The following is a 72089-nucleotide window of genomic DNA, read 5'->3' on the forward strand; positions in this document are numbered from 1 at the left end:
ATTTTCTCCTCTCTCTCTCTCTCTCTCTCTCTCTCTCTCTCTCTCTCTTTGTGTGTGTGTGTGTGTTTTGCACTGCTGTCTCCAGGCTCTGCTCTCCAGGCGCCTCCTCCTCCTCCTCCAAACATGGCGCTGACCCGCAGCTTTGCTGCTTCCCCGACAGACGACGCAGAGAGGGACAGAAGGAGGAGAAGAAGAAGCGAGCAGAAACCCACTCTGAACGTGTTTTAAAAAAAACTTTGAAACTAACACAACCTAACCCTCTTCGTGTTTCCTACCGGAGACTTTACGCGCGGCTTTCGGAAACGTCTACGCGTCAGGCTGTGCGCGTAACGGAGAGCCCACCTGTCCGACGAAGGTAGATTTCACTCCCGTTTCTTCGAGGATGTGAATCTCCCTGATTTGTGTGGAATAACGGAGCAGTCTGAGGAGTCTGACGGGTAACTCGGGGTCAGAGCTGCCTCTGGTCGAAACATGTGCAGCCCTCTGATGAGCAGAAACACACAGGCTGGAGAGGACTGAGTCTTTCCAGGAAAAAAAACAACTTTTTCCGCTCTTCCACGCAGAGAGGATGGATGGAGAACATTTTGCGCTGTCAGGAGTTGAGAGGGAAAGAGAGAAGCTTCCACCAATTTACAACAGCTCCCCTCCTGCTGTAAGAAAACTGCCTTTTCTCACCTTTATACATATGTCTCTCTCCTGTGCAGGAAATAAGTTATAGAAGAGGGACATATCATTCAAACATCAACTGTTTTTTTTCTTATATCCAAGTTGTACAATATGTAGTATTTGTATTTACATTCATACATGAACAATATTAGTCTAAATATTATGAACAAAAGTACATTTATTCCTGAATAACGAATGATAAATTGCAGAAATGGGGTATGATGCAACAGGCCACTCATCTGTTTTGAAACACATAAGTGAACACATAAGAAACAACCACATTTAAAACAAAAAAACAGTAATATAGAATATATTATTAACAAAACAGAATTAAAACAACGTTGCCAACCATTCATTGAAGCTAATAAGCATAATGTGTATTATATGCCAACCACCAGGCTGTTACAGTCTGAACACTGCTCGTTATTTTTTACAGTTTTGTTTCAAGTTTTTCCATCATATTTTGTGCCCAATGCTGAGTTAAAATGCCTTGTTGTTCTACAGCACAGTTCTATATGATGATTTCTGAATGTGCAACACATTTACATGCACATTTGTAATATCAAACATCACCTCCAATCATTTTATAACATGTCTGATATTCAAAATGATTTTATTAACTTTGTCTTGCAGCCAGGCGAACACACAGATTTGGACACATGATGCATAAAACATTATAAACCATACACATATATAAATTTATGCTTTTTAAAATTTTATTTAACCTTTATTTATCCAGGAAGTCCTGTGAGATAAAATCTCTTTTCCGAGGGACAGCATACCCGTTACAGCTCCAATAGATATAAAACAATAACAAACAGGAAATACAATCAGCAAATACACAAGAAAAACACTAAGACCAGCTCAAATGCATAATCCATACTCTCTTTGCATAGAGGGACAATGCATTCAAAAGTGTCATTTTCTGCTGTTGGAAAAAGTGATGCCCCTGCCTTACATAATGAGCCCTGACATCAGCTCTCTCGCAGCGTCTGATGATGTAATCAGCGTGTTTTTAAATGCATAGCAGGGAGCTGAGTGTTGGACTGCTGCACTTTTTATCGCCGTCTTTTAAGTTCGGGTCTGGGGTGTCACTCCGGAGCAGACCGGCGGGGATGCAGGCTGGTTAGTTGATGTCATCTCCATTGTGTCAGGGAGCAGGAATGTGCAGATCGGATGGTTTTGACCAATAAACAGTCTGTCACTGCTCAGACCGAGCCTGGTTGTGTCTGGAAATGCCATAAAGTGGCTGCATGCGTTCTCTCAGTCAGGCCGATTCCCCCGATCCCTCCTCAGAAGTCTTCTGGCCCCTGGAGCTTACATGTGAGGAAATTCAGGCTCAAAGGTTGGATAAAAGAGGTCTTAGATTCAGTGGGCTGTCATTGTACTGCAGACCAATAAAAACAGAAGAATTGGAGACAGCTGCTGCGCGCTGAAGAGGAAAGTTTGTTTTTACCTGAACAGAGCTGCTGTTTGAGGAGGCGGCCTCGGGGTTTCCAAAAAGTTTGCTGAACGAGAATTTCTCCAGACCGCCAAGCGTTGGACAAAAAGATGGCTGAGTTACATTAGATTAATTCTAAAAAGGCTTAATTGGCTCTACAGAAACAAATGCAGTGATTAATGGCAAAGAATCTCTGATCCAAGCCCCCCAATATAAGCAGCATGTATCTGTTTCATGTCATGGGAGATAGAGCATTTTCATTTACAGAATATCACCTAGCAACACTGAGCAACAACAGGTGTCTCAATAGGTTGTTTCATCATTTGAGCCTCAAATTCCCGTCTACAGGGAATAAAACATCATTATTCTGAAAGATTTTAATAATGAGAAAAAGAGTTTCTCTCTTTGAAAATTGTAATATCTGCTCAGTTGTTGGTTTAAGGCCCGAAGATTTTGGTTTTTCAAAGACAAAAAGTCAGGGTTGAGAAACCCTGCGATCACTGTTCTGGCTTTGCCTTTACTTGTTCACCCTTGTGATACTTAAGCAATGTCACATGAGAGGGAGTGATGTTGTACTGAATGTCAGCACTGCTGTGATCAGATGTAGGAAGATAATCACAGCCTGTATATCCATCTGCATTCACCTTGATACAACGCCACGAGAATACGTTACGCTTTCTAACTCACTGCTGATTGCGTACTTATAACTTGCCCTTTGCCCTTATAACTTACGCGTATCGCATTGAGTTGCAAAACGTCATTAAAGATATTCTCACACAGACGTCATTTGATCAAATTAAACTCTGGACTGTTTGAGTTTATCCTCTGTAAACAGTCAATGCACCCACTGTACAGACGTTAGCTTTAAGCTATTAAGCAACAGACTCACCAACAGTGTCTGTGTGTTGTGTTCTGCTGTTGTGTCTCAGGAGAGACTCAGCCTCTTGGTCATTTTTCTCCTGTCTGTAAACCCAACAGCTACATTTTTCACAGTTTCCAACATTTCCAACTCACGTGGATGCATCTTTATCATGTCTGACTTTTGCAATCACACCACCTCTAAGATTCAGCTTGAGTTTACTCTGAAAACAAAATTTAGTTTGGTTTAAAATTGAGTTTTCTTTCACTTTATCTTCACCCGTGGGTCTTTCTATCTAATTTAACTTATACAGTATGTTTCTTTTTTACACCCAGAGAGCCAAAGGTAACAGTTGTGGCCTAAATCTGTCAGGACTGCTCACCAGAGTCACCTCAGACTTTTAATGAATGATGCACTCGAATCAGCTCAAGTTTACTTGGATTAATTCTGGCCCGAAGCTGGCACAAGTGCTGCCAACTCAAGCTGATTTCTCAGCCCAAATCAACCCAAATCTGCAGCTCCAGACCTCGGCAAACCAGACACACACATGCAAGGCAGAGGAGTTTTGATACTCTGTCGGCACATTCGGCTGAGTTCTACCACCACACAGCTGTGATGGTGCGACTTGTTAGAAGACGATTGCCGCTGATTTCGACATATCTTAAAGACTGCTGGTCTCAGTAAACACTTGATGATCCATCAACGTCAAAGGATAAAACCTCAGCTGAAATGTTTGACTAATTAAAAAGTAAGGAAATGTTTTTTGCAGGAGAAAACTGACCTGAGAGAACCGCTGTAAAGTTTAGTTATTATTTTCAAAGCTTCAGGAATGACTGACACAAACACAAACGGTCTCACAATCATCTGCAGAATCTGATAAGAGATTAACAGCTGAAAGAGGAGTGTTCGTGTATGTGTGTGTGTGAGAGTGAGAGTGCGTGACGTGGAGCTCCTCGGTTTGGTGTGCGCTTTGCTAATTTTTTTTCGTCACTGTGGTGTCACTGCTCCACTCCGTCAATCAGCTGCCGTGGGGGGGCTTTGACGTCTGTAATGAAAGAGTAAGGGAGTGAGAAGGGAGTAATGTGGCTGCTCTGCGGCTTCACTGAGAGAGGAGTGTAATTATGCAAACATCGGTTAAAGGTGCAAGGATGGAGCAAACAACAGTACACAAACACGAGTCCACAGCCATGCTAGCAGCCCTGTGAGCCTGTGTTTCTGCAGAGTGCTACTTTGACCTAAATGCTAAACATGCTGACTTTTTAGCAGTTCTATTGTTTACCATGTTCGACATTTTAGTTTAGCATGCTAGCTTATTAGCATGAAACACAAAGCTTAAGTATATGATTTTGTTTGGGTCAAAAAAAGTGTATAGCGTGCTGAGTGTCTGGGACCCAAGTGTTTGTGGTTTGTTCAGTGCATTTGGCATCAGTCAGCCCTTGTGTGTGGCTCTTTGTCTTCATGTTGAATCAGTACTGTAGCATGTCGTTAAGAGAAATCACTCTGATTGGCTGTTCAGCTAAGCAACTAGCTAACGACAACTAGCTAATATCGTTGATAATAAAAGCTCTGATGACATGTATGTTTCGTTTCTGTTAACAAGAGGAGACTAAAATGTCAGTGGTGGGCTGTCGGACATTTAAAATCCATGATATTCCCCCCACTGTGCGCCTAATTGGTTAAGGGGCGTGCAGATCTCCCTGAATGTGACCAGCCATACAGGTGATGATGTCCCAAAGCGGCAGCTTGACAACAGCGCACACAAAACGAGCATGTATCATTAAGGTGGTTATGAACTTTCTTTGTTAACCCAGGCTTTCTGCTTCATGCTCTGTGTGCGTTTTTTACGCGCCTTTTGACGTCAGACTATTTAAATGAGAAACAGTGATGAAAATATAAAAGGTCTTTATGGTAAAAACCAACACTGCTGCTGCAAGTAAGGCAAGAGTGGAATGCGCAGTATGTGCTACTGTAACTGCACAGCTTTGTTTTGTGGCTTTACATGCGTAGCGTCACGTTCCAGAAGTTTCCGTACACTAACCTCATCTACAGTAAATTGCCTGTGGAGAACATTGTCAGAAGATAGCGGATGAAATGAAGGCTATTTACAGCAGATTTAACCTGTATTTGGCTAATTAGTTCAAAGAGAGAAAACATTTTGACTCAATGTAATGATCATTTTCATTTTAAGACTAAGACTAAAACAGCTGCCAAACAAAACCCTGCTAACGACTAATCTTTTCTTCTCCCACATGCAAAACACCAGGGGCTGACAATCCTACTGCCATTTGCTCGGTTGTATGTAGACTTATTCTAGATAAGAAATGGTTATGATGATCACAGACTAACCCCACCTGCTGGTATAGAGAGTTTCTTTCTCTCATCGTACATGCTGCAGACATTCAGGTGTGTTCAAGTGCAACTTCTTGGCCCAGATATAGTAATAAAATACAGTTTTTGATGTCTGTTTTGTCTTAGGCTTTAGTGGAAAAGTTAAAGGTTAATACTCTTTAGGTTTCATTCTGTGGGGGCCATGAATGTTATAATGGCAACCCGTCTAATGGTTGGCTGAAGTATTTCAGTTTGAACCCAGGGGGCGGACTAACAAACTGAAGCCTTGCCCCTACAGCCTGCCTGCTGTCAGGTTTTAATTGGATCTGAATTTTGATTTCACAGATGGTCTGAATTATTTCCGTGGTTGTGTTTTCTGCATTTGTAGTCATGTATTCACTCTGCGCTTTGTGAGCAGATCAGACAGTGCTTGAATTTGTTTGATCCGATCTGAATGAATCTCATCAACATAGATGAAGAGAGGTGGAGCTCCTGTCCAAAGCGAAAGATGAATGTGCACCTGTCTGTTTGCTGTCTGTGTGTGTCTGTCAGTGTGTGCATGTGTTGTGTCAAAACTCTGAAAACACAACCTGCAACTGAGGTTTTTGTTGTCTCAGAGACAAACGGCCCTTTGATTTCTGTCTGTGTGTGGCTGTGCAGACGAGACAAAGTGGAGAAGTAGGAATTGTGTGCGTGCGTGATGCAAAGACTATACGCTGTTCTGATTCTTTCTCTTACTCTCATTTCTTTGGAAACTGATTTATTATAACAGCTGATTCCTGCTCCCTCTGTTCTGCAGCCCCTGAATGCATCACTGCTGGAGTGTGTGCTGTGTGTGTGTGTCTGCCTTTATGTGTGTGTGTGTGTGAGTGTGTTTGCTACTGTCAGGAGCGGCTGCTGTGCATCTGTTGATCTCTCCACCTCATTTTCCTCCACCTCTCCTCTTCTTCTCTTCCTCTTTTTGCTTCTTTTCTTGAACCACTTCCTGTTGTATGTGTAACATCCTTCTTTTCTTGTCCATCTGTCCTTCATGTTTTTCTGCCTTCCCTCTTTTATCTGCTTCAATTTCCTTTCCCTCTCTCATTCCCCTTTTCCTGCTCTCCTCACCATCTTTCAGCCTCCTCCCATTCCTTCTGTCCTCTTCTTTCCTCTCTTTATTAATCCCTAACTCCTTTTCTCTTTAACTCCCACATCCCTCTTTTCCTTACCTCACCTTACTTCAGTCCTTCTCTTCTTTCTATTGTCTTATTTCCATTCTCTCCTCCCTAAATCCCTCCTCCCTCTCCTCTTCATGTCTTCCTCTGCTTGCAGTTGTCGCTCTCCCGCAGCATTTGAAACTGTGTGAGAATTTAGTTCATCTTTAAAGAGTCCAGTTCAGTTCTGGTTATATTGTTAGTGTCTGTTTGTGGCTCAAAGTCTGGATTAAAGTCAGAAGTTCCCACCCTGGTGAGAAACCTCGACATCTGACATGAACCTGTTTGCTGACCTTGTCACCCATGTGGTAGCTACTATTTGTATGTTTAAGATGTGAAACAAGAGAACTACAATTTAGCATTGGTGTTTAAAGTTTTATATTGTCTTTATCTTCATCGACTAATATGTCTCCTGATGTTTTGTCCTCTCTTATAGTGCATTATAGAGATTGACTGACATATTGATTGCTTCGCTACATATGGCTGCAGACAGTGCTGAGTTTATTGTTAGGTGTGGAGTTAAAGTGCTCTGTGCTGGACTGACTATGTGATGTTAACATTTCTAAATCACTCTGAGCATCCATCCATCCATTATCTATACCGCTTATCCTGTTCAGGGTCACAGGGGGGAGCTGGAGCCTTTCCCAGCTGTCATTGGGTGAGAGGCGGGGTACACCCTGGAATCAATCACAGGGCTGAAACACAGAAAATTAGAGACAATTTGGAGTCACCAATGAACCTAACGAGCATGTCTTTGGACTGTGGGAGGAAGCTATACTGGCTAATCACAGATATAATATATTGCAGAAAAGTAAAAATGGCAGTGCACAAATTTAAAGCAGTACTCTTTTGTGTTATGAGTTATTTTTTCTTATATTTGATTAACAGTGAAGTTTAACGTATTTTCTGTGCATTAACCACTCTTGTCATCTTTGTAAAAAAAGGCACCTAAAAGATACGTGTCTTTAAAATGCATGACTCGTGTTGATGATGTCACATTTCCGCACCAGGGTTTGGGGCGAGGAGCTAAGCAGCCGTTTCCCTCTCTGGGCACCTTCATCTCCACACTGAGCCAGCGGAGGGACGCGTTGGGGCGGGGCTTGACTGGCAGCATGACGGGCACCCTGACCAGTAATCATTGGCTCAGACACGGTGAGTTCAAGTCCAGTGTTCTGGGATCGAGTGACGTCATCATTACAACCACAGGTCAGAGCGGTTGAGCCTGATGTATCGGTAGGACGGATTATTATCAGGGTTGTCTTATTCTGATGTATTGAACTCGTGCTATTGGCATCTTATGAATGGCTTCAAATAGTGCAACAAGATTGCCAGAACTTTTTCTTATAGATTTGACTCCATATGAGGATATCTCAAAGTAAATGTTTCCAGTTAAGCAGCTCATTGTCAGTCTGTCTGACTGCCTTTGTTCTCTGACACACTGTGGTCTCTGTCTCTGTCTAGGAAGTAATGATGTGTTACTTCCTCTGTTTACTCTACGCTTGATGTATGTACTCAGACTCTGTTTATGTTGAGCTGCTGGCAACGACTCCGGAGCGGGAACTTATGTCTCCATGAAGGAAGGTTTTCAGGAGGGAGAGAAGAAGAAAAGCTGTTTTCATCGGATCACACTAAACCTTCTGTTCTCAATTCTCTAGTTTAAAAGCTCAAATTAATCAACAGAGTTTCAGATTCTCAATTAAATTAAAAAAATACATTTTATGGTTCATGAAAAATGAAAGTTACCTTGGCAAACAAGCCTTGATGATCTCAACCACGATGATATGGTTTATTGGCTGTTAGCATTGTGTCATTAAAGGGGATGTATCTTCCCGTTAAAGGCGAGGTTATTTCTGACTGCCGTGAGAACGCAGACCGAGCAAAGTGCTCACCAGCCTGCTTTGTCACCACGGCTACTGATGCCAGAATAATTATGCAAACCTCCGCCCCAAATGAAAACCATATGAAAGTGAAAACACTAAACACACACACGCACACACGCAGCAGATAGTGTAACATTCCTCTGGCCCGTAACAGTCGTCCGGCCTGCTGGATAATCACCACAATTTGCTGTTTCATCTGTTAAGTATTACGGGAGGTTTGTATTTCCTTTTAATAGTGTCAAATATGGTTTTGTGTGCTGAGGCTGAGCCGAGCAAAGATCATCTGAGTTTCATTCCAGGATCAGAAAACAATGACACCTTTTCTAAAAACACTGGCATCACAGTGCAGCGTGTTAGGAACAGAGGATTAAAAGCTTTATTGGTCGCAGCAGGGAAACTGGAACACTGAAGCAGGATACAGTGACTGGTGAAAGGGAATACATTGCAAAATAAGTGTTTAAATATTGCATCTGTCACATTTGAATGTCAACTTCAGCACAGCTCTTGGTTTGTCCTCCTTTAAACCAACCATAGACTGTGTGTAAGAGGTGGACAGAGTCATGCGACAGCACCCATTGGTTTGTGGAGTACAGTTTTGAACCAATGACTATATATAAAGATGGACAGCGTGTCTCCACCTCCTGTCATTGTACAAAAAGGAAGACAAAATACACTCGGAAGCGGGCACTGTCATTCACAGCCAGAGTCTGTGAAGTAGAGATCGGCTGGTGGAGCTGCGGTAACGATGTCCCGCCCCTTCTACTAACTAAAACACACATTCAACTTACTGAAATAACAGCAAAAATCACGTAGGATGGCGTATTTAACAGCAGATCAGCTTCTTGTGTTGATGCTCACAGTTACGGAAAGTTCAACGACTGTAGCGTTACTGTTAGCTACGCCTCCTCTCTCTGTTCCTCCTCTACTAAAAATCCAGAACAGATCGACCTACACTGCAGCCGGTCAGTAGCGGGTGATAGAGATGTTTTGGCTTCATTTTTAGGGAGCTGACATGTCGTCCTTCATTTTATACAGTCTATGGTTAAAAGCCTCAAGTTTGGCATTTTAGCGGGTAGCTAAATCTAGGTGTTATCGAACCAGAAGTGGCCATATCTGGATTAGAGGTTGGATATGCAACACTCCGACTTCTGGTTTAGAGCTTGCTATGGTGGTAACTTCTCAATCAAAAGATTGAAGAAGCCACACCATAAAATATACCCTGCTTTATCATCTATATTACTCTGACTGAGATCATAGTTGACAAAATAAAGATTATGCTGTATTGGAACAAACTTTAAAGAAAGGCTGACTAAGGTAGCAAATCAAGTGAGAGGTAGGCTAAGTTTCTGGTAGACATAAAATTGGACTTCTTTTTGCAACCTGTGGCATCGCTTGATTGCCATTTAAAATCGACAGGCAGGTAAGTCTTTTCCATTAAAATTGGCCAGCAGATGTTAAAATGGTGAAATTATCTTACTGACAGTAATCCATAAATACAATGTTTTGAGAATAAAAAAATAAAGAAGAACTAATCATTTGGACGTCCATTTCACTGGACAACTCATTGGCCATGAGCGGAGTCTTCCACAAGCTAAAGCTAGGGAGCTAGTTGCACAATAATGGCAGACAGAAAGTAGCTGGCTATGGTTAATGATGACAACAAAGCCATCTCCAAATTGAAACCCATAAAAGAATATTCCATAAAACAGAATGTCTCACATAAGAACACTGTCAACAATATCCCTGTTAATACTCAACAACGCCCAAATCTGGAACACATGAACAGACTTCATTAGCCTTTGGGTGGATCCCCATTTACCGACAGCAGATTAAGCAGTGCAAGTGTGTTATGTAGATGATTTATTATGTCAAAATACATCTGAAACATCTGTTTTCTCCAGTCCAAGGTTCCATTTACACTTATTAACGTGTTATGTGTATCTGGACAATGACCATCTGAAAAACACGCCCTAATTAAATTACGCTTTGAGGTAAAACTCCTCATTTGGTTTCCTCTCACGCTTGTTGACCATACTTGGTAAACAGCTCATCTCCAGTCTCATGTTTGTGGCCTGTTTCACTCATCAGACCTCTGCAGGAACAATAACATGAATGAATGGACGGTACATGATGACACTTGAGGGAGATAACAAGGTCATCCTCTTACCCCTCGTCAACACGAAACCTTTGTCGAATCAAACTTTGATGAAAGACAGAAGAGGTGAAGGAGGAGGATGTCCTCAGAGGTCTTGAGGGTGAGTCTTCTGATTAAAGGGTGTCATGGCGACCGAGGCTTGTTGCTGTCAGGACTAAATTGGGTGACGCACAAGCTGACAAAGCAGTGGTAATTGGGAAGCAGTGAAAGAGGAGGAGGGAGAGTAAGGGCGACGGTTAAGTGAAGTTTCTTCCGGATGCATCATCAGTTTTCAAACTGCCTCTATTCGCAAAACAACTAATTAATACATAACATGTCCAGGTTGCTATGCATTATGCTGGATTTTCATGGTCCCCAGAGGATGAGTCACGTTGCTCCACCATCACAAATTACAGACGTTCATGATCTATGGAAGATGAATCCTTTTGTTTGGTGAACCTTGGATAAAACTGATAATGGTTTTACCCATTGACTTATTCTTAACATTCATATATTGGATCCATATCAGTATTGGAATATCACTGATTTAATTTAATGTACTTAACCATTACAAAGTCAATTCATTTTATTTACTTGCCTGTCTCTCACATTAAGCTCTTATTGCACCTATAGCCAACCAAAGAACAGGATTCTGCTCATGTTTTCCAACTTTAAAGTTTTTGGTGTCTATGTGGATTTTTCCTGCCTTCAAAGAGAGCGTTAATTGGTGCAGAAGTCTTTGCTGTGGTCATCCTATAAATTTCACTGACACATTGAGTGTGTGTGACATTGAGCTGTTAATGTCATGAGTCCTCTGGCCTTCCCCACTCTCCCTTCCCCTGTTTCTGAGTTTATCCGCTATCTCTCTCAATAAAGTCGTAAAAGGCAAAAAAAGAAGAAAAAAAAAAGACAAAGGATATTAAAAAGGCAGACAAATTTCACAGCTCAACCAAAGCTAAACTCAAGTCTTTTTCAGAGAGACAAGACTGATAAGAAAACTGTTAATGCTCACTGTCAACAAGTCAACGAACCGCACATTAGAAACATAACCAGACTGCGATAGACTCTAACCATCAAATACACCTTAATGTTTGACTTTAATACCTGCATATTGTAAGGCTCTACTTTCTGTTTTCCCTTAAAATAATAAAGCTGAACTACAACTGCAAAACTGCACGTCAGCTGACTCGGACCAGAAAGAGAGCACACATACACTGATTTAAAACCCTCAGCACAGGCTACATGCTTGCTTCAGAAGCTCGTTGTGGCCCTATGTATTCATTTGATTTGCTTTCAGCCTACTAACCCTAAAGAACCCTCAGGTTGTGGCTAGTGACCTTTTATTAATTTGTTAAGCACTAAAAAATGAATTACAAATGGATATATGAATACAAACTGTATTTCAGTAAATTTCCCCCCGAATACTATTCATTCTAACTTTGTCAAACACTTATTTAAACCTCTCACATCTTGCAAACCAGTATTTCTACTTGACCTTGTGACCTTTTCTCTAGCGCCACCATCAGTAAAAACATTATATCATCAGCACCCTTGCTATGATCACATTATAATTTATCCGTCTGTCCGCCTCTTTACTTGTCTCCCCTTTTATCTTCTGCTTGTGCAATCTGTCCATGCCTACAGAATGAGCACCCACAATGCACCCTGACAGCCCTGCTGGTGACTATAGTTACTGTGGAGACGGATACAATGGAAGGCTAATTATAAACAGAATAGATGAATGGTTGGAAGTGTGGGAGGATGGGTGAACAGGTGTATCTCTGTGATTAAGGTGAAATCGTTTGTGTTGTGTGTTTGTGTGTAAGTGGATGCTTCATCATCTGTAAGAATGAGTTTGATTTACATTGACAATCCTACGTATGATGAGGTTTACTCATGCCGTAAATATGATTATTGGGTATTGCAGCACACTTCAACAATTCTACACTGCAAGTGCTGTGTTAAGAAATAATTCAAAATAAACTATTGGAAAAAATTATTATGTTAAAGTTCCTCGTAGTTAATCCTGCCAAGCTCAGGGGTTAGGTTTCTCTTGATGATACTTCTTTTGCTGGACCAGGTGCTTCCCCTGATCTCGATAACAAAGAGGAACAGGCTGCACTGACTGCACCTCAAGGTGATATTTGAATGTTATCAACAATCTCATCCAGATGATTTTCCAACTATCTTTAAAATATATTAAATAAAACAAATTCATTAATTTCCTCTTTACTGTGTGTTTCTTACCCAGGGAGAGAGCTGCCTCCGATCTGCAGCGATGTTCGTCAAAAGCAGCGCCTCTCCATTGACACTCTGCCCCCAGAGGTCAAAGCTCCGTTCCCCTGCGACCCCATCATCCCCATGCGCACCAAGACCACCAAGGAGTTCCAGTGAGTTATTGCGCCCTGAACTTGGACCCAAAACTTTAAGACTGTTCTCAGTTCTCTACCGAAAACTGTAAAACCAATTCCCCTCACTTTGGATGCCTGGAACACATAAAAAATTAATACTTAGTTATTTTAGAGACAGGCTGTGTTTTGTCTTCTGAAGCACTGTGAGCGTGTTTGTGTTGCCAGAGAGGACATGGAGCACGCCGTCCAATCAGGTGACTGGAGGGAGGTCCGAGAGTTTTATCTGACCACCTTCGACTCCTTCATAGAAATCAACGCTGCCTTCAAGGTAGAACACACACACGCAACACACTCTGGCTCTGTGAAGAATGCCTGTTGTGAGAAAACCCTTTTAGATGCTGTAAAAATTTTCCCAGACGCCATAACCGCTTTACGATGGGAAAGCATTTTTCCTCCGCTGTGTTCCCTCTTTTTTCTCATGCTCTCTCCTTCCCTTTCTTTCCAATTTTTCCTCCTCCCTTGTTTCCCAGCGAGAGGCGAATGGATCATTTAACACCATCGACGACTCGGGAGTCAACGCCAAGTTTGTTAACGCTGTCTACGATGCACTGCTTAGCACAGTAAGCTTGTGACAACAAGGCCACACCTACACATATACACACACACAAACACACATTATACTATATTCCAGTTTTCCACACGGGTCTAAATCATAAAGAAAAATATAGAACAAAAAATAGGGTTTTGGAATTGCTCAAGCACATCACTTCAGCTGGCAGCCATGAGACAGACTTTAACGGCTGCAATGTAATCTTTGTACCCAATAAAACCATGTCCACTAACAATGCTGGTTTTCCTCACTGACAGCCTCTGATTGTTGTTGTAATTGTCTGACAACATTGCCAAAAGGATCCCTACAGAGATAGACTTGCTTATTAAAGAATAATGACATTTTTTAACCCCCCAAAAAAGCTGTTTCATTGCTGTCTTCAAAGCCAAACCAGACTCCATTGATAAAAACAGTAATTTTACCTTGCAGAACACAGGAGCTGCTGGTATACGCTTGCCTTGATGGGTTAGTTTGTTTGTGTTATTGTGCCATGCTGAATACAAGCTTACCATTCAAAACAGCCAAGTCACACAGCAGTACAGACAATCAAAGGCAAATATTACATCAGCAACTCCTATGTTCTGTTTTTTATATTACCGTTTTGCCAATGGAGTCTGGTAGCTTTGTAAAAGAGCAATGTATTGACAGATTCTGGTTTAGAAAATGTCCATTTTGAAGATACAAGTCTATGTTTGTAGGGCTCCTTGACGTAATGTTATCATAAAATCCTGTTTTGCTCCTACCGTAAGAAGTGATCTACTGTAACAAGTGCAAAACATTTTTTTAAGCAATTTGTCTTTTAAAACCTCAAACATGTTAAATTTAGGCCAGGATTTTAGCATACCTTTATACCCCTTAAATAGTATGTTTCAGAATGGAGATTTGAATGGCCACCGCCAACCAAGACGCTATTTGCAAAGGATGTTTTTTATCACGACATCAAGTCTGTAACCGAGTTTATAGCCTCTATATAAGTTTATATACAGTCTATAAAACGTAACATTCTTAGTGACTTGATGAACTGCCTTGCAATTCTGATTAATGGCTTCAAAAAACACGCTGTGGAATATTTCCCTGGATTTATCAGCTCAGTACGGTCAGTGAAGGCAAAAACATGAAACATTGTCAGTGAAGGCAAAAACATGAAACACTCCGGGATGCTCTTGTGACCTTTGTGTTTCAGTAAAGGTTAGATGAGTTTTGTGGCCAGTTTTTTCTTTTCTCTTTAAGGGTGTGTGACTTTCAGGAATGTTCCGGTTCTTTCTGACTTCGGTGTTGAATAATGTTTTATTGTGTGTATGTTTAGCCTCAGGACATCCAGAAGTCAGTGCTGAAAGGGATCATCAACAGCCTGCTGAGGGAGTGGAAGGGGTGAGAACACTTCTAAAAACACATCTGCCTTTTTTATTTACTCTTGATATCGTTTTCATAGCTTTTTTTCCCTGTCTTTATTCAAGACTGCGGTCTCTCAGTTTGAGAACATTACTTAATTTTAAGGATACGAGCAGTGTTCCCATGACGTTTGATGCTTGAAAGCCAAAGATATTCTCGTGGATGTATTCTTGTGCCACAAACATGACTCAATTAATAATTCAATTTGAAGTAAGTAATAGCATCATAAAAGTGTACTTGAGATATTTGTGTGCCAGAGATGAAGATGTCTCATGACTCAGTCAAACTGTTTGACCTTTTTGACCTGACTCTTAAAAAAAATGAGCTAGCCTAGTTTGGATTTGGTGTATTTTGTTGCAGTGCAGTTGTTCTTTTTGTGACAGCTTTTGGTTTGTGTGTTCCGATTTCAGGCCGAGGACAAAGGATGACCTGCGAGCTTATTTCATTCTTGTTCAGGTAAGACTTAAAATCCTTGTGACAAAGTAAGATTTGACATGCAACTGTTAATTGAAATTCAAACTTTCTTGACTAATCGACAGGAAAAGTCTGTCTGATATCACATTAGTACAGCCCTTTATGAGAGCACAGAGTGAACTGACCGCTGTGTGTCACGCAAAACTGCTGCCGTCACAGATCACGTCGGCGGGATGATCGAGGCAGCCGCTCATTTACACGAGGTGACCTTTCAGTGCATGTATTCCCCTCATCAGCGGCACCTCATCCTGGTGCTCGTTAACGCTGTGGCCACGTATTAGAGCTGTTAATGGGGCAGACGTGCCGTGGAATGTTTAACTTTTAGTGGCTACACCTGCAGCCCATGTAGGGTGTAGTGTTGTGTGAGTTACATGTAGAAGCAGACGGTAACCTTACGTGTGAAAAAGTTACCGTCACGGGTCTCATCCTGTGAAGTGCTTGGCAGGGCTGCTTGGCTATTGATGTCATCATAACTTTTGGAAATGTCCTTAACATAAGATTTGAGCACAATACAGTGCTTAGAAAGGCTCTGTTCCGAGGCCTGATGTTTAGTGTTCTAACCACCATCCTACCAGGACGTCCTCCAGAAGCAGCTCGTACATGTTTGGTCCACTTAAGAATTGTTACTGAAACTTTAGACAAAACATCTTAAAATCCAAAGCAACCCTGCTGGTGCTGCTCACAGATTCATGTTGACAATAATCAGTGCCATTAATTGTATTTGCAGCTGTGGTTGGATTGATCTCCATGCAGTTTGTCAGCACACAGTTAAAATAAACAATATCACAAGTGGATGTGGTTTGATCCATAATTAGGATTTGTCCTGATCCTAATTACTGAAGCACTTCTTTTTTTTTTTTTTTACCCCCCCTTTCTGTGTTCTCCTTTTCGATTTTGGGTTCTTTGATCCTTCTTTGATCCTATTCTTGAGCTCTCCCTCTTTCTTTTCCCCGTTTTCTCTCTCCCCCTTCCGTCTCTTTCCCTCCAGTCTGATTTCCATATATGGTTTTGGGAATTAGAATCAGATAAAGACTGGAATCTGCAGTAGTTCCACTGTGGTTCCACGCTCCATCTGCACACACACATGCGTGCGCGCACACAAGCCTGATGTCGGATTTTGTCCCATCTGACTTAAAGGACTCGCTTCATCTTCCAACTCTCTGGAGAACACAACCGCACTCTCACACACACACAGATTTGGAGTGGGTGAGGTCATGTTGGAGTTGAGGACTGCTGGTTTCCTGTCTGATGACGACTCTCCCTCCTTTATGGCGCTCTGCAAGCTACACATTCAGCTCTTCTCCTTCTCTCTCTCTTCATCTGTGTTAAAACAGTGGAAAGACTGAACGCGGCCCTCTGGGATTACCTCATTTTATCATTTGTCATTACTTTTATTGCATCCAAACACTGTTCAAAATGACAGAACCCTGTGTTCTCACAGTCAGAGGGAGTCAGGTCCAGAAACAACAACCATTTAAATCCAGCTTGGGTCTGTCTCCGACAAATGCTCCTCCCATGATCCTTTAGGTCTGAACGAGGCGTTGACATCATTATTTACAAAGCCAAGAACCTTAACTGCCTCCTAGCTGTCTCATAGTAGTAATCCCAAGGTTGTGTAGGTTGAGCAAATAGTGTGTTAACAAACAAACTGATACAGTTTAGGATTCTTAAAGAGCAAGTGGACTTCATTGACCTCTTGTCCTGTTTTGGTGGCTCTGTCCTACATTTATTTTCCTTTTTATCTTTGTTATGGCCAAATTGATTACAAAGAACCAAGAATATGATGACATTGCTCTAAATGCGTAATTTACTCTTTAAAATAAGTCTGTCACCCATTAGTTAGTGGACTATTGTTTTGAGGCCTTGGATTTTGCACTGTGGCCAACGCAATCTTGTTTATTTGGGAGCCAGAAGTGGCCATATCAATTGGGATTCTAGATTTTTCTAGAGACCTTCAACTCGTTAGGAAACTCTCTACTGTTATGAATCGAGTGATAGACGGGGTCATTTTGTCTTTTATTCAATCAGACATCTTTCTGCAGTCAGTGGAGTCGCCCCCTGCTGGACACTAAAAATAATGCAGGTTTAATTCACCTCTGCATTTGCTTCACTTTCCAGACCCGCAGGTTACGTCCACTTTCTATATACAGTCAACGCTCATGACCAGTCAGACTTATTGTTTGCGATGTCACATGTCCTCAGATCTTAGGTATGAACTCGGCAAACATCAGGAAAAGCCAAAGAAAATAAAATTCAGTTGCAAAATCCCAACTTATAATTTAAATTGTTCATGTCGTCAGAGTGAAAACCCTCAAGAATAGAGGGGTTGTGGTTTTGTGTTGCAATGCAAAACTAAGAAGCAGCTTATTTAAAAACTCCAAGTTGCACACCATATGTATGAGAACTGTAGTTTGTGTCACATAATGATGCATTGCTGTACGTGTGTGTGTATTTGTGTTTGTGTGTGTGCAGAACCCCCAGTATTCGAGCACCAGCACCTACGTGATCTACGCTCACCTGCTGAGGCAGATCGCAGCTCTGTCTGAGGCCGACCACCACTTCCTGGTTCACTGGCTCAAAAAGTAAGTCTGAGTGTGAACATGTGTGAATGTGTGTGTGTTTTTCATCACCACCTTCTCTGTCTGCTTTTATTTATTTGTCTTTTATGTCTTCTACTTGTTTCCATCCAATAGCAGATTTACATAACTTAATGGTATGATTTTAAAGTTAAAATTAAATCGAGAATCAGATCCCGTCACAGCGGAATGAAAGTAAAAACACATTGTTTGTTTTTGTACTGCATGTTATTAACTGTAACTGTTTGTAATTGTCCACACTGATTCTAGAGTTAAGGACTGTTGTTTTGTGTTTAGGGGCTATTGTTTTTACCATAATTTGTTTCGATATATATATCTGAAATACTTTATTCTGACTTGTGCAAATACCACACACAGCTTCACACTATGATAGATCTCCCCTGCAAGTTGGTAAAAAAAACCTTAAGTCAGCTGTGGTTGCATTCTTTTTGTTTAGTTTTGTATCAGCATTATTGTTTTCCAGCTTTAACATGAGGAGGAGGGTCATGTTGCAGAAAAGAAAATGACATATACAGTATATTATTACTGTCCATCCCTGATCAGACAGCTGTATGGAATGTGCATGGCACCCAGCCTGGAAATAAAACAACTGTTAAAGGCTTTAGCATGTCTTTATACTGATGAAGTCTGCAGCCTGTACTATATGCATGCCAAATATAAAGCTGATGAGAACACACTTCTAGTGTTGGGGTTGGGTTTGAAAACTGGATGATTTCAGGGATTGATTGAGATCTATGTCTTTCAGACTGTTAAGTATTTGAAACTGTCAAGTTATTTTATAAAGTATTTTATGTTGCCAAACTACTTTTTCAAGGTCAAATTATACCTATTTTATATTTGCTCTTAAATTATTTTTTTGCATCATAGAGGTTTAGCAAATTTAAGTTGGTTGCTCACAGGCTGAAGACTATCACTCACCTCAGGAATCAGGGTCTGTCCTTTATTCCATGAAAGCAGCACATGACGCAGCACACACACTGTGGGCGTGGCAGGCTCAGTCTCCTGCAGCGAGTCAGACAATATGCAAATGACGTCAAATCTCCGACGTATTAAACAGATTAATAGCCGTTTTTCGCCGACCAAAATCAATGTCAAAAGTCATGTACACATTAACAACACTGTGACGTTACATTTTTACGTTTACAGTAATGACTTATAAAACTCGCTAGCTTAAACAAGGGGAGAGCTAGCATCACAGCGCGTACAGAAGCTGTCCAACATTAGCTGGAAATTCACAGCTTCGTCACTCACGTACCTTGTGTGTTTCGTTAATTAAAGCCCCCCCTGCAACAACAGTTAACCCGGAACGATGTATAAACAAATGTTCACTTATTCGTCTCAGGTCGAAGGTACACAGAAATATCCTTTCACATTAATTTTATGGCAAATATTCACCAAAATAAAATAACATAATACTATCAAAATAAAATAATGACTCAGCTACAGAGGCATTTGGATTAAAATGGAGTGCAGCCCTACAACTAGTGAGGTGAGCAGATGGTTAACGGAGTAACAGCCAGAGAGAGACAGACATGGGTTAATCTTTGAACTAGTGTGAGTCACATTAAAACATTGTTTAAGGATATCATACTTATTCTGCATTATGAATGTATTTAAAGCTCCTGCATGTACATTTATCATGCTATACCCACATTTCAGAGAACGTATTCCTTATCCAGGCAGTTTCATTCAATCCTGCAGCTTTTATAACCTAACACACAACCTACAATTACAAATGTACGCCAGCTTCTGTGCGTCTCCTCAGCCTGAATAAGCAGCCCTGAAGAACGCATCCTGTTTGTGGTGATGATTTACAAGCGAGCTGCTTCAAATTACAAGTTCTGTTTAGTTCTGCTAAATCCGAAAAGCCAATTTCTTCATCCAACGCTGCTATTTTTTCTCTCTTGGAGTGTGCCTATTTTTGTGCATGTGTGTATTTCAGGGTATGTGATGTGCTGTTTGAGCACTTTTGATTCTGCCAAGCCGCCGATGTTAACCAATATTAACAGTGTGTGTCTGTGTGTCTGTGTTTGTGTGTGTGTCAGGCTGTCAGCGAGGCGTTTCAGGCAGCTGGTAGAGCGCCTCCTGCAGTTCATCTCCACCCGACTGCTTCCTGCAGAACCAGAAGAACTTCCTCCTCTGACAAAGTGCTCCTGGTGGGTTCCTTCTGCTACCAAAGTGCTCGGCCTTTTCAGTAAGTCTCACATACACACACACACACACATACACACACTCTAACATCACCTTAACAAGTTTACATAAATAAGATCGTCCTCTTTTTTTCTCTCCTCAGACGCAGCCAACAGTGTCTCCTCTCCTCCCATCATGCCTTTCACCGACTTCTACAACATCACTCTGGAGCACATAGACTTCATGGAGGAGTACAGGACCTGGCAGAACTACGGCAACTCAAATAGGTCATATATCATTTTGTGTCTTTATCTATCCAGTTGAACAATTGAGCTGTCTGGCTTTTCTATCTTGCTGGCTTTAACTAAGATGATGGTGGGTGTCCAGAAAACCTCTCTGCTCGTCTTTGATGAAAATACTGTTTGATTTTTGGCAGCAAAAAAATGTCAACCCTTCCTGACTTCAATGCTGTGTAACAGAGTAAGAGCAGTGTTTTCGATGGATTGTTCTTAAATTTATTATTAGATTTATTTTACTTTGGGAAAGAAGTCAGCACTGGATCCAAGAGAATACTATAAGAAACATCCAATCAGAGAGCCTCAGATTCCACTGCCGGGAGAGGTTAGCAGTTGAGCTTTGCATAACTTATTTGATAAATCCAGGGAGCTGAATCAATGTACTTTTGGATAAGATTTGGATTATTATTATGCTATGTATTATTATGTATTATTATGTGAAAAAAAGCAACAGATCACTAAGAATAGTCTGGATCTTTTATTTCGCAGTTCGGATTAGAGTGTTCTCGATAGCAACATCTTAGGCCCCGTGTCCACATAGTGCCTTTTTCTGAGTGCCAGCCTCTTTTTTCACTTGTTTCCAATGAGGGCAGAGCATTTGCGGACGCCTAGAGAAAAAGCGTCGCACCCAGCGCCATTTTTCTGAGCGCTTCGCCTTTTTTGTGCAGCCGCTTGGAGTTGAAAATCTCTTGTCACCACCGTTTTTTTTAGGCAACCAATCAGATGGGGCGCCACTTGTCACTGTGGTTACCACCAACATTTAGGAGCAACTTGTTTTGGCTGTACGATATGACTTACAAACAGTATCACAATAGAGACCGAAAAAGCCCATTTGTGGGAGCAGATAAATGTTGCTGTTAAGTGTTGTGCTTTTATCGCCCTACGCGTCATAAGCTTGTTGTTAGCTGTGTAGTAAGTTAAACTTAATGTTGTCATAGAAACTAATCCGGTCAGTGCAGCTCGACCTGCCTGAACTAGCTTGCAGGCGTCGCTCCATTTAGTTAATCATTCAAATTAAACTCTTGATAATCACTTAATCATGGTGAAAAATGTGATTTTTAAAAATGCCAGGAGCCTACAGACGTCTTCCAAAACCCATTTTCAGTTAAACCCACTGCAGTTAGATGATGTCAAACAGAGAAAACAGTACTGGCACGACGTGGTAGAAGAAGTTTGTACTCCCTTCTAGTAAATGAACAATACAGGTTGGAGCAGTGAGTTGCGAATTTTCCCACAGACAGTACCTTTGCTCTCGCCTGCTAACAATAAGGACCAGAAAAGCTAACAGATGTGACAACACATTAGCTCGACTAGCTGGACATTAGCTCCCTCTGAAGATTCCTGGGAATCTGCTCAGGAGTATCTCCTCCTGAGCAGGGACAAGCTTCCCCACAGCTGCAGTTTATCCTGAACCGTGGAAACACTTTCAGAAACCGTGAAGTCTGCTTCACGCTGCGTCATGGCTCGTTGATGTCTGATATAGGAAATGGATGTGGAGTTTTTACAGCTCAAACGATCTGCTCTTTATGTCCCTGGCTGGTGTGGTGGGGAGTTTTGCTCATTTCAGGCTTTAAGTGTGAATAAAGGGTTTGGATAACGCATATGATTTGAAAAACACTTGGGAGTGGGAAGTGTTTTTGTTCTGTAGGTGTTAAAGAGATATATTTTTTTAAATGTTGGTAGCAAAACTGATATAAAGACCTTTTCGAGGTTATTGACTTCTCTGATGTCTACTTGTCCTTCAGGTTTTCCTTCTGTCAGTTTCCCTTCATCCTTTCGACTGTGGTGAAGAAAGCCATCATCCAGAAAGACTCTGAGCAACAGATGATCAGTCAGGCCAGGGTGAGAAACACAAACACACACTCTCGCACACATATTTAAACATCATTGTACCAATTATACCTTGTGGGGAACATCATTTACATAATACATGTCCCAGCCCCTACCCCATCGAAGCAAAGGTAGACAAGCAACTCCCATATTCTGCATGGTTAAATTAATGTCTTTATGCCTCCGCGCCGGCGACAGCCGTGGCCAGAGGCGTTATGTTTTCGAGTTGTCTGTCTGTCTGTACGTCCGTCTCATTCTTGTGAACACAATATCTCACAAACGGCTTGAGGGAATTTCTTCAAATTTGGCAAAATTGTCCACTTGGACCCTAGGATGAACTGATTACATTTTGGTGGTCAAAGGTCAAAGTCAAGGTCACTGTGACCTCAAGTCCATTTTATTCTTGTGTACGCGATATCTTAGGAACACCAGGAGGGAATCTCTTCAAATTTTGCACAAATGTGCCTTAGAGTCAAGGATGAACTGTTTAGATTTTGGTGGTCAAAGGTCAAAGGTCTGGCCATTATTTAATGCCACAACTCAGGAGCAGAAGGGGAGATTGTGACCATATTTAACATTTGGTCAGATACTGAATTAGTGACACTTATCTTTGGTGCCCACCTGGAAAAAAGAGGTGCTTGTATAGATTTTCTGTGCTGCCGGGTTGAAGATGTGTGTGAAGCATCCACGTTTCACCAAGAAATACACTGAATTTCTCAATTCTCAATTTTCTTAAATTCCTTCAAAGTCTTCACTGTATGAGTCGGACAGATATGGATGTAAACTGCAACTTGACTGGTTGCCGGAGCCATACAACCGCGAGGCGGTAATTCTAGTTGTCAGTGGAGTCTGGTGGCTTTGAAGAGAGTTCTGTAACTGCTGTTTCTGGTCAAAAAAGGAAAGGATCATACCTAAACAAAAGTTTAACTCTGCAGGTACCTTTTCTTTCCTTTTTTCAGAAACTAATAAAAATGGTCTGAGCCAGTTAGTGGCAAAAAAAAGAGCACTTTTTGTGGACATAGTTTGACTGGGTTTGCCGCCAAGGACTAGCTTCAACCATTGCAGCCTGTTTCCTGACTGCTGGCTGAAGCAATTTACTGGAGCAATTCCAAAACTTTTTGTACCTATTTGTAATTTAGACCCCCCAAAAATATGTAAAAATAGGGCCAAGGTTTACACATACTGAAACACTACTGTTTACAGACTTGAAATGTGTGTATCTTACAGCAAAGCCTGGTCAGTAAGGTTTCTCGCAGGCAGAGAGTGGACATGAACCTTCTGTTCCTCAACATTAAAGTACGACGAGCACAGCTCCTCAGCGACTCACTGGATGAGGTCAGTACACAGACACACACACGAGCACTCTATCACATCTGTTTGACATGTTTTTAACCAAAGTACTCATGAAAGCAGGATTACATAACGAGGTCTCATTAAAAAAGAAATGCTGAACAAGCTTTAGAGGAAGAGGATACTTGTCTTGTTAGAGCAGAAAATAAGCTTGTTTGACACTAAAGATCACATGAAACATTGTTGGGATTTGAAAGGCTCCTTTACTGTTTGGGCCTCACCGACAGATGACACATTTGAAGGCATCTTAACAGAAATATATACTGTACCTGTAGCTCAGAGATGCTGTAGAACAGGGCTTGTTTTGTTGGTTATATTTGAGACCTTACAGCAAACAAACAGTAAAGGTAATTTTTTCCTTATAAAGTTAGACTTTATCTCCATATATTTCTTTGCTTATGTAATTCCTCTGCTGCGTATTGAGCAAAGATAATGAAGAAGGATTTCATCTCACAAATGTCTTGGGTGGTAACTTAAATTTAGGGCTTTATGAGGTTGTGATGACAAACAAAAAAGGCAATTTGAGGTCTGGAAACTCTCAGAGTGCAGTGAAATTACAGAACTATTCATGAAGATAAAAGAGGCCTTTAATCTTCTACATTCATGTGTCGACCTCAAACGCCGAGTGTAGCCTAAACCTGACTGTAAATCTGATGTACACCCTCAAATCTTAAATCTAAGTGATGGTAAATGTTAGTTTCAAGAAGCCCAAAAGTCTTTGGTTTGGAAGATTGATCACACAGTTTTTTAGATTGCAGAAATTAGGTAGCAGAGAAAGAAGATAATGGTTTCTAGGGCTGACCCGAATGCCTCGAAGCTTGAGTCGTTGCCATGGTAATCGACGGCAAAAATCAGTTGTTTTTCCCTGTCTAACCCCTCCAAAATAACTATTAGCCCAGTAAATATGAATTAGCTTATTGAAAAATAACCGTATCGGAACAGCGTGATGATACACAGTCACTGTGTTAAACATAGAACCAACAAAAACAACATTATGGCTCCAACAAAAGGAGACTAAACGTCACTACAAAGAAGGAACTGGAGGACTTTTTTAAAAACAGGTCAGAAATGTATTTTGGTCCTTGCGACAAAATTCAAAGTGCTTCCTTTGCATTCCTGCCACTTCTACCCCTTCAAATAGTATTTTTTTCAAAAGCTGGATTTAGCGTAAGTAAATCTCCCCCCCGTCGTCTCAGCAAAGCTTCGGATACAATCAAATTATTGCTGCTGAAGCTTCAACTCCCAAAAACAGGTATTCCAGACAGCCCTATTAGTTTCCAAAATGCAACACAACACAGCATGAAAAGCAACAATAGTTTATTATAAAGTATTAAACTGGTTGTTTTCTCTACAGTTGATGAGGAAGAGGTGCGACCTGAAGAAGAAGCTCCGGGTGACCTTTGTCGGGGAGGCGGGGCTGGACATGGGTGGTCTGACAAAGGAGTGGTTCCTGCTGCTGGTCCGACAGATCTTCCACACAGACTACGGTGAGACACACTTTCACCTCACAGATCAAGTGTGAATAAAGAAAACAGATTAGCTCAGGTCTTCAAGCAGGTATACACACAAACTGCCTAATTATCATATTTTTACATTTAAAGATCTAGATGGTTTCGTTTTCAATACAAAGGGATAAAGGAAGTTATTTTTTACCTAGATATAAGAGACATGTCGAGCGAGCAACAGGGAACGAGAAACAATGCTGAGAATCTGGAGGCCAAATCCAGCTTAAAGCGAAGTCAATGGAAAGGGAAAACACACTTTATTGAAAAGAAGCAGAAGGAAAAATCAGCCTTTTATTGGATAAAAGATGGAAAGTTAAGTTTTATTAGACAGAGGTCTCAGTGGACGAGCTCTGCAAGTTTTCAGGCGGCTGAAACTGCAGCAGGAATAAGTGTCAGATGGCTGAGAAAAGCGGTCAGTGTTGGTTTTGGAAACTCAGCAACAAAGTCTCATTGAGAGCAGGAGCAGATCTTATTATGATTGTCGTCTTCCAGCGGTCTGTTTCTCTTTACAGTTTGCTCTTCTGCCTGCCTCTCATTACCTCTACATCGCGTTGTATCTGTGTCGCATTGTTTGTGAGCCCTCATCTTTTTCTCTTCTTCTCCCATCTTTACAAAAGAGCCTTTGTCCTCCTCTCCGTTCCTTCCATGACTAAAGGAAACCATTATATCAATTCAATTCAAAAGCTTTATTGAAAACAATTTTTGCAAAAGCATCAAAGTGTTGTGCTTCCTCACACAACAGCTGCAGTCACTCTGTGTTAAAGGCAGTCACAACGGATGCTGATGGGTTTGTCTTTGTATCACAAGATCTCCTCCTCCTCAGTGAAGCTGTGTCAGATTACTTGGATCTTATTGAACATACACGTACGTAGTGGAAAAGTGGATCATCCTGCGGGAGCACAATAAGTTCCCTTGTGTTAATTTTCCGCTTTATATAAATCCATTATCCATATATTCAGCCTGTCCAGTCCAGCTTATACCAAAACATGGGCTTTTTTAAAGGATGGCACTGCTACTGTTCTATGTTTGTCTCATTGTCAACGATACTTTTGTACCACGCTGGAGCTGTGAGGCAAAGAATAATGCGATTAAATGATTTGATAAATACACAATAACTGAAAACTTTTCATGGGATTTGTTCTAGAGATAGACCGATATGGTTTTTTCAGGGCCGATACCGATACCGATTATTAGTAGTCAAGGAGGCCGATAACCCATATTTGGAGCCGATATTAATTTGAAAATATTGGCATCAACATTTTGAATAATACAAACTCCAACACTTAACTTTGTTTAAATGCCTTTAAGCATATGTTTATTAAACAAACAAACAAAAAGCGCAGGGAGTTCCCAGGGTCAGCAGCATCTCTTATAAAGTTAACTGAAAATTTTAATAAATAAATAAATAACTTCCTTTTAGTAAGTAAATAAAACAAAGTTAAATAAAATTTGCAAAGAAATGAACTTTTTCTCCTCTCCGCCGTGTGTGTGAGCACTCTGCACTCTTATTGGCCGTTGGATAAAAAAAAAAATGGCCGATGCCGAAATGCGTCAAAATGCAGAATATTGGCGCCGATAATCGGTCGATCCCTAATTTGTTCACAGTAATAAAAATACAAAATGTATGTCAGACCTGATAATTCATTTGTCAGTGGCAAATGAAAATGTGGCAAAAAGTGGCTTCTGCAATATCCAAATTGCAGAAGCTGCAACTTCATATCAAAGATAATCAGCATTATAATTTTATTCTGCACTGCAGTTAGAAGGTTCAATGTTCAAATCCCGGTTCGGACGAAGTGGGCCTTTCTGTGTGGAGTTTGCGTGTTCTCCCCGTGCATGCGTTGGTTCCCGGGCTATGTTGTTACGTTTACAACAATGGTAATGTGATGATGAACACACGGTAACGCAAGGCAAGGTCACGGCCAACACAAATGTGAAAACACGAAGTAAACAGCAGTCTCATGTTTGGTTGACCCACCCTTCCACCAACATCACCTGACTTCCTCCTTTGTTCACATCTTAATATCTGCATCATAACTTTTTGGGTCAGTTGCTGAAACGACTGATGATGTTGGTCTTCTCTCAGACTCCATAGACGACTGGGAGTTTTATCCAAATCCAGATCGCACTCATCGGTTTAATTCTCCAGCTGAACTTTCTCCTTCTTTCGTGCTTCCATCACTGCTACTGCCATCAACACAAGAAACAGTCCATCATCTAAAAGCTTTGTATAATGTTGATGTAGAATTTTGTCCAAGATTTCCTCTTTAGATCCAGTCTTTCTTGTTCAGTACACAGGAATTTGCATAAAACTTAATACTTAAATGGAAACCAATTGAGTGTCTGTGCATCGGCCTCTTCTCCTTTCTCCTTTCTCTCTCTGTCTCCCTTTCTCTTCTAATTTCTATCTGTCTCTCTCTCTCTCTCTCTTTCCTCTGGTCAAGTTGTTCTTTCCATCGTCTTTCCATCTTTCCGCGGTCGTCTGTGTTTTTGGTGCCAGGGGACGTCGGCCCAAAGCAACACACTCAATGAAAGCTGTGTTCCCCTCATTAGCAGCACAGGGAAAGCCCCGACTCTGCCTCACACACACACACACACACACACACACACACACACACACACACACTCAGCTGCACACAGGCAGGTGTACACACTCACACACACACAGGCTCTTTTATGCATAAAGCGGTGTCAGTTTCTGGTGTTGGGATGTGAGCGGTCCAGATGTGTGTCTGGGCTCAGAACAGACGGCTGCTGTTTCTCTCAGTCGGAGCTGGAAAAGCTGCAGCTCCTCATGAGTTATTCTTCTGAAACTACCTGCTCATTATCCTTTTTCATGGTGCTGACACTCACCAAAGACATCGCCAATTAGCACAGAGCGCATGTAGACAAGGTGTTAACAAGAGACGCAGAAAGAAAATCAACAACTCAGACGGACCGTGCAGATTTCTTGACTTTTAGGAAGTGATGTCGTTTGAAGTGAAACAGAGGGACGTCACTCAGCAGTGACACACTTTGTAAAAGAGTTGTTGGCCATCCAGTGAGCACTTTATCAGGACTCCCTCATAGTAGAAATTAACCTACAGATAATTATCAGCTTAATCTGCAGCTGCACTCCACTTTGTAGTGAGTTTCACCTCATTGTTTGGATCTCCAGCCCACAACTTTACTGTTCTTTTTCACTCTCTGCGTTCTCTCCCTTCCAGTTTGCATATAAAACCCTGAAGGCGCCGTACACCACATTCTCAGCAGCAAAAAGCCACCAGACAAAGCTAGAGACTAGCTGGACAACATAGTATAGCATTTCACAGCCAGCCAATGTAACAGATAGATCTCTCAGGAGGAGGTGGAGACCAAAAACAGAGCAAAAAGGGAGTCAATTTTGGACATCAACACTACTCTACATTAATGAACATGTCGCTCTGTTGCTGCAGAATGTAAAAAAAGCAACCTTTTACTATCAAGTTTACCGTGATTATCTAATGTTGTGTTCACAACTTGTTTCCACTGTCCTCAAGAGGTCAAAGTCAGCTGTAGCAGCTTTAACTAAATGTTACTTTGATAAATGCAGCAGGTGATTCAACCATGAAATGTTCATTTTTTTATTCTCCTTTTTACTCTTCTAAACACTTCTGATATCTCCCTTCATCCTTCCCTTAACTGTATTCTTCTTTTTTTAAAATTTTGAACCTCACGTTTTTTACCCTCTTCCCATCTTGCCACCATCTCCTCTCCCCTCCTCCAATGTCATCCATGAATCTCTCATTCATCAAGATTTTATTGGTTAATCACAAACAATGTGTTGAGTCTTATTCTGAGTAAAAGTTTTTGTGTTGTTTTATTTTTCAGGAATGTTCACCTACATGAAGGACTCGCGCTGTCATTGGTTCAGCAGTTGGAAGTGTGACAACTATTCGGAGTTCCAGTTGGTTGGGACTGTATCCTTTATTACATGAAGGTTAGCACATACTGTTTAGTACTGCATTTATGATATGTTTTTCGGAGACTTTGGGTGGAACAATAAATAACTTTTATCCAAGTTTGTCTGTTAAGCACCATAAATAGCCACAGCTATCTGCTCCGTCTCAAGGTCTGATTCACAAAGCAGATTGCACTATTGATATTCTGGCACAAACATGCCAATAACGCTCTGCTGCTCCGTGCAGTTTGCTCTTGTTTTGTGTCTGATTGAGGAGAGACGTTGACTGCACGGTCACTGCTGAGAGAGCTGTAGTCTTATACTTTAACTGAGCTCCACACTGACAGAGCTCTACTACATTCAATGCTCTATTAACAGTTTATTGTAAAGTCCTGACTCGACTAGTTTCTCTGTCTGTAATTCCTTGAACAAGCCTGCAAAAACAGCTTGTCCAGATACAATCATCCCCATCATGCTTAACACATTTGCCAGCGTGTGTCGGGGTTGAGCCTCAGACAGCCCCGGGCCGATGGATCTCCTGTTTATAACAATAGTAGTAGCAAAACATCATTCACAGACTGTGTTAAAAGACATTTTAATTTTTTATAACACATAAAAGGTGGAATTGTTGTCATGATGACAGCCCTTATAATACAGTTACCACTAACTCTGCAGACGGTAATATTTTCACTCTAACAGGTGTTTGTGAATTAGACACTTTTTGACATGGGGCTCGTTTGCATAGAAAGGGGGTTAAATCTGCCCTGAATGTCTGCATAATGACTCATTTAAACACACGCAAATGGCATCTGCAGCACACTTTGGGGTGCATTTACCCTTTGCGTGCTTCGAGAATTAGGCATCTTATTTGCAAAGGTTAAGCGGGCACCAAAGCAGCGCAATCCCTTTGTGAAGTAGGCCCTCGGTTGGGCCCTTTTCCACAGCAAAATGTGACCATGAACAGAAACATGAGCATCTTTTATGTACTTTTGTTATTTTCATAGTTCATTACTGGTTTCACGGCTTTGGGGGCAGCTGTAAGCAGGTTTGTTTCCCATAGACAAGACTCCAGTCTTTTGGGGTTCAGATGTGCAGACGAGCACAAACACACACACTCACACACACACACACAGGCTCTCCTTTCTTTCACTCCCCCTCCCTCCTCCTCTCTCACACTACAACACTCCTCTATTTGAAACCACAGAGGAGAAAGAGATACTATAATGTGTGTTTTTAGGCTGCAAATCTGCACACTGAACAAATATATCTCCGACTAAATTTGTCTTTTTCCAGCCCGGAATATAAAATAAAAGAGACACTTCTTTAAAACAAGACAGCCTCGGAGATTTCACAGAGATACTCTTACATAACAAATAGCCTTGTAAAAAGCATTGGCAACTTGTGTCTTTTAAACATTTTATGATGGACACTACAGACTATGGATGGCACCAGCAATGATTTAGTCCATAAGGAACTATGTAAATTGAATGTAACAGGATTTTCTTTACTTTTTTAATTGTATACTTCATGATGCTACAAACAGCCAATGCACCGACTGCAGCCATATTTTGTCAAGCTAGCTAACATGCTAACTGACCTTAGTTGTGTTGTACGGTTAAGAATCAGACTGAATCCAGGTCGTTCCAGGACTCAAGAAGCTTTTTCTGTAACGTTTTTCTACTTTGTCCTCATTTCATTCTTTTCTCTGGACTTTGAAGTCTCTGAGTCGTTCAGCTTCAAAGTGTTTGATTTGTAAAGAAAACAGGAATATAAGCTCTGATCCAGAATCGTTGTTTTAAATACTGCTAAGTTTTTTTCTCGCTAATTGCATTTTGTTTGAAAATGGGATTGTTGTCTGGGGTATGTTCAAAGGCAACATTTATTTTTTCTTTAGGTGAGGGTTTTCTTTGTACCGCCCAGTACTCATAGAGCAGGGAGTGGGCAGGGTGTGATGGGGGGGCGGACAATCACAGGACTCAGAAACCGGCATGTGGTAACGTTTAGGCCACAGGGGCACTTCGGTTAGGTTTTGAGGCTTTTTCAGTGTTAAACCAAGACCATGATCTGTCTCTAACCTTAACCAAGTGTTAAATAAAGTACAGCGAGTGTCGAATATACTACTGAAAAAACATTAATAACTGCTTTTGGTGCTACAAGCTGATTTTGGAACAAATCTTGAAGGGATCCAATCAAGTTACTGTTTGTGAACTTTTACTGAGACCTTTTGTTATTTCATTAGGCTCATTTATTATGTTTATAAAGCCCAAATTCAGTTGATATTTGTGGTTTGAGATTTGTATTATTAGTATCATGATTAATATCATTTGTAATGTTTGGAGACAGGGTTTGTATCCAGCAGCTTTTCACCCAAAGAACTCGTAACACACCTGAAACAGCTGCATCTTTCTTCCTGCTCCTGCAGCTTGTTCGAGCAGGAAATGAGCCCATTTTGCCCGACACTTACAATAATTACACCATGTGTACCTGCATTCATTAGAAAGTTGGAGTACTTGGTAAAAACTAAATTGTAGACAGGTGGACAGACATCTAAACTCTCAGGAGCTGTTCTTTACTCGACTTTATCTTTACATCACTTTGTATGCATTCCCACGCCTCGAGAACTTTCTGAACACACCCACATTCTTGTTTATGCTTCCAAACAGTCCAAACAGTGAGCTCCTGACTTCCCTGCACTGACTTTACTTTGTACTGGCCCTGAGCCGTTGGCCGGCTACTGATACTGATGTTCATGTTATTGATTTATTTTAATGTAATACAGAGCACAAACGAGGCGAACACGATGTGCTGCAGTCGTTGATACATCTCTGTGAAGCATCCATACATGACCAGCTCAACATACTGCAGAGTAGCTCTGCTGTTCCTGCTCTTTGTCAAATGTACTTCCAGGAATATGTGCATGTGTGAGTGTGTTTATATACAGTGTATGTGTGTGTGTGCGCGAATAGAGAACGAGCCAGCACTTTATCCTTAGTTAGTCAGCCAGCTGGGAACTGTCAAAGGTTATATAACCTAATAGCTGCCTGTTCTTCGCCAGGTCATTGTGTATTTGTGTGTGTGATTGATGTGTGTGTGTGTGTGTGTGTGTGTGTGTGTGTGTGTGTGTGTGTGTGTGTGTGTGTGTGTTTGTTTAAGTGCAGAAACAGTGAGAGAGGAGTCAGATGGGGAGAACGAGACAAAAAAGAAGAGATGGAGAAAAAGAAAACTTGGAGGAAAGCAGGAAGGGTGGACATGTGTGTGCGTGTTTCTGTGCGTGTGTGCTCCAGGGTGTTCCGTGCATGCTCCACATGTGTGCATGTACTACAAGCTAATTTATCAATCTGCCTTCCTGTTTAGTCGTCATGGTAGCATTGCGTAACTATGGAGATGGATGGAGAGGGAGCTGTAGAGAAAGGAGAGGCTGGAGAGAGGGGTAAATGAGAAGCAGGAATAAAGAGGTGCAGCAGGGGGTGTTACATGGAAATATAGAGGATAAACAGATGTAAACAAAAAGGAACAAACATTGATGATGCAGCAGAGAGAGAGAGAGAGAGAGAGAGAGAGGGACATGAAGAAAGACAGATGTAGAGGAGATGAGACTGAAGCATGGTTAGATTAACCCTGAAAGCAAAGGCCCATAATGCACTGCAGCTGTTCACTTTCCCCTCCTCTTTGTGCAATGTGGTTTTTTGATTAAACAGGAATATGCAATTCGTTAACACAATGCCTCCTAATGAAGAACAGAAGTTCAACTTAAGAAAATAAGCTCAGCTGTAATAAAACAGTCGGGAACTTAATTGTAAAAAAGACATATCCCAAAGTTAACTACATGACTTAAATTAGTACAAATCAATTTGAACTTTGGGTGGGCCAGTAATGGAACGTTTGGTTGAGAGAACTACACATGGTTCTGTGCTCTACATTTCGGTGTATCCTAAAGTGTATCTTAAAGCAACTTGTAGCTACTGGTGGTTTAAGATGGATTTTTTTCCAAATCTTCCAAATCGCAGTTTTGACGAAAAAAATATTATTACGTTTAATATTTTGTCAGAAATGTGATATTTTGATAGAACTTTTGCTGCAACTGCAACACATTTGTAGAATGAAACTAATGCTCCATACAGCACTGTGGTAGGACTTGTAATTATATTTGTATAGTAGCCAGGTTTCAAATACTAACTGGGCATAGTGAGCAAAATGGGCAGGAGACCAACAACACACATTTTCTGCGGGGTAACCAATGATAGTATAGGTGGGCGAGGCATCTCCATCTGCTCCCATTGTACGAAAGTGATGCCATAGGCACTGCCATCTTGTGATGGTGACGTCATTTGGAGCCAGAACTGTCAATCATCCAATTTACAGCGTCAAATAACTAATTGAAAATAAACTTGTCAGAAAAATGAACACTTGGACATAAATCAGCATGATAAGAACTAACTATAATGACAGAAACCATGTTTGAGAAACATTTATTTGGCGTGTATTTTTATTTTATAGTTTGACTCATGTCCCATCTGTTAACACGGAGGAGGCGGGCTTTATGACCTATACTACAGCCAGTCAGCAGGGGGCGCTAGAGATGCTTTGGCTTCACTTTTAGGGAGCTGTCATGTCGTCCATCTTTTTATACAGTCTATCGGGGTAACATTACTGTTTTTGTCAATGGACTCTTGTGGCTTCAAGGAGAGCAGTGGACAGCTTTGTTTGGTTTAAAAAGAGGTGTCGTACACTCTACAAAGGGGTCTATTTCTGTCGAGATCCTTTCTGTAATGTTGTTAGACAGTTAAAATATCAATCAAGCACTTTAACTGGACACACTTTGATCAGGTGCATTAGCCCCCTAAATGGTTTTGTTGTAGCCAATGCAGCCTGTTTTGTGGCCCCTGGCTGAAGCAATCTACCGGAGCAATTCCAAAACTTGTGTTAGAGCACAAAATATGTCAATTTAAGGGCACACATCTACACGCTTGGACTCACAAGGACAATACTTGTGGCAGATAGGTGTTGAATAAAAGATACGGAATCACCAAAGTAAGACGAATCATTTAAGACAGAAATCGAATACTGAGATTATTTCAGTCTGTGGTGGCAGCTGTGGCTCAGTAGAAGGGTCAGATGGCGGTTCGATTCCTGGCTGCTGCAGTCTACATGTTGAAGTGTCGTTGGGCAAGACGCTGAACAAAATGCTGAAATGGTTAGATCCTGATTGGACTTTGGCACTTGGCATAGTAGCCTCTGCAGTGAATGTGTGTGACATGTAGTGTAAAAGTGCTTAAGTGGTCTGAAGACTAGAAAAGTAACCTTCAAGTTTGGAGAAAGTTGTTGCATAATTTGTTGTTCACTGTTTGTTGCTTTGTTGGTATTTGTGTTGTTGCACCAATTATGTAACACCAAGTTTAACAACCCGTCTGGCAAATAGGGATAATGGGCACTAAAACAGACAGAGGTAATGTGAAGCAGAGCTGGCATGAATGGAGAGGGTGAGAGAGAGAGAGAGAGAGCGAGAGAACTTTATTCATGCTTGTCCCATAAAGTGAAGATATATGAACAAGGGCCTCTAAATGTTGTTCTGTTACACTCTTTGATATCTGTGTGTGTGTGTGTGTGTGTGTGTGTGTGTGTGTGTGTGTGTGTGTGTGGTTGACTTCTTAATGACCTTAATGGTTGTGGAAATACAGTGTATGTTTGTTTTCATGCAGCGCCTGTATGTGTGTGTGTGTGTGTGTGTGTGTGTGTGTGTGTGTGTGTGTGTATGTCACCTACCTGTAATCAGTAGAGTGCAGTTTACAGACACACACATACTCAACCTACACACACATAAACACACAATTACTCCACATATGGTCACCACATGTGGCAGCTGTGAGCACCGTGTGTGTATTGAGTTTATTTGTGAGCGTCTGTTTCTGTGTGTGTCTGTGTGTGTGTGTGTGTGTGTGTGTGTGTGTGTGTGTGTGTGTGTGTGTGTTTGTGTGTGTATGTTCAGCCACCGCCCCTTGGACATAGACAAAAAGCAGGTGGATGAGACGCTCAGTACGTGAACTCACCATCATACCAAGCCACATTCTGGCAGCTTTTATTCTCTGAGGATTTCTTACATCAGATATTTGAAAATCCAAACTATGTTCCCAAAGTTTTCTGTCTGAAAGTAGGTGAGGAAGTAAGTAATTTCAGAATCATATACAGACTCGGGGGTTATTGTCAAGCGATTTACACAGAAGGAGTTTATGCTCTAAATAGAAAGCTAATAAACCGCAGTAAACTTCAGCACTTGCAAAATAAGATTATTCAACAATACTTCATAAAGTACTTCATCATTATATTAGTAGTAAAATGTATAATAGTTTAGTATAATATTTTAATAGTAATATTAAAGTTAATTTTTAAAGTAGTATGTGCAAAATAAAGTAAAAATACACAGAGATTTGGTGGTGGAAAAACAGTCCATGGAAAGATGTGGTTATTGAATCAATTCTCATTCAAAGCAATAAAAAGTGATCCATGTTAAGTCCTTTTTCAGTCTGGTGAGCTGACTGTGAAGAGTTTTGGAAAACTGAGCTCTCTATTGGGAGATACAGTATGTGTGACTTACGGTGGCCCTGAGAGCTCAACGCACAGCTGCTTAAGAAAACACATGCAAATACACAAAAGACAAGCAAATTAAGAAAACATCCTCAGCAATTATACAATACATGCAGCATTTAGAAAACGTGCAACAAATACAAAAACAGACAGAAAAACGCTGCAGATTAAAACACGGTCTTTAAATGAATACGGTAACCTTTGTGTCATGGGAATGTATGTGTGTAGAAGCTCGCTACATATTTAAGCTGATTAATTGTCCAGCTGATGATGGAAACACATTCATTATGTGCAATCTGTGTGTGTGGATGAGTGTGTGTTTGCTCTGTCAACAGTTACTTCCTCCTTAACCTGCTGTGCTATCAGCTGATGGGCTTAGCAGTTTATAACAGCATCGCTCTGGACATCCACTTCCCCCTCTACTGTTACAGGTACATCTGATCTCATCTCATACAATATTTCCCCTAAGAACTTACCGTGAAATCCAAAACAGGAGAGAATATTGACTATGATTGCAAATGTTTGCTGTTAAAGCTGGGTCACCTAATCAGCACACCTAGGCATTAATAAGCACTTCTTTATAGGCCTCTGCACCAGTAGTAGTGTAAATCTGTCCTCTGTGCTTTGTAAGGTGCTCATCCAACCCAAGGACTTATACTTATAATGTGTGTCCCCCTCTACAGGAAGCTCCTCACGCCACCCACTGCACCATGTGACCAAAATGCCTTTGTCGGCATGGCGACCGCCACGCTGGACGACCTGCAGCAGATCATGCCGGTATGTGTCTCTGCTTTATATGTCACTGGCGTTAAATGCCAGACTTTGTTTTAGAAAATATATGAGACAGTTTGATGAGATACAGGTCAGGTTAAAGGGGAGAGTAACACTGCAATTAATGAGCATTGTGTCAATTCTCACTCTAAAGCCCCTACAGCATATTTGCTTGCATATACACTTACTCTGTTTGTATAGCATTACAAATAAAAACCTGAGTTTGAGCTTAAGACTGTTAAGTTTAACAAAAAATCTCTTCAAATGTAAGATTTGAATGTCTGGCTGCACGGTGGTGCAGTGGTTGACGCTGTCGCTTCACAGCATGAAAGTTCCTGGGGGCCTTTCTGTGAGTTCGCCTGTTCTCCCCGTGCATGCGTGGGTTCTCTCCGGGTACTCCCGCTTCCTCCCACAATCCACAACATGCTCGTTAGGTTCATCGGTGACTTTAAAATTGCCTGTAGATGTGTGTTAGCCCTGTGATTGACAGGTGATCAGTCCAGGTTGTACCCCGCCTCTTGCCTAATGACAGCTGACTTTGGCTCCAGTCCCCCCTGAACAGGATAAGCGGTGTACTGCAGATAATGGATGGATGGATTTTATAATGTCTAAGTCTGGCATTCTCACGCTTGCATTTCTCCATCCTGTCACTAGAGGTTGCCACAGTTTCACTTTTAAACTCATTTTGTTCACTTACACAACTCGATCCCTCCAATCATCATCTATGAGTCTAACTTTTACTGTATGTTGCTGTCACATTAAAATTAAGTTTACCACCAGATCATGTATTCAGCTTTGATTCAGAACTCTCACTCTGTTCATACTTTTACTATACTTTCAATATACTTTTAATATGTATATGTTTTTAGGTTTTAGATATGATTCCCTGTTATCTAAAGATATCTAGCACGCCTTCATGAATACACAATCACGTTCTTGTTTCTTTACTTTACGATCTTCTGTGTGTGCAGATAAGCTCTAAATCTTACACTTCAGTCTGTTGATAAGGTTTTCTAGATTGTTCTGAGAGTGTTTGCTTTGGTAAAATTCTCATGTAACGCGTGGTGGTGTAATTAAGAGTTAAACAGGTTTGTTTCATTTGTTGAGCGTTCCCAGATGTGAAGCTTTTTCATCCGCTTCAGCTCACGTTCTTCTGTCTCCTACACACACCCATTTAGTCGTGCAGACTCACGCACACACACACACGCATACATTTTTCCGCCACACTCCCGCCTGCCAGTGTATACATCAGAGTCGTACACACTGTACTCACATCATGTACTCTGTGGGTCTGAGAGAGAGAACAATTCTTTGTTTACACGAGAATAATATGCCTGAAGTGTTTTTATTTTATTATAGATGCAGGAAAAGGATGTGCAGTCTTTAAACATTTTAAATAGGTTATATTTTATGGGAAAAGTTCACAAGGCCAGAATGCATCGTGCAGAGATTTAAGTAACTGACAGACAACCCTGTTCTAGGTGAAGTTGCAGACAAAGACTAAGGTGCCTTTGAGCAGGGCATGGAACTCCACACTCTGCTGCAGGCGCTAACACTTTAAGTCTGCATCTTAGTAAAAGTGTGTTTACTCTTTGTCCTCACTTTGCAGCAGAGGAGCGTTGCATGACAGACGTAGATATTCGTCTGTATTGTGCAGCAGCGTTGAGAGAAAGGTCTGCAGCTGTCTCTGCACAGTAGCCGAGTTACCTGATCCACGAGCTGCTCCACGTCCAAAACCTTCCCCGCTCTAAAGGTCGAAATTTCTGGTTCTCCAAGCACAGGCACGCACACACTGGGATGCTATAATGGGCCTGTGGTTACATAACAGCAGGATATCAGATATGAGGCCTGCAGTTGGCTTCGAACCCCGTAACTCCGGCGACTCGTCTGCCAAAATATTCAATCTTTATTGAGCCAATACATGAATGTGCAAAACAAAGTGGAGCTTTGGTGCCTTGTTTAAATGTATCCTGATATTAACTCATTTCAAATAGTTACATAACTAGTAAACATTGTTAAAGCCAAGGCATCAGGTGACGCTGCAGCATTTGAGACACATTGTCGCCTGCACACGTGATAGTTTGACGTTCTGACTTAAAAGCATGTGAACAAGGAGCTGTTTCATACCTGTGATCATGCACTTGTGAAAAAATATGATAATTATCCAGAAGTGGAAATAAAGAATCTTTGAACAATTTTGGTACAAACCAGTCAGCTGTGAGTCCCAGCATTGTGTTTGTGTGTGATCTTAAACTGTGTGTGTGTGCAGGAGCTGGCTCATGGTTTGGGAGAGCTGCTGAGCTACGATGGAAACGTAGAGGAAGACTTCTACCTCACCTTCCAGGTATGAGGATGCACATACAGCTTCAGGAAGTTCATCATGACCTGAATTTAAGCTGTTGCAAAAGTTTCTCTGCGATGTGGATTTTTATGTGTTTTTAATGCATTAAAGTGCATAAATAAGAAAAGTTATATTTGACAGGTTTGATTCATTTTAATGTTTTCTGTTGTTAATGACGTGAGAAAGATCTGAGTACATATAAACTCCTCTGTTAATAGTCAGGATTAAAGTGACTCTGCAGGTCTGACGGTGCTGACAGACAGCTGTGAGTGCTGTCACTGCTGTGTGAGTTTAATAAAGACCTGAGTGGGGGATCTGGATCAGCCCCACTGATGTCATACAGCAGATTAATCAGATGTTTAAATCAAAGTTACAAATAGACATTTTTTTTACCCATTACTCTTAATGTTTTTGGCAAGCATTGGTTCCAAATCTTTGACATGATAAATGATAAATTATCCATGTTTTAGTTGGGGTATCAAAATGATAGAGTACCTGCCATAGACCTGCCTTCTATTCAAATGAATAATTTTGCTAACCTTCTCTTTGATTTAATTCAAGCAGAGTTCTGTGTGGCTGCTTGTGTTTCGACAGACGTTAACATTTCAGTACTCTAGTCTGGTCAGTTAAATAAAAAATAAGAGTCAAAACACATTAATTGATTAAGCGTATGAGCCAATGATGAAAGCCTTTGCATTTGCACTATATAGTATTGGCATCTGTTGCGGCTTACACGAAAAAAATCACAAGCGGCGCCCAGTTAGTGACGCGCTTTCCATCAGCCAGCAGTGGTTGGTCTGTCAGAGAGGGTAGGCGGAGCTAAGCGGCTGCTTTTCCGGTCTCTGCAAGTGTTGTGAGTAAACAGTAATCTACTATGGCTGAACAAACAAAGAAAAGATGGATGACTACAGATACAACTTCAACAATAAGAGAAAATCTAAAGAAAAAGAAACAAATTCGACGCTCAGATGAAGGAAAACTGTCTAAAAAGGAAACAAACTGTCAGCGAGGAAAATCAAGAGTTAACCGTGGACGTTACACATGCAACACTGATTGGATATCTGGGAAGTGTGCTGTTTATCGCCATAAGAGATTGTTGTTTGCTTAATTCTGTTTAGATTGATCTGTAATAAAAACCGCAGTAGCTAGAGCACAACTTAGCTCTGAAGCATTTGAAGTTACTCACAAACCAAAATGTTGCACACTGCTCATAAAAGTCAGAGCAGGGCGCAAACTGCATTTTAACAAAAGCTTATCTCAAAAATCAAAACATTTATAGCATGCAAATAAATCCTGGAGTGTAGTTAAATATGTAATGTCCAGTAGGTACATTTGCACCATTTCCATTTGCAGAGTTCGAAGGGTTAACAATCAATTTTAGTTTGGCCTTCTTTGTTACGGACAATTGCACCACTGTCCTCTATTGCTGATGTTTACTTAGCATAGTTAGATCTCACACACCATCTCAAACCTTTATCAAACCAGTTATTACAACGCATTTCCTGTTTAGAGGCATCGCAGACTTCCTGGATATTTATCTGTGCTCATTATCAGCTGCAGACTCGGACAGGAATGCTGACAAACTGCTCACTTTTACCTGCAAAAAAAACATGTTTTCTTCCTGGTATTAAAGTTAGTGGTTGTTCTATTATTAATCAAGTATTAATCACAGGCTTCATTAGCAGGCTACTGTTCATAAATTTGCCACAAACGCCACAAAATGATGCAGTTTATGTCAAAAGTTTTAAAGTCTTCTTTAAACATCAGTAATTTGGTCCTCAGCAAACATCACACAGTTCCACATACTGTGTTTAACATTACGTGACGTCAGCATGTTCTATGAAACACTCCTGTCAGCCCAGGCTGAGCGCAGTAACCAGCTATAATGGAACGCTTTATGGTGCCCGCTGAGGTTATATAGGCAGCAGGAACATGTGTTACGTAAAGGCCTGAGGGGAAGTGTTATTTTAACCCACAGTGTGAGCTCCCTGTGAGCTATAGGCCGGCCACAGTCACACCACTGAGGTACAGCTGCACCCACTGACCTTAAATACACTGCGTCTCTCTCTCTCTCTGTAGTTCCTATATGTCACTCACTCACAGTGACGCCGCATTTTTATATACAGTGTAAATATATATGTTTGTCTGTATCAATAAGTGTCTCTTTGACTGTATTTATACTCCTCTATTTTTTGCACACATATAGGTTTGTACTGCTATTCTTGCAAGAGCCCTCCCCAAAATTCATTCCTATAGTCCCTCCCCCGAAGCTAAACTTAATGCTAACCATAAACCAACGTTTGTTTATGTACCACATACAGTATGAAGTGTTGTCGACAAGGATTTTTTTGGAAATATAAGGTGATTTATTATAAATAAGATTGATGCACTCGTGTCTGTAGGCTAAATGTGAAGCTTCAGCACACGTAAAGCTCAAACACCTTTTATCTAGTTAGTTTAAACCTACATTTATAGTTATATTCAAACAAAAGTGCAAAAAGAAGGAGGCGTTATTTGATGGAGCTGAACCAGGTGACTTCCGCGAGGCACCTTGAGGTTCCCAGATGAGTCAGTGTCGCAAACAAAGTGTGTCTGTTTGGTGCTGGGCAGGTACTTTATCTCACCTGTTTGCAGAATACAGACAGAGCTTTAGCTGGAAACACTAAGAAAGAGGCAGACAGTATCAGTCATGTGCCATAAAGCCATAACAGTATGTTGAATCAGAATCAGATGTTTGCATTTTATTAGTTATTGCCAAGTAGGTTTACACATACAAGGATTTTGTCATGATGTTTCTGTTCATGACAATATATAAAATAGAGTGAAACACAATAAAAATCGTTTCGTGTATAAGATGTACCTTATATCTATTCATAAACTGTAATTAAAGGTAGTGAAGTAATGTGACATATATAGCCCAGGGAGTGTCCAAAAGCTTACAGTATGAAATAGAGAGGGCGTGTAATGTACAGAGATAATAATCACGTGTGCATTACTGTAGCACATAACAGTAAGATGTAGAGGCTTAATGTACTGCCAAGATGGTGTAGCGCTCCAAAGAGCTGAGGACAAGGGCAGAGTCAGGGGAAAGGTCTCTGGGTTCAGTGATACTTTTCATAATACATGATTTTCTTTCTATTGTTAATAAAAGATATTGATTGGTACCTTTTTAACGTTGGCTTTTTGTGAATACTAATTCATTTTTTAACAGTTTTCAGGAATAAACGTAAGTTGCAGTGGTGCTATGTTGTCGAGCTTCCGTACATTGCCCCTTTGATAAGCTGAACGTTAGACGTTTTAAAACAGTGATGATTTGCACAAGCTTTAAAGCTTTGGTAACACTGTTTTTCCAAGCTCTGCACAGCCTGTAATATAATCCTTTAATCGTGAATATTTTAGACCTGCTTTTACTGAAAGGACTACAAAAATTATAATTTAAATGTCTTTAAAAAGTAGGATTAAAAATGTGTTATCATGGCTAATCTTTATTTCCTGCTCTGGCTCAGGAGGCTGAGTAGGTCAGGCCATCTTACATCAGCGTGTGAGTTTTTATGTAAATAGTCAAATGAGAGGAAACTTGTAAAGCGATTTGGATAATTGGACTAATTAAACAGCCAATTACCATGAACCATTTTTCCAGACAATTAAACTTCTTAAGTCCGGGAAAATCATCAGGTTCACTTATATGACATACTTTGTGTGTTTGTTTTGCAGGTGTTTCAGGAGGAAATGGGGCTAGCCAAATCCTACAACCTGAAGCCTGGAGGAGATAAAATCCCTGTCACCAAGCACAACAGGAAGGGTGAGTCCACGCTCAGAGACATTGCAGGAACTACATATTTCAGCAGTGAATGACCTCTGAGTCGTTCACTATTACAGTCGGGAAACGTGCTTACTGGCACACAGACCACCTTTACACCTGCACAAACCTGCATACTGCTGTTTGGAAAAATCCAGGATGAGATGCCCACAATGTAATAAAGAGCAGATCATCCTAACCCCCACAAAGCACTACTCACATCCATGCATCGTTATTGCACAAACCAAAGGATAGCCTCACTTTGTTCTACTAAATGTTTCATGAACCAACACAGCTCATTACAAATGACTTTAGTGGATCAAGTTTCATTGGAAAACATCCTAAAGTTTGAACTCGTAGCGGAGAAAATGAGCTGACTATTTTCAGGATCCGTTAGAGAACTACTGTGATAATGTCGTACTGCTGCAGTCAAGGTTAAAGGTCGTATAAACGTTTGGAATCGTTATCTTTTTACTGTTTCCTGATTGATCAGCAACTAAAAAAAGACAATGTATGGTGAAAATCGCAAGACCTCTGGCCGTATTTCAAGTAAAAATGGCATATTTGATAAGTCATTAACTACCGCTTGACAACACCTAACGTTAGCTCTCAACTACATTAGCATTAGCAAGTCTGAAATATCCCACTAAAATTTCAGTTAGCTAGTTTACACCTTTCTTATTGTATGTATTTAAACAGTTATGTTAGCTTACAGTTAAATGCTAACATTAGCTGTTAACAAATGGGTTATCGATTTGACTTTTATTATTATGGCCAGATGTAGGCCTACCTCCAGATTTTCCTTATCCTTTGTCTTTTCATTCACTGATTAATGGATTAGCAGTTAAGTAATGATACTTTGTCAAATTTCCCATGTTTAACGACTTGGAAAGCAGCAGAAATGATCCGTTTTGATAACAGCATTTAAACTTCCAACCCTGAAGGTGTCATCAGAGAAAAATGGCCGCCTAGTGAATATGGTGAATTGCTGTGAGCACAAGGCATCAGCTGACGGTGACAGAGGTGTCAAGCTTTTTAGAAACTCACATTTTCTGCTCTGAATAATGGCATTTGGACAGAAAGAGATTGTTTGAGATATTTATTTTAAAATGAAACCTGAAACCAAAGTTAAAAGCACTCTGGTGCAACATGACTTGGGTGCAAGACAGTGAAAAAGTAAGCTAGGTGGTTCTTAAGCCTTATTTATATTTCTGTGCTGTAGCTACACTGTAGTCACGGACCCTACACCGTAGCCTGATATGCACCCCAGAAATGTAACAACATGGCCCGCAAAGGCTGTGTTTGGTAAGATTAGTGGCATCATACGGATCACTACGGGGGACACTATGCTAATTTATAGCTAGCTGCTGCAGCCTGTAGGCTTCCACATGAAGCTAAAACTCGAACAGGCATTGTCATTGTCAATGTTTATTGGCGTATTCTGTGTGCATATTTTCTGCCTTTCTACATTCATTATCCCCAACTCCAACATGATTTACTTTATATCAGTTGCCATTGTTAGAAGTACTCAGAGTAGCAATTAAAAGATCAACACATTGGCCTCGAAACCATGCTAACAACTAGCAGTTTGATTGGGTAGCGCGGCAGACACACCGACTCACAGGTAGATATGATAAAAACAGCATAATCCATGTATACATAGGCTACAATGTAGGCTCTGTGGACATTCAACTCAAAAGCATAACTCAGGCTTTAGTCTTACCATTGCATCAAATTAGCGCTGCACTCTAAAGAGAACTACTATAACTTCTTTATACTTTAACCTCATACAAGCACTAACACAGAAACCTGGCTCAGCTCGAAAGCTTCTTTGTCCTGTTAAGTGGATGAAGTCAGCTCTCTGCCACTTGTGGTATCAATGGAAGAGCCAACACTGGAGGGTAAAGTGGTAAAAGTTTGTAATGGAATATAGAAAAATCACGCTGTTCTTTTCCTTCTCTCTCCGCAGAGTATGTCCAGCTCTACGTCGACTTCCTGCTGAATAAATCCATTTACAAACAGTTTGCTGCCTTCTACCACGGCTTCCACAGTGTGTGCGCCTCTGATGCTCTCATGGTGAGTCCACAGAGTATCCACAGTAAAGACTTGTTTGCTGGTTCCACAAATATCACGAGCTTTCCATTGGTCAGTACCTCCAATTCCTAGTCATTGCGACCATAAAAAGGGGATTTCAAATATGTTTTTAAAAAGTTTTGAAGTCAGCTGAATAAAATTGAAACTAGTAATCTAGTAAGACTGACCTTCAAATAGATATCTCCCGCTTCATCTTAGGCCTGAGCAGTTAGCAAGCCAGGAAGTTGCACTTACTAATGTAACTTGAATAAAGTTGGCCACTGACCACACATACTAAGAGTAAATTCAGAGTCATCCACTTACTCGTGTTGTTTATGATGTTGTCCTGGATGGAACTTAGTGCTAACGTGACAAAACTGGCTTTAAACTTCCTCACAGAGACAGCACTTCATTAGAACTGCTGTTGGGCACGCAGTTTGATGTTCAAGGTCAAAAATACACAATATAGAGCCTGAACAAGACGTGGCCAATATTACACACAGATTGTAGGTTATAATGGGTATATCCATGTCGGCAATGTCAGAGAAGTAACCATCACACTGAGAAATAAGTCAAGTCATTTACAGTGTATCAGATGTAAGATTCTTCATTTTATCAACCCTCTTTAAAATAACACAAGTAGTATGTTGAATTACTTGGTAAAGATAATAATAGAAATGAACACACGTCATTACATCTAACTTTGACAGCTGTGTATCAAAGAAGGTATGACTAAAGTAAAAAACAGGATAGATTAGAATCTGACACACAGCACAGCGGCTGTGTCATGTGAAATTCTAGTTTAAACAGCAGTGATGTGTTTCCAGAGAAGTGGCGGGTGTGTATTTCCTGGAACTACATTGCAGATATTGTATCACAGCAACTATCCACTGTTGGGCAGCAAAAGTGACAAATTAAGACTTACTATGTTGAATCACTGTTGTGTTACAGTTGAAAATAGATGAGATTGGAACACTCATTTTTTAATCAAACCATTTAATCTTTTTCACTTCTTGTCCATCATGGACAAAGACACTGCCTGAAAATGGAGCTCATGCAGTAAATCCTGTTTGCCTTCCTCCTTCATCAAATGTTAGCTCTCCCTGATAAAAAGCTGCTGACTGAAATCTGATCGTGTTGTTGTTTGTTGAGCTCTGGGGATCCTGGTGAGGGTCAAAGGCCCCTGAGGGACCCACATAAACACAGTGGAAAAACATGCATCCAACCTGGACATTTCACTGTGCTCACTTAAATACTTTCAAGTGCTCAGGCACTGATGTCATGTGACCTGACTGTCTTTTTGTGGTTGTTTATTTTGACGAGTTATTTTCTTCACATTGTTGCATATTGTCTCCAAGTTGTGTGTTAAAATGAGGGTTAATTTTTTTATTCTGTTTTTTTTTTTTTTTTTTTTCAGAAATCATTTGTTGTCGTTTTTCATCAATGCAAACTAAAGTCTTACTTCTGTCTTATTGTATTCTTTTTCTATAATATTATATAATAATATTGTTATTGACGGAGCCTGGGAGGGGACATGCAGGGGGAAAAAATCTATGGTTGAAAAAAATATTTTTTTGCGAGATCTCGCATAAAAACAAGCTGAGATCACCTTAGCAACCACAGCGGCCGCACATAGTAGAACATCACAAGTTAATTCAAACTCCAGTGGACTACTTAATGTCTTATTTTACACCGCAGATGACTCATAATTTACATGTACCGAGTTTTAATTATTTTAAAGCGTTAACCGATTTAATTCCGTGGAATAAGGTTATTTTAAGAAAACAAAAGCAGAGACGACACGTTTGCAGCGATCAGCAGTGGCGAGTGTGGTTTCCACTATAGTCATTTGTTGTCCACAGAAAAATGAATGTTCCAGCAAACTGTTGTTCGTACAATGTCTCAAAAGACATCGATTGTTAATGAGATAAAGCAGCGAAGTAGAATCGAGTCGTTCATTTCCTCGTTTGTGTACAAGGGACTCACAAGCCACGCCCACACACATCTGTGACTGCCACCACTTAATTCAACACCAGTTAAACTGTGACACCTGTCGCCAGGTCAGAGTAAGCTCTGCGACGAGATAGTCCCCTTGCACTAATTATTCTTTTCAGAAGTCTCTCGCTTATATGAAAACCGTGCCTATACTGCCATGCAGTGATGTAATGTCTTTGTATTTGAGGCCAATCTCAAAATAAAATTCAATGAACCTCTCCCACGGGTGCGTGCGCTCCATTATTGTTGTGGTTGAACTGACCCTGAAGTCGTACAATGACCTAAAAAAAAGTTTTGAAAAGATCTCGTGAAAATTCTTTTTATTTATTTTTTCAACCATACATTTTTTCCCCCCATGTCTTATTTTATTTTGAAATATTACTAAAACTTCCTGTTTTTCCAGACTCATATAAAATAATACAAACCTATTATATAATATATATAAGCTGCTGAGCAACATTTCTAGAAGGTTCCTCTGCTATTGTGGAGTACTATTACAACAGTAACACACTTAAGTTGTGCTGTTAGTCCATGTGTGACCTTTGACCTCTTGCCTCGCCTGTGTGAAGGTCAGGGTCGGCTCAGTCAAGTTCACAGTGAACCCTGTGGGACTGTGTGTACGTTTGTGCTGCACTGTTTTGTTGGTAGCCCCTCCTCTGATGTGCTGGACTGCAGAGTGAACACACTGAAACAACTGTGTGTGCGTGCAGCAGATAAGATGGTCAGAGGGACAGTTTGACTGCACTTTATCAGCTAGGAGCCTGAATCTGGGTCAGAGAGGGGACAGGCCGGTCTAAAATATCAAGACTGGAGGGGGGACGACACGTTTCAGCTGTGCAGATAATAGCTTAGTCATGACCAACGCTCATTGGCTCCCTGTGTTTCTGTACTCTCAAGTTTTTATATCTCATTTTATTTACGGTTGATTAAAGTGGCTTTGTAATAACACATCCCTGCCCTATTTAAGCCTATAAAACAATTACCTCATCGTTTGAGCCCTGATTTATTTACTGTATATAACATCCTTCATTTAATTTGACTAGTCCCATGTCATCATTCGTTCTGTTCTGAGTGGCTAGAAAAGATCTCTTCCTCTTCAATCCAAGAGACCCCAGCCCTTGTTTATCTGGTTATCTGAAGCTGTAATAGGGCTGAAAGGGATAGTTCGGATTTTTTGAAGTGGGGTTGTCTGAGGTACTTATCAATAGTAAGTGTACTACATACAGTAGATAACAGTCAGCATGGCCCCTGTTATGAGAAGCCGGCCGGAGTTCCTACATGGAAACTAAGCTAAGCACCGCTGCAGACGAGGTCAGGAGTACCACGTACTTTAGCCACTTAAAAGAGTCCTACATATAAACAAACATTTCAGTTTAAGGTGTACGCTATTTTTTTTGTCACCGCTTCACATTGACGTCAGACAACCCTTTCCCTCGGCACTATGTCCCGCACAACAGCCCTGTATACCTACGCGTGCAGCACACGGTATCAGATCAGCTGTTTGGGTCAGAAAGTACAATATTATTATATATAATATATATATTATATGCAGTTCACGGTAGGGACTAGAGAACATTGTTTCCATACGTCGTGTAGTGTTTTCTGCCGTATGTCAGCTGTTTGTGTCAGAAAGTGGCTAGCACAGACTGAAAGTTACCACTGTTAGTTCTTCCTTGTTTTTTTTCCAGTCTGTTTAAACAAAGAGTGTCCTGGTTAGCTTATAGATGACACCGAGTTCTGCTGAGTGATAATGGCATTGAATGTAAACACCAACACTCCACACGCAACACTAAGACAACACCACGTCGGCACCAATCATTTTTATGCAAAACCAACAGCGAATAATCCAGCTATCCGAACTATCCCTTTAAGACAGACGTGAAAAATTGTGAACTTGTCCATTTGTCTGCTCACTATTTTAAATGTATATCTGTGTAATTCATGATTACAAAGCTACATATATGGCCCTTCAGCCTGTGGAAATTCCATCATGATGTGTAGATTTACTTGATGTTTGACGGAAGTGAAGAAGTGTCTTGATGGAGGTCAGGAAGTCACCAGAATCATCAGGGTCGATTTCAGGTCTCTGCGGTTTAATATGTGGGTCAAACTTCTGACGTCTTTCTTCCTCTTCTGTTTGCATTCGATGCCTCAGTCACGTCTGCATTTTGTGACGTGTCAGGATGTGATCTGGCAGGCCTGGGAGTGTGTGTGTGTGTGTGTGTGTGTGTGTGTGTGTGTGTGATGATTTTTGGTGGTGGAATGTTTTTCCTTTTTAGCCGTTGGTCTGGGTTGTGACATGGAGCTTGGAGTTTTCAGAGTGTCAGACGATAACGGCAAAAACAAAATTTATTAAACTTATTCTTATTAATTTGTGTAATTTACATTTATAATTTATTCTTAAACACTTCTCCAATCCACTGTTGATCATTTGCGGTGTCCACAGACCGGCCCAACAAGTAAGAGTGGGAAACAATGACTTTCACACATTTTCACATCAGCTGCTCCGATGATGCAGAACTTCCTGTTTCTCCTCCTGATTTACTGGTTGTGTTGCTCTTGCAGGAAGTTCTGACACCATTCAAGCAGCGGATATGATTGTTGCATCCGACTGCTGTTGTGTTTTAGTGGAAATTTATTCTGAAAGGGTTATGTTGCGTGCATGCTGTTTCGTTTTGATAAAATGGTTCCTCATGGTCGCTGTAACTCAGAGGGCTGAACCCGACTGTGTCCAGCAGGTCTTCAGCTGTAATGGATGTTTTCATATACTGTAATAACCTCTCTATATAGTTGTTTATATGTCCAACACTATGCAACAAATTACCCACCAATGCAGGAAATTATGAATCATGAATGTATCATATGTAGTTATTAGGCTACTTGTGTTACAGTGGTGTGTCTTAATATCATTTCTCTTGTTTTGCAGTTGCTGCGGCCGGAGGAGGTGGAGATGTTGGTGTGTGGGAGTCCAGAGCTCGACATGAGCGCTCTGCAGAAAGCTGCTCAGTATGAAGGATACAGCAAGACCGACGGCACTGTGCGGTAAGACGCCTGCACTTCCTCTTAATTGGAACTGACCCACAATGCAATGCGCTAAAATCTTCGTCTTCTGGTTCCAGGCAGATTGTTTAAAGTATTTGAGCACATTTTTTATCAGTATTATCGGGTTTATCTTGTGAACACAGCCTATTTATTATGACTAATAATCGCTTTTTTAAACAGTCTGGAAATCAAAATGTCAGCGCTGCTCTTCAGCCGACCACAGTTTGTTTTTCAGTTCAAAGGCAGAGATGGTTGACTAATGGTTTTCAGTGTTTATATGCCGCAGGCAAGCAAGGCATTAGTTTTGTAACAGGAAGGAACTCTCTCTCACACACACATGCACACACACACACACACACACACACACACAGACATACACACTCACACACATGCACACTCACACAGACGCTCACATACACACAGATGTCCTTCAGTCCTTTTGTTTCCCGCAGCAAATAGGCCAACACTTGTCAGACACAGATAATGAAACCCAGCACGGAGCTGACAGCTGACAACAGGCAGCTGCAGGCCTGTTATACAACTGTCTGTCTGTCTGTTACCTCTTCATTTTGCAGTGTATTATTTTAGAATCATATTGAAAGTACATGTAAATGCAAAACATATAGATTTGTTATTTGGCAAAAAAAAAGTTTGAAATAAAATGCACCAGGTAAAGAAAAAAGAAAGCAAAATAACCAGAAGGGAAAAACAAAGCACAAAACCCTTCAAACCAAATGAATGCCATTCGGAAAAGATGACCCGATAATGATAAACTCACACTGAGAGATTATTCTTCTGATCATCCATGTCTGAGTTATTTCTTGTTTTGCACCAGGTGTTTCTGGGATGTGGTGCTGGCGTTTCCTCTGGAGCTGCAGAAGAAACTCCTCCACTTCGCCACAGGAAGTGACCGCGTTCCTGTCGGGGGAATGGCTGACCTCAACTTCAAGATCTCAAAGATCGAAGTTCCAACTGACTGGTAGGTTCGGAAACACTGATAACCAAGATAAGAAGTCAGCTTCGACACTGACCATTTTAAATGTACTGTAATCTACAGACGTCAGTATGATACACATAGTCTCCATCACAACAACCTTCACTGATTCAACAAACGGTCTCTTTAATCTCTGATTGGATTATCTGTGTGTTTGAGCCGCCTAAGAGATACTGTAAGGGTAGTATTACCAGTATAACTGTTCTGATTTGACTCTACTCACAACTGGGGTGTGATCTAAACTGCAGGAGGTATGACACACTGAACTTAAACAGTAATAAAACCTTGAATCTGGGCCACACTACTGTTCTTTTACATACACAGTTTTGAAAATGTACAAGTTGCAAGCATTGATTTAAAACAAACAAACATATTTTATCAGGCATTCAATTAGCAGAAAAAAAATCTTCACAGAACATAAAACAAGACCTTTTTCACCCTTCACCTGCCGTCATTAGCCAACCAAGGAGGCTGTCTGGTAAAAAGACCACTTTGACCAAATTGGCAGCAATGTCCAGAGGCAAAGTCAACACATACAGTACATAATGATAGTGAAGTGTATAACACTGCAGGTTCTCTGTGTTGATCAGATGAACAAAAGAAATGTGCACTTCCTCTAAGCATGCATACCGACTTGATACAAGGAAATCACTTGTTGGGAGTGGAGAGAGCAGGCTCCATTACTCACAGGATGACAAAACTTCCTGCGATTATCTCGACTTTTGGGTTTAAAGTTTTTCAAACATCCCTGCTTTAGCGTTTTTGATGTGTCCCATATGGTTTTATTTAATATGTAGAGACATGATGTTTAGGACAGATTTTCTTTTTTTCCTGATTGAAACTAACTTGCATTCCTGATTTCTCTCTCTCTCTCTCTCTCTCTATCTCTCTCTATCTCTCTCTCTCTCTGTCTGCAGGTTGCCGATCTCTCACACCTGTTTTAATCAGATCTGTCTGCCTCCGTATCGAACCAGGAAGGAGCTCAAGCATAAACTCACCATCGCCATCTCCAACGCTGAGGGCTTCGGCCTGGAGTGACACACACATATACACACACGCATACTCAAACAGACTATTAGCGACGCTAGCTACCTGTCCACCACAACCACCACAACGCACCTTACGTATCTCTGTGGTCGTGAATCAGACTGTAGAGGGAACAAGCTTCTCAACACGTGCTATCTTATGTCAAATTGTGTTATTGTGGTCTGAAACACACGTTTGTGTTGTACTCATCTGTTTGCCAATGTGGAACTGTTTTTAATTTGCGTTAGATAAGACGGGATGTCCCCCCTGAAACTGCTTCAAAGTAACACTACAATCCTTTTATTTGCACATGTGTTGTGTTTGTTCTGTTATCAGACAAATTATATGAAGGAATACTAACTTTAATGTCATTAAAACGGTCTTACTTTATATATCATGATTTTTATTATCAATATATCTATTTATTCAAACAGAGTGCCAGATATTTGTCCACCACGACATTTACTTTGAAAACTATGTGTTCACTAAGAGTAAATTAGGAGTATTAGAGTCTGCATTAAGCCGGTTTAATTGATGAACATCTTTTTCTATGATTTTAAGCCCCCTTTCTGGACTCAAACTGCATTCTCTCCCCTAAAACAGCCTCCAGATTATGTTCATCTTAAAACACCAGCTGGGTGTTGTGAAAACAGAAAAACTGAGCTTTTCCAAAACAATGATGTGCAGTAAGCTGCCCAGTAAGGGAAGGGTGCTGTGTGGAAGTCAAGATCACAATATTTGGTTGCCTCTAACTTTCTCTAAATTCAATTTCAATATCTGTGAGCAGATTTACATAAAATAATTTAGTGTGTATGTGCTGCAAATTATTTGCTATTTTCTACCTGTTCAGTGAATTTGGCTGCATTAAAACACAGTTCAAGGGAAGTAATGTAGTCTAACCGACTTATCTGCCCAGTCATAGGCAAAGGTTGTGTGGCAGCAAAGTTAAGAAGACATGTGCATTGCACGGTGGTGCAGTGGTTCAGACTAGAAGGTTCATGGTTCAAATCCCGGTTCAGCTTTTTCTTTGTGGAGTTTGCATGTTCTCACCGTGCATCCGGGTACTCCGGCTTCCTCCCACAGAGAGGTGACTCTAAAATTGCCAGTAGGTGTGAATGTGAGCGTGAAAGGTTGTCTGTCTCTCTGTGTCAGCCCTGTGATTGACTGGCGATCAGTCCAGGGTGTTTCCCGCCTCTCGCCCAATGACAGCTGGGATAGGCTCCAGCCCCCCCGCGACCCTGAACAGGATAAGCGGTATAGATAATGGATGGAATGTAATCAATTACAACACACTGTTTTTGTTTATTGAAGATGACATCGCAACCATTAAATAATGATTCTGTCTATGGGGCCGTTTGTTCCACTCCTGCAGGATGCTGGCTGTGATGTAGTTGTTGTTTGTTAACCGTGAACGTGTGAAGTGTTTTCAAATGTAATCGGCTTAATGCAGATATAGTCTGAGTTGAAAAGATACTCAGGCTTTAGTTTAATTGCATTGGTTCAATAACCAAAATTAAGTCCTCTAATATCCTGTAGAAAATACAGAAAGGAACTATTTTTATGACAGCGATGATATTCAGCCCAACATGAAGGTAAAGGGGCAGAGAAGATTACAGAGATTTTTGAGTTGTATAATTTTAATATTTTCTGACTGCTTTCGTTGTGCGTATATTTTTATGAAGGCGTAGGGAACGTGTTTTATACCGTTTTGCTTTGTTTGCAGCACACTGTGGGATGTAAAGCTTTGCTGGGAGAAGATTGATGTTGTGTATCATGAGATATAGATTGTCTTGTGAAGAGTTTGTCCTCGTTGTTGTTTTGACATTGTTGCCTGTTTTCTTGAACAAAAGGCTGCAGCAGACATGTTTTTAATTTTTGTTGTTTTTTAATGTTGTATAAATGTGGTACGGTTCAACCAGAGCTGCTGACAGCTCGGTGTTTGTTTTGGTTCTCTCATGTTGTTATTTTGTGTCATGGCTGCCTCTAGGCCGGGAGATGACCTTTAACCAGCAGCCTGAACTTTAAAGAAAGGTGACTGTGTATCAAACCAATGAAACAGCTAGGGAACAGAAGCCATCCTCTGGAGGTCCTGTTCTGTTATAAACATTCAGTTTAATAGTCAGACTGGTTATGTGAGAATAGAGATGCTCTTACAGATGATCATAATCAAGGCCTTGCAAAGCAACTTAATTTAAGCCCCTATTGAGTCTTAATTCATTTTTTTTCTTGGAAATACAAACACACCATATGAAAAAAAAATTGCCCATTTTTTGTTCCTCACTTAGTGCCAGAACATTTTCTAAACTTTTTTTCTCGAGTGCTCACTGCTGTCCCTGGTGGTCAAAAACTGTATTGCAGCAATATAGATAGAGGATGTTTCCGCCTGCTTTGTTACTCCATGGAAACCAGTGCAACTTTAAGTCTTTAAAGATTTGTAAAACAATTGATAAGTTGCACTTTGTCCAACTAGTGGAAGGGGCGGTATTATGCTAATTTCAAACTTCATATTTGTGACGTCACAAAGTGCAGCGTGTAGGAAAAACTGTGTGAAACTTGGCGTTTACAGCAGCTTGCAGACTGAGCTGAGAAACCTGGGGATTACTCCAACATACTTTTACCTACAGGTTTGAAACTTCACCCATGTTTAGTGTGAACATTGTAAAATGATGTATACATCTTAAAATGTGAAACAGCATAATACCCCTTCTTTAAAAACAAACTCTAATAATCTGTGACTAAGGACGACAGCATGGGCCTTTTTGTTTTCTTTAAATTGACCATGTCAGGTTTTGTCTCTCAATTTTCAGTTTCCTCTTCCTTCAAGATGTTTGCGAACTTTCAAGATTACAACAAATAGGGATCTTACGAGCAGACATGGGTGCCTTCAGTTCTAATGTTTGGATGAATTAGATTAACTCAGGCTGTTTTCATGCACTCAAGTAACCAGGTTACTCAGGTGATGGGAGAACACGTTTACATGTCCTGCAGTAACCTGGCTGTTCTAAATTGGCTTGTACATGCAGCAAGTCAGTAGCAACACTTTTACTCTAACCTTATTTGGAAACATGACTTGCTTTAACAGTGATGATTGAACGTCCTGCTTCCTGACTTGTTTGAATTTTATAAACAGATTCCACCATGAAAAAACTGACTTATTTATTTTACCTTCCAGATGAATGTTAATGTTAACCAAATCCTGCACAAGACGATGTGGGCCTGAATTTCTGTAATCAGACATCCTTGGTTTAAGCCCCAAATGCTGGTGCTGGTGTCCACAGTCTCTGGTGTGGCTTTCATAATGTCTGTTGTCTAATACTGGTCTGGTTTGTAACACTCAGCAATGTCTTATGTAATGTTGCCATGGCGAGACGTCTCAAGTCCTAAAGACGAACTGGCACAAAACCCAGAAGTTACCAAGCAACAGTGAGGCAGCTTGTGTGGTTGCGCCATCCAAGCACACATTAGTCTTATCTGGGTCATTCATTCACTGGGTCTCACTGGGCGTCTATAGGGTCTGAAAAAAGCTCCTTATTCTACAATGGATCTTTTCTATCATCTATCGACAAGTCCAGAGCAGCAGCAGGAGCCAGAAGCAGCTCTTCTCCAAGCATCTGTGTGGAGAAGGACTTCATGCCAAGCTGCTGGCTGGGAAAAATGTCAGCATGCTTGTGCTGAATACAAAAAGGCCAGGAAATGAGGAGGAACTTATACTTGGACGAAGGGGATAACGAGATGTTAATCTGACCCAGGTCTGTTTTATGTAATAGGACCAAACTGTGTCAGGCTATACAGTGGGATGGCAGTGTGAAGACCTTGTCAAAAATCGGTTTGAAAATGGTTCAAATGGATTTAAAAGATGTGTTGAGATGTAATTATTTTCATGTTTGAAGCTTGAGATTGCAGACGTGTAAAAAAGTAGATAAAAGTTGTGTTTTTTTATTATTTAACCTTCAGGTTTGTCACTATCTGTCTGTCAAATGTTGTGTACACTTTGTTTTGTTGGGTTAAAACATGCGTTAGCCTGGAGTGAATGAACCATTCCTGACCCATTTATGATGATAACATGTTACGTTTCTATGTTGCCCAAGTCTTATATAATATTCTGTACGTACTGCAGTGTTTTCACAAGTGTACAGTAAAATCGGACGAGGGGTCGTCCCTCTCTAGATAAAGTTTTGCTGACTACGCATGATTTTTTTGAGATGCACATTGCTTCATATTCATGCACATCTTCATATTCCCACTGAGAGCTCCAAAGAACAGCTACAGCACCCTGCTGCTAGCGAGCCCATGCATGGCACCAGTTAAAGGTTCTATGAGTAAAGATAAAACCCTAACCTCTAACCCTGTGAACACGCCACAGAGCTTTAAGTAATTTTGAATCTAAAAATTATTCTAGAAACAAGGACCAACAAAAGTAGCAAGTTCAATAACAGAGTGGATATTGGATTAATCGATCAAAAAGTGTGATAGGGCAACAGGACTGAGGCGTAAACAATCATCATTCCAAGTACAATTGCCTGGACACCGTTTTTATGTCTTCATGTATCCTTTCTGCTGTTTAAATATCAATGATTTAAAGTGTATTATAGGCATAGATTGTTGCCAACCCTCACCTATAGTCATGAGCTTTGGGTAGTGACCGAAAGAATGAGATCGCATATACAATCAAGTTAAATGAGTTTAGAGTTAGGGTAAGGAGCTCAGCTATCGGTGGGAGCTCGGCGTAGAGCCACTACTCCTTCGCATTGGAATGGAGCCAGTTGAGGTGGTTTGGACATCTGATTAGAATGCCTCCTGAGCGCCTTCCTTTGGAGGTCTTCCGGGCACGTCCAATCTGGCCTGGGAATGTCTCGGGATCCCCCAGGAGGAGCTGGAAAATGTTGCTGTAGGGGGAGGGACATCCGGGCTAACTTGTTTAGCCAGCCCCAACCGCGATCCGACCTCTGATAAGCGGAAGAAAATGGAAAATGGTTGGATTGTTCCCACAAAAAATATCACAGATAAACTTGAATACTACAGACAAACTATTGCCTCAAGTCTATACAATTGGGCTGCTTTTGTAGTATGTGGTGAAGGGATGATCGGCCAGTTTAAAAGTCAGTCGTTGGTTATAACATTATCTTGGCAGACCTGATGCTTACAGAGCGGAAAGACGAGCTTTGGATTGCAAGGACTTTAAGATGATCCTTATTAAGAATCTACCGGGCAGTCGGCCACTGTGGCTCCTTCCTTTGACACTTAAACCTTATATGTTAACCAATGGCTCTAGATCATGATGCTGTTGAATCTATGGATTCCTCTTAATGCACAGATGAGGACCAAGTCTTTTTAGTGTCTGTACAACAATACAGAGAAGCTTGATATGCACACTGAGCATACCTAAAATCGTATATAATATTCAGACAAACCTACCTTTCCTCGGCTATACTGTATGTCAATCTGTTAGGCATCACTTTGACTCTGCCAAACTCACTCAAGAGGAGTCAGGTTGATCCTGAGATTCAGCTAACATGGCCGGGCTGCTTTTATAACCAGTTTACATAAGCTGGTGGCAGTCAGTCAACTTAGTTTGAATGAAACTTAAAAACAAGCTAAATACAACGAAGACAGACAGGGAGGAAGACGGGAGAGAGGAATAGCCCCAAATTTGTCATGACTTGTTAGTATCTCTCTCCAAGAGGGAGGCAGCTTTTACAGTGCTTGGTAGAATTGGCACCAGATGGTCTCAGTCACCACAAATGTAGTGCCGCGCCTACCAGTTACATAAAGTAGCAAGACGAGAGCAAACAAGGCGCTACTAAACAGGGCATAGGGCCCTCGCACATTCTAGAAAAATCTGACTATATTCAATTGAAACACAATATTCTCACAGCACATGCAGAGAAGAGGGGCCTGCACAAAATGTAAATGCCAGGCCTTTCACCTTTACTTAAAACAAATGCTAACTGGGCTTGGACTATAGCATCTACTAAAACAAATCTGTTACATTTTGTAAAAACAGCAGCACAGTGCAATCTTTAATGTGTTGACAGTGCAGCAGTGAAAGTGGAACAACAGCGTCTCGACCTGGAAACACTGGTTTCTTAAGACTAGTGTATCCTGGCTCGTTCTGCGGCTGTAGGTTGCTAGTCAGGACGACTTTATTTATGAAACACATGAGCATGAAATTGTGGTGGTGTTCAATTCGATGAACTGTTTTTCCTCAGCTGCAGTGAATAGAATGCTGGGTCTTCTATAACTGTGACATTGCAGCTCAGAGCTAACAAGGCCCCCATTCTTAAAGCAAGAGGCTGAGCCGATCACAAGTGTGACCACAGAAGACCAACAACCGTTAACCGATGTTCTAGTTTCATTTAATTAAATCAGTGGAAAATACAGCAGGGATTTAATGTTTTTCTCACTTTAAATGTAAGAACTGTTCATGCCGCGCTGCTGTTGTGTGTTTAAGTCATTGGACAGTCACCTTTACACCCCACACACACATTCATGCTAAATATGTGTCTCTCTTAATTGTGGACACCAGTTAATCCAATAATGCTTTTTCTCACACTTAACATCTTTGTTTCTCTCTCTGTCTGTGTCTCCGTGGGGCTGATGTGTCCTACTTTTATGCCGGGAATGAGGGATCTTATCGTTTATTAAACAAACAGAAATATGTAGGCCAGGGCCAGCGCCGCTTTGTCACTAAGTAACCCGACAACAGTCCACCATTATCTGTTTTAATAGGAGAGACGACAGGCTGCCTCAGCAAAATTCACCCTATTAATTTCCCAAAATAATAACTCCACAGTGCCAAGTATTCGGACGATGACCTTAAATTGGTCCCATTTTTTTATTTATCAGTGTCGCTATATCAGTATCAACACCAATCTTAAAAAGCCCTCCAGTGAGTCAAATACAGTTAATTCTCTTATTGATCTGTTACTGATACTTGAGCTGAGTACATGTCAACAAACTCTTTTTCAGGCACAAAGTCTCATTTGTGTTTATATTTTGGAGTTTTTTAAGAGGGATTCTCCTTTTTTGTTTTTTGCCACAGGTTGGAATTTCCAACCACATCTGCTTGGCTCAGTTATGTGTTGTTACATGATCCATAATCTGGTCTAATATTATGTAATAATTAGAAGATATACAGTATGATATCTTATGTATGATTGTTCTCATACTTGTCCATGCACTATGCGTGTTACTGGAGGACCTCTAGAGGAGGTTACTAATATGTTAGTTCTGAGACAGTCCCCACTCAGTTTCTCCAACAATGTTCCCGGACTTGTTTCCATTTAGTTTTGCAGGTTTGCAGTTTTTAGCTCGAACACATAGCTGAACATACGACTACTCGGACTTGTTCACTTAGTTTCAAAGAACTCCTCGCTGATCTCCCAAGTCAAAAGAGATCATTCGGATCACTTGGAGGGGATACTGGCATCAAACCTCAGACATAATTTGTGTAACACTCGTCTGACTCACAGGCAGGATGAAGACTGTGGGTATAAGCCTACACTGGCCGCCTATTTCAGAAGAATTTCTCTTCCTCCTCCCACTATCTGTCTGCTACCCTTTTTAAAAATCCCCATTGCAACAAGGACCTCAGAGCAAGCCACCTACATGCAGCAAACAGCTAGTTGTAGTGAAGATTTGGATCATTTCATAAGGCCGGCCTGCTCTGTTCTGTTGGTAAAATTTGGCATTTAACCATTTAAATGCTCGGGTTTTCCTCCTCAAATGCAAATGTTCCACCAAAACAAAACAAGATTCCTCTGGAAGTGCATCCTTTTATGACAAATGTCCAATTTGTCAGGGCTTCCAGTGTACCAATAATTTAGTGATCAAGCACTGCCGGCAATGACTTCCTTTTTCTATGCGTTGTCATTGTTTACAGTCAGACTTACAACATAACCAACAAGAATGGAGTTGGAGTTGAATCTTAGATGCACTTGCATGAAGATAGAGATTAGATTCTTATAGAGATCAATTAAAGCTAAATCATCGTCAGACAACCGCCCACAGGAACCGGGGAGGCATTTTGACAGATTCCGATCCTTCCGCTCTCCACACTGTGCAGTGAGTGCACTTTGTTCTGTTGGGTTTAAACATACGTTTCCCTCGAGTGAATGAACCATTCATGACCCATTTATGATGATAACATGTTACCCTTCTATGTTGACCAAGTCTTATATAATATTCTGTATGGACTCCAGTGTTTTCAAAAGTGTACAGTAAAGGTGGACGAGGGGTCATCCCTCTCTAGATAAAGTTTTTCTTTCTATGCATTGTTTTAGATGCACATTGCTCATATTCATGCACATCTTCACATTGACACTGAGAGCTCCGAAGAACAGCTACAGCCTCCTGTAGCCAGTGAGCGCATGCATGGCACCAGTTAAGGGTTCTTGGAGTAAAGATAAAACCCTAACCCTAACCTCTAACACTGTGAACGCAACGCAGAAATTGAAGTAATTTTTTTTTTTTTTACGGTTTTTTTTGGGGCTTTTGCCTTCATTTGATAGGACAGTTGAGATGAGACAGGAAGTGTGGGGAGTAGAGAGTGGGTGATGACATGCACCAAATGGATCGGCAGACAGGGAGTCGAGCCTGCGCTCAGCGCGTCGAGGACTGTAGCCTCTGTATATAGGGCGCCTGCTCTACCAACTGAGCTAAACCAGCGCCCAGAACTTGAAGTCATTTTGAATCTAAAAATGATTGTAGAAACAAGGCCCAACCAAGGTAGCAGGTTGGGAAATGTGGATGTGAATAATCATCCATCAAAAACTGTACTAGGGCTACAGGGATAATGCATAAACATGAATTAAGTAGCAAATGGCAATCAGCATAACATGAACAACTGCAGAGCTCTGCCTGGACACACACTGGCTGTTTTCCTCTACAAGGCCAAAGCCTACTAAACTCTAGTAAACAATACTACTCGACTACAAACAGAAACCAGATTGCACCAAAGATCACGTCACATGCCTAAAGATTCAGCATTTACATTATAATAAAGATTACCTTATTAACCCTATTCCAGTGGGTGGGTTTACATTGGAGTTAGTTGCTCAGGACAATTGTGATTGGACATGATCCTGCTATACGAAACTAGTCTCATCCAAAAATCTAATTTTCTGTAATTGGTCACCTTGTTCTTAAGTTATGGCACATGTGAATGTTCTTTTATACATGATGTAGTGGAAAAGAAAAGAACACAGTGATGTCTAAGCCATAAATCAATGGACTGCAGAGGTCCAGTGTTTGTATGTGTCATCAAGTTCATGAAATGTTAACTTTGGTTGTTCTCCAACAGGGCTGACATCATTAATGTGTAACTGCACCTTTCTGATAACATCTTATACACTACTGGTCAAAAGTTTGGACACATTTTCTCATACAAGTGAATGGGAAAGTGTGTCCAAACTTTTGACTGGTAGTGTCTATAATATAATATCATTAAATACAATTGGTAAAACATAATTATTTAGAATTTCTGTATGATATCGTGTACATTTGACCATAGTGGATATGTAGTATATAAAGTATACGGTCATGTTAATTTAAAAAATATTATGGGTTTGTTAGGCAATATATCGTATATGAGTTACATAATGAGACTCAGCATTTAGGGTTGACATTCATGTTGACTTGTTGCATCTAGCTGACCGGGCACTTACCATAAGGGACAAAGCCTATAGAGCAGGCGCACTAGCGTTTCCTTAAACTCCACCTCTAAATGTACATGCTCCTGAGGCGCATTATTAGTCCCAGGAAAAGATGACTAGGTCTGCGTAATATCTATCCAAAGTTCCAATAATCAAACATTAGTCACTTGCATAGGTGTATGAGAAGGTATATGATGCCTATCTATTAAGAAACGTCCAGAATGAAAATACAAAAATGATAAAAACAGACAGAATGATGCAAACGATTAAATAACATGCTGTGCTTACAGCAAGTTATGGTGAGAACCGTTTGTTCCCTCCACCTATTCCAACCAACTTCCTATTCCCCGTGACCTATTAAACACCTGACCTATCATTTAACCTATTACCCCAATGGTTAAATGGTTGCTGGTCTCTCTGTGTCAGCCCTGTGATTAAATGGCGACCCATCCAGGGTCTACCCCGCCTCTTGCCCAGGAGAAGGTGAAGACTGTGGGTATAAGCCTTCATGTGCCACCTATTTCACAAGAATTTCTCCTCCCCTCCCACTCTCTTTACCTTTTTTTTTTTTAAATCCCCATTGCAGCAAAAACCTCATAGCAAGCAACATACATGCGGAAAGTAGCAAGTTTTAAAGAACATTTAGATCTTGTAAATTAGAAAGGTCTGCTCTGTTCTTTAAGTCAGTTCTGGCATTTATCCATTGAAAAGCCTTGCTTCCCTAAAAGCTAATGTTCCAACAAAGGGAGTTGTACGATGTCTTACGAAAAGTTAAGCACAATAAATTGTGGGTGATCCTACAAGTGTCCAATGCTTTCTCATCGTAAAGTGTTGGAAAACCGACTTCATTATATCCAAACTTTGGTAAGTGTCTACAATTACTGGAAAAGGACCAAGCTATTTACCCTGGAGAAGCCATTCTTTTTTATGGACTGTCTAAAATACACAAGAGCTCCTCTTAGACCCATCATCAATTGAATCAACTTGGTCACTTACAACATTTCGAAACACCTAAGAGTCTGGAGTGAAGCTTGCCCACCCAAAGGACATACCTGCCAGATATGAGCAGAATAATATAGTATACACCGTACAATGCAATGAGGAAAGCAAAGGCTTACACATTGGGGGAACAAACCAACCCTTTCCAAAGGCATGGCCAAACATAGGAGAGCCAGCTCCTCAGGTCAAGATTCAGCTGTCCACGTACATGTAAAGGACAAAGGACCCTCCTTTGAAGAACGCAAAGTTCACATCCTGGCCAGAGAGGACTGCTGGTTTTAAACACTGCACTTGAACAACCTTCACTTAACAGAGGAGTTGGTCTAACACACCATCTATCAACCCACCTTTAATGCAGTTTTGAATACTCTTCCCAAACAGTTACAGCCAAACTCACACTTCGGTTATGTGACCCCAACAAACAACACATTTATGAGGATTTTATACTAATTAAACTCTTCAAAGGAAGAGCCTTCAGACATTATTTTGCAAAGATACCACTGCTGCATCATTCATCATCAGCACTACCCAACAATTGCTTTAAAATATATAAACCACCCCAATAATTGATGCCAAAAGGAAGTTTGAAGATGATCTTGGCACTTCTGGCACATCTGACTGTTCTTAAATACATGATGCAGTGGACAATTACAGAAAAGAACACAGTGATGTCAAAGCCATAAATCAATGGACTGCAGAACATGAGGATAATGTCCAGTGTTTTGTATGTATAATAAAGTTCATGAAATGTTAACTTTGGTAGTTCTCCAACAGGGCTGACATCATTAATGTGTAACTGACCCTCTTTGATAGCATCTTATTTATTTATACCACCCTAAGAATAACAACATCATCAAATAAAATTGCTTTATATTAAACATAATTATTTATAACATTTGTGTGATATTTATATTTTATATTTGGCCACAGTAGATATGTAGTATCTTTTTACTTTCATTATGTTACAAAATATTATGGTTTTGTTAGGCAATAGATTATATAGGAGTTACATAATAAGACCCAGTAGTCAGGGTCGACATTCGTGTTGACTTGTTGCACGTTGGCTCTAATCAATGCTGGAATCATCTAGCTGACTGGATGCTTTCCAAAAGGGACAGAGTGGCTTCTGTGAGGACACAGCTATGGTAAATGGACTGTACTTATATAGAGCTTTTCTTCCACTCAGTCACACACTGATGCAAAGGCCTAAGTACCAATCTCCAATTAGTATCTATACACATTCATAACTGATGGCTATTCCTTTGGGAGCAATATGGGGTTCTGTGTCTTGCCCAAGTACACAAGGACACATGTGACTGTAGCAGTCAGGGATCGAACCCCCAACCTTGCAATTGAGAGACAACTGAGTCTACCACTAAGTCAATGCCACCCCCACTATCTCATATATATTTATCTTTGGTCTGAATGGCACAAAACAGTCAAGAATGAAGCCAAAACGTGTAACTCTTGGTATACAGTCAGCCCACAGAGCAGGCACACTAGCATTACCTTAAACTCTGCCTCCAAATTTTCCATGGCCCTGAGGCACATTATTATGCCCAGGAAGATAACACTGGATTTGACTTTCATGGAATTTAATAACCTAAGGACTAAATTCCGTAAATAATGGATACTTGATTGATTGTACTTGGAAGCTGATTACTTCAAAAGAAGTTATCTGAATCCCAGACGTCTCATGATTCACACATGGTTCGGCAGTTGTGTTAAATTGGCTTTGAAGTCCAGAGCACGAGGCTTGGCTGCTTTGTGTCACCACTATGTAGTGAGCAAATACAGCACTGTATTATACCTGGAGTACTTCAGGATTTTGCCAAAATAAAAGGTTTGAATGTAAAAGAGGCCTTACTGATTTAAAAAAAAATCCCACAATGCAAAGCGCTTGAAAGGTCACATTCACTCTTTATATAAAACTGCAACAAATCAGCATCATTAGTGAACAAAAAGTGATTTAATTCTGTTTTTATAATAACAATAATAATGTAATAATTAATAACAAGGATAATGTTCTGCTTTCAAAGCAACAGAAATACCAAGAGAACTGGCTCTAACTCACGTTACAGTAAAGTAATGCAACAAAATGTGCCAAACAGCAAAAAGTGCCACACAGAGATCTCCAGGACAAAGTTGTCTTACACCGAGTTCCTCTGGCCATGTTAAACAAACATGCTAGCATTTCGGCCCACTCGCCTTCATCAAAGGAAAAAGCCACTTCCACTTCCATTGATGCATTCTGCCATCAGTGAAAAGTGGAAATCTTCTAGTATTTCAGCTTCTGTGAGTTTCTCCAAAAGTCCAATGAATAGAAGTTGATCTGATCAGTTCATCTGTTCAACACGAGACACATATGCCACCTGGTATTCTGCAGGCTGGAGAGTTCCCATCCCATGAACAATGTCAGAAACATTTTGGACCTCATCTTTATTTAAATGTACTTTAAAAACAAACAAACAGGAGTATAAGGATGGAGTATTTGCCAGTCCATGTTGAAAGTCATGGCCTATGTTTTTTCCGAGTCCACGCTGGTTTTAGTACGATTTTGTTTCCAACAAAAAAACTGAATGAACAGTTTGCCTCAAGTGTTTCAGATGTTCACCTCTATTGGTGAACACCTCTATTGGCCCATCCTCAACAGTAAGGACAAATACGAAAATGAGGTCAAATGTAGATGACAAAGTGTGCAATTACTTCATTAATATCATATTTTTCAGGCTCTCAGGCACTCCTGCTACTGTCTTGTGTAACACACCTCATACCTGACCTGCAATGTAGCAGAAAAAAAACGTCAATTACGTTTGACTCAGGTGTTTAACCAAGACAGGGCAGGTAGAGAGAAAATGTAGGTCATTGAAGACGCTCTGTGTAACGTTGAGATTGCCCGTCATTATGATTATTCAGTTCCCTGTTTACTGTTAAACAACGTCTGATAATGTGTGGTGCCGGATTCATCACTTCCTGTGAAGGGAAGCTAAACCTGGCATCGGGCCATCATGTCTGATGTCACCTGATCTCCAAAAAAAAATCTCTTGCAACACTCGTTTTTATTGAGAAACTGGAACAAAATGAATATGCTACAGAAACAGCCATGTTTTTTTTTTTATTAGCACAAGTTGGTTTATTAATTTTGTTCAAAATGACGCTCAGTATAACCTCAAGCAGGAGGACGGACTTCTTACCGCATTAGTCAATTTATATCCTTCTCAATCTCACTCTACTCTACACCTCTCATGGCTGATCATGCTGAAGTCAAACTTTAAATCAGTTCTGTTGTCTGCAGCTATCAGCTGTCATTTCAGGTACATTGCAACCCTCCTCGAACCAAAGTCCACTCCTCATCACATCCCGCATCCTTCCTTAACCAACACCACCAAGGTCTAGACTCCATCTTATCATGCTCTTCTCCTCACTACCCCTAAAAATACATTGAGACGCCTTGATGGGGTCTATTGTCAAAGACATTTCTTATCCTAATCCAGCAATTGGGACCTCACAGCTAGAAGGTTGCTGGTTTGAATCCCGGTTTGGACGTAGGGGGCCTTTCTGTTTGCATGTTCTCACTGCGCATGCATGGGTTCTCTCCTGGTACTCCGGCTTCCTCCCACAGTCCACAGACATTGCTTGTTGGGTTAACTTGTTCTCTCATAATGAAGTCTCTCCTGATTGAACTTCATTCAGGGTTGTATCTGCAAATGTCGACATCTTTATCATCTGCCTAAAAGAAGTCTACATTGTGCTGGAATTTATTCATGTTCACTGTAAAATTTAAATGATATGTCGGCTCCCTCAAGGACAGTTTTTCTGATGCCGTGAATGTCGCATCTTGTAACAGTTAAAACTGCAGCAGTCACAGTGAACTCACACCCATATTTACAGATGAGGTGTGGTCGAGTTTCAGCTGTTGCTTTTGTAATCACTTTCCAACAATGATAGTGTGTGCAACAGGTGATGTTGTCATGCTCCAAAAAGAATGATTGCAAACCATGTCCTCTCCTGTAGGTCAGCTGGTCTTAGATTCTCAGCACCACCAGCACTGCATCCATTAATTCAAGTATACGATGAGGGGTCAGTGTAAATTGGCTGATCAAGACGGAGCTCTTTCCTCCTCCCAGGGGCTGTTTGAAACTCCACACACACGCCACTGACCCTCCCGTGTGTGACCTTGCAGTAAATTTTCCTCCTGCAGTAAAACCTTCCTGCAGACTGCTGTCCTCAGATGACCTCCGAGGCTGCTGCTGTCTGCAGTTTCGGCTCCTTGAGGCAGGTGTGTCTGCAAAAATATTGGCAAAAATAATAGACTGCATGCATAATGAATGTCAGTTTTATTCCCTGCAGGTACACAAATGCACTGAAATCATTGGTATGCATGAGGAAACCAGTCTGTATAGCATTCAGACTGATGTTTGAATTTATATATGGGAAAGGAGGAGACGAAATAAAATAGAGAGGAACATTTATTTAATATTTATATTGAAAAAGAAAGATTTCAATATCTTAAAACAGAACCTGAATTGTTCTGCTGTAAAAGCAACGGAGCTGTTTGATAATTTGAAAGGCGTCATTTAAAAGTTTGACATAGTTTCATGGTTTCAAGTAAAAAAAAAAAATCCTCATATTTCAGTTCCCACAATCCTTTTCTCCCCCTCATGATAAATTCCCATGTTCTGACACACATACAAACAAACAGGCACAGACAGGCCTACAAGCTCTTGTTGTTTCTGTTCCAGATGTGAAGAAGCGGCCTTTGTGTGCAGCTCGTCTGTGGTCTGGAGGAGTTTCACAGTTTGACTCGACAGATTTAAGGACTCCAAACAACCTGGTGTGGCGGGTTTGGTTGGAGGAAAAAAAAAGACTTGGCAGAGAGTGAGAACAGTTACACAACCAGCCTTTTTTGCTTCATCATTGCTTCCTCTTCTCACTGAGAGAGACTAAAGCAAAAGCCTGCCTCAAACCTGCACCTCTCTATTTTCTCATTACTGCCATATTCACCTCACATACAGCTTTTATAGGGATTTAGCTGTCATGAGAATACAATGCTGGAGTTCAGTCAGTTTCTGATATCAGAGATTTGTTTGAAATTTCATAGCACAGTGAAAGTCCTGTGTGTGTTGTTACAATTATAGCACCATTCTGTAGTCACCACACAAGGCTTTAAGCTAGCAGGGCATTGAGCTAGCCAAATGGACAGCTAAGAGAGTGAAACATTTAGCACAGCTACATCATCTACTTTGATTTGTACTTTTTTCTGACTGAGTTGGTCAAATACCAACAGACGCCAATCTACGTTTTAAAAAATACAGCCTTTCAAACTAAAAAAGTTCCATTCAGTTTAGGGACCAGAACCATCCATCCATACCACTTATCCTGTTCAGGGTTGCGGGGGGCTGGAGCCAATCCAAACTGTCATTGGTTCGAGAGGCGGGGTACACCCTGGACTGATCGCCAGTCAATCTCAGGGCTGACACAAAGAAACAGACAACCTTCCACACTCACATTCACACCATGCTCGCACAGGGAGAACATGCAACCCTAACCCTACTCCACACAGGAAGGTCCCCAATGTCCAAACCTGGATTCAAACCAGAACCTGCTAACTGTAAGGTGACAGCGCTAACCACTGCACCACTGTGCAGCCTATACCAAAACTAATGATGAAAAATAATGATTCTTTTTCTGATCTTCCACATGCTGGCAAGCCAGAGCACTTGGTCAGTGCATGTTATAATGCAGAAATGTGTTTACACTGGAGATAGCTGAACGCCTATTGCATCTCATGCAGGCAATAAAGGAACATTTGTTGTCTATATGTGACGCAGACATGGGCATAACAAAGCATCAGTGTTCCATGACCCGGGAACAAGACTGGTCTGGAATCTGGTATGTTTATTCGTTCCATATGTTCCACATGTCCATACATACATAAGTTATAAAAGAAACAAACAGAAGTGTGATACGGCTAAACTGAAATCTCAAATTCAGCATGTTTTTTGGCAAATTTAACCGTCAAATTTCAACAAAACTGAACTCAAGGCCAAGCGGTCAGTGAGTCCAAAATGTCAGCAGAACACGGTGAAGATGATCAAGAAACATGAGTCTGTTAATCTGCCTTTTTACCATCTGACATCATCAGAATCTTGGATGGTGTTTCTGTCCGGCCCTCTTGGTGTTTTGTGTTATAAAGAACTCCAGCAGGTTTCCATCCACATCTGATTTAGGCTACAGGCTGCTACTTCGTGGAAGTTATCTTATTTCCTACACACCACTGTCTCAAGTAGTGATTTACTGATGTGACGCATGTAGCTGCTTTAAAACGGCTCAATACAACCTGAGATAGCATGTCAGGTAGCTTGTCAAAGTTTCAGCTAGCTCATAATTCATGCTAAAATTGGCTGCAGGGCTCTTCTCTCATTATGAAACCCTGCAAACCCTTGTGTTTCTCTCTCAAGGCCATGGATATTAAGTCAAATAGAAGATGCGCAATAATCAGCTCTTTGACCACAACTCCTCACTGAAACTATTTGAAGTCTAAAACCTCATTCGCATATTGCTCCAATTTCTCTTTCTCCTTGATAGCCAAACTCTCCCTGACACCCCCTGACCACCAAAGCCTCGCCATCTGTCGTCGAGTTCATATCATGTGTCGTTAGCATGTCCATCTGATGCCAGTGAAAAGTCATCTGACCCACTGCCCTGCATGTAAACAACATCCGGCGTATGCCAAACATCCAGCAGTGACCTGTCCTGCAGTGGTGTTCACAGGCTCTCTACAGGGGCAGGGGGCATACAGAGGACCCCCTCTGCATGCAGTGTAATGGTTAGGAGTACATTTTAGCAATAATATTTGAGACTGTCCTACCAAGACAAAGGACGGAACTTCAGCAAACAACTTTATATGAAAGTGCCAAAGGCCTCTAGAAGCCGTAGCAATTTATGATGGGAGCAAAGGAGGAAGTCAGGTGGTGTTTTTTGGAGTGAGAATGTCTGCAGAAGGAGGAGGTTAGGATAGATGGTTGGGATCCAGAAATGTCTAGGTATTGACTATAGTGAACATTTACATAGTGGCATTTTTCTAACATTGAATTTGGTTTAGCCCACCTACATCGTATTGTAGCCCAGCACACAGTGGTAGGAGAGGAACAAACAGATAATGCTGATAATGTCTCGGACCCCGACCCGGATCCAAGTACACTTGACCCCAGAGTCTGGTTCGTTTGAATAGTGTGAACACTGTGTACCATACTCCGGCATGGGTCCACTTGAAAAGGTGGTCTCGAGTACGGTTCATGTGTACTCGGGTACGAAGCAATCGTACCGAATGTGAAAACACCCTCAGAACCTGGCTGTCTCTGACACATCACTCTGCTGGTACACAGATAAATAAATTGTTTAGAAATGTCTTCACACTTCTGCTCCTTATTATTTCTATCAAGTACAAAAAAAACATTTGTATTTGCAGTACTTGTAAACCTTTGTGATTACGTAAGTCGGCTCGGATTCAGCCAATACAAAATGATGTAGATTTTTTCTCACAATACCATTGGTCATTGTTTCAATGTGATTGCCTGATCATCACACACACGTTAAACCTGTTAGTCAGCCCTATTTGCATGTTACACTGCTGCACGGACGGGAACAGCAGGTGAAGACAATCACGCAGGCATGCCTAAGACACACCTATGTCATGTACAATTGTTCTGTTCTGTTTGTGCATGTGTGTATTAACGGGCCTATATGTGTTTGTAAAACCTGAGTAAAAAAAAAAAGAATTTTCCCTTGGGGATTAAAAAAGCATGTCTTCTTCTTCTTTCCGATTTATTCATATGGCAATGTATGCCCAAAGCATGACGTCCTTTTTGTGACATTGTAAGTAGATTTGTATTTGTTGTTGAGTCAGTAGGAGTATAAGTCACATAGATTTGAAATTGGACAATCCATTCAAATGTTTATGGTAAAAAGAGCACACTAAACAGAACTGTTAGAAAATAGAGAATATCAGGTGTTACAGCTCAACTGACTGGAGCAACAGACATAGGAGTGAGTGACACCTTTTCAATAGCATTTCTGTACTTCAGACAGTAAAGAGAAAGGAACTGTATGTTAAGGACATTAAACTGAACTTTGACCTGTAAGTTCTCATGATAAACTATAGACTGATGCTTATTTGAAACCGTGGCACCGTGTGTTCTCATCGGGAATGATCAGATAAAACTTGACATGGCGACATGAATATCAAAGTCCTGAACTGAACTGAACAGCAATACATGAGATTTTCTGAATGCAGCTCACATCACACTCTGTGACTTGTGAACACAGGGTCAGTCACACTGATCAGATCAAACAGAGACTTGGTGTTCCTCCATATGGACTCCATGTTCTTAATTGATATGCAGCTAATACTTGTTTATTTTTTCCTCTATCAGCTGATAGGAGCTGACAGATGGCAGGAAGCATCTCCAGTGACATCTAGCAGGAGAATAATGTTGGCTGTGAGCTGCAGCACTCTGCTGAGGAGATCTGCAGAACTGTGCATGAACACAAAAGTAAGACACACTTTTGTACTGAGAACTATCATTGATATAAAACCTTGTTCAAAGCTTAATCTTTAAAGGCCCCCTGAAGGAGTAGGGACACACACACAAACACACACTTTGGGCACTAGGTTGAATTGATATTTGTTTACATCTTGACCACACTGTGTTCAGCTGTTGTGTAAGTGACTGACAAACCTGATTAACTTGGGTTTATTTTGGCCACTTGGATTCAGCTGATATATCACTTTTTATCTTCAACTGCCTGAACTGTTTGGAAACAGTTAATCATTAACGCATCAAGCAGCATAATCATTTGTGTGGGTGGTGTATGTAAACGCCTAATAAAAGTAGTTCCAATATTGACTCTTTTCGCTCTGTTTTTTTTCTCCACTAATCTCTATTTACGGATTCTACTTAGAAATGTAAGCCGTTCAGCGTTCAGATTTCCTTCCTCGAATAACTTAGAAATGATCGATCCGACATCCGTTCAACAAACGAGCATTTTAAAAGTAGTTTTCTTCTCCTCTAGAGGACAGATCTGACAAAGCTTCATTTTTAAGTTAATTAACGTAAATCTTTTTCTGTAACAATGCAGCACGCGGAAAAGGAAGTCTTGAATGGAAGTTGTTTATCGCTTACCGCTGGCTACAAGCCCGACATGTTCACCACTGTCCCCAGAGGCTACTGGCTATTGTAGCCGATGTGATCCGAGATTGGTTTCTCCTAAGCAGGTCGTTTATAGTGGGATTTTGCAGTTCTTTCTCTCTTAAGATGTCGCCATGAGAGCGCTGATAATGAATCAAAGGCTAAAGTTGTGGGCTAGACAGCTAAACAATGAGCTGGAACTCTCCATGAAGCTCCTTCAATCTGAGGGAAGCTGCAGACTCAACTGATGATTCTCTGGAGATCCATCACCACCAAATTCCTTCTGTATTGTTGCTTAAATTTAGAAAATGGCAGCAGCCAAAAGGCCCTACCAAACACTTCATATTCATACAACAGATAATTGACAAGTTTATTTTTAATTAGTTATTTGATGCTGTAAAAAGGATGACTGACAGCTCTGTTGACCAATCCGGCTCCTGCAGCCGATCTGTTCCTGATAAGTAGAGTAGAGGAAGAACGGCGAGTGGATTCGTAACAAAAACAATCACTACAGTCATTAAAGTTTACATACCTGTGAACGTCTGCCTCAGACCAACACAAGAAGCTGTTCTGCTGTTAAACACGCCGGCGAGCGGGATCCTCGTTGTTTTTTCAGTGAGTTAAGTGTGTGTTTGGGTTAGCAGAAGTGGCTACGGCCGCTTCACCAG

At 40.9% G+C, this 72089-nt stretch overlaps 1 protein-coding gene across 1 annotated transcript; it reads left to right on the forward strand.

Moving 5' to 3' along the window:
- Positions 1 to 356: 356 nt before the first annotated feature.
- Positions 357 to 51603, forward strand: hectd2 (HECT domain containing 2). The gene is made up of 22 exons (XM_069658568.1): positions 357 to 652; positions 7498 to 7639; positions 12753 to 12891; positions 13078 to 13180; positions 13383 to 13472; positions 14769 to 14833; positions 15265 to 15310; positions 17801 to 17910; positions 19971 to 20119; positions 20219 to 20342; positions 22097 to 22193; positions 23409 to 23516; positions 24886 to 25018; positions 28886 to 28974; positions 35904 to 35968; positions 36221 to 36314; positions 38578 to 38652; positions 42364 to 42451; positions 44418 to 44524; positions 49443 to 49558; positions 50394 to 50537; positions 51470 to 51603. Exons 1-22 carry the CDS (start codon positions 569 to 571, stop codon positions 51588 to 51590), a joined length of 2289 nt encoding a protein of 762 aa, XP_069514669.1. The 5' UTR covers positions 357 to 568; the 3' UTR covers positions 51591 to 51603.
- Positions 51604 to 72089: the final 20486 nt, after the last annotated feature.

The sequence above is a fragment of the Semicossyphus pulcher genome, unplaced genomic scaffold (assembly GCF_022749685.1).
Source record: "Semicossyphus pulcher isolate SPU_LCO1_2020_fin unplaced genomic scaffold, fSemPul1.0.p SCAF_12, whole genome shotgun sequence".
NCBI lineage: Eukaryota > Metazoa > Chordata > Actinopteri > Labriformes > Labridae > Semicossyphus > Semicossyphus pulcher.

Coding starts and splice junctions, on each gene's coding strand:
- hectd2 (XM_069658568.1), top strand. CDS start 569: ATGGATGGAGAACATTTTGCGCTGTCAGGAGTTGAGAGGGAAAGAGAG. Junction 653..7,497: donor ACAACAGCTCCCCTCCTGCT/GTAAGAAAACTG, acceptor TTTCCGCACCAG/GGTTTGGGGCGAGGAGCTAA. Junction 49,559..50,393: donor AAGACCGACGGCACTGTGCG/GTAAGACGCCTG, acceptor GTTTTGCACCAG/GTGTTTCTGGGATGTGGTGC.